Genomic DNA, 72,089 nt, shown 5'->3' on the forward strand with positions numbered 1-72,089 from the left:
AGTTTATTTTGATATACAATAGATATTTTACATTCAAATTAGGCAATCATTCAGTCATTGTTATACCACTTTAAATCTTAAATTTTTCCTACATTTATATAGAAAATTGAAATTAACTGGGTAGATTAAAGAGATACAGCTGAAAAAGAGTTTGATGGCTAACAAAAATGTAAAGTAGATTTTTTACCTCAATTTTCATAACAGTGTCACCCCCCACCCCCCACCCCCCAAAAAACCCCTAAATATCTTAGATGGTTTATCATGCAAAGTGTAAATAAAGGAACATTTTCTAAACTCAAGATTCAATTTCGGAAATGTGTTGTGTGGGATGGCGGGAGGGGGTGTTATGATTCAAGTTCTTGAACAAACAAATTTATCCAAAATTACCAGCTGCCTTACCCGGATTTGACTACATACTGCAAAAGGGGGACAACCACTCTATTGGCTTAGCCCCCCCCCCCCCCAACTTCAAATTAGCCCCCCCCCTTCAATTTGCTTCCGACGTCTATGAAAGTAAAGTTTTCACCCCACCCCACCCCCGATTCTACATTGTACATGTGCGTGCATGATATTAAAATTGGCAATTAATTTAAAAAAAAATAATACTAATAATGATAACAGTTTTCAGTAAATTAGAAAATACACTGTAATACATATAATGCTGTTATATTAACGTGTGCGTGTACAAAACATTTTTACTGAAAATATTCGGTAAAGTTGCTAGGTATGCAAATTCCTTTGATCGTTATTTTTATAGTATTAATACATTTTTTTTTTTCTGAAAAAAATTCAGTTTTTGATATGTATGCCAACTCCTGTAATTGAACTGCCATATCATAGACAATAAAACCTTTTTTCTATATTGCTAAAATTCGGTCCTATAACACTCTATAGGTGTCTGTTTTAAACAATAATCAAATAATATCCATGGAGTTCCATGGAGTTTTAAATTTTGTTCTCTTATAATACGGACATTATTCAACTAATATACAAGATAAATTCGCTCTTTCCCTCTCGAAAATGAAATGCTCGGTATCTCGTTCTATTTCGGCAGACTTTCCACCCATACCACATAGCTATCTATTACTTTATTTCATTAAAAGTATTTTATAAATTTCAAGTTGCACGATCGCATGTTTATCATATTTTCTTTGTTGTACGATCGCATATAGAGTCGTTGCCGATCGCCAAAACGTTTGGCATGTGTTCACTTCAAACCGTTATTTCAACGCTTTCTATTTGATGAAGAACTTCAAATCGGATTTAAAATTTATTATTTACCTATTTACAATTCAAATGTGCCTTTTGGACTGTCGGGTATACGTAATAAGGTAAGAAATACCACTTAAACGAGCTTCATGTGTCACGTTAGGGCAGTCATGTTCAAGGAAAACTTAACTTTAACATAATATATGGCGATTTTTAATGCTTAGAGGACTTTTATGGTGTTAAACATGTCTAGTGGCATTTAAAAAGTCAGAAATGTTGAAGGAAAATTGCGAGGAAATAGGACAAAATAATGTTTTATTTAACCTCATCTTCCTCATGTAGTTGAATTTAACTATCCGCGTTGCCGATCGCATCCGCGTTGCCGATCGCGTGTTGACAGGGGTGATATCGCATATGTAAATATATTACAGTTTTAAAGATAACGGCGTCTGTGGCGTAATCTGTAACGCGTCGGACTATCGCGGTCGTGAGTTCGATCCCCGGCGTGGGCATTTGTCGGATTTTCATCAGAAATAGAAGCCGTACACTATTTCGTATTAAATACATTGTAGTTGATTTCCGTTTTGGTGTGTGAATCGCACAGACTTGTCACATAGGCATATTTCATGAAGCGCGCTACCGCTTCATGAAAAATACGCCTATGTGCAAGTCTGTGTGATTCACACAACAGTAATTCACACTTAACTTAAAAGCATTCCTTATATTTACATTTTACATTGTTGGAAGCACAAAAATATACTTTATATTTGAATTTCTCGCTGCCCTATATCGTTATACTTTTACTAACGTCGTTGTAGCCTTATTGTGACGTCACGTTAACGCACGTTTCTCCGTGTATATTTCTACGCGTGAGTATAGTATACACGAAAATGGTATTCAAATCAATTTCACAGTTGGCTTAGTAGAAAAACATAACGAATGTAAATATTTTTTAATGTGGGACATAAATAAATACATTTTTAATTTTATTTTTTACCCGTAGGCCGTAGCTATCAAACAGTTAAATTACTGCCATGATTGTAATAAGCATTGGATACTTTCTATAAAATTATGAAATTCATGGCCCTGTGATCAGCGTTTATAGAGTGAGACTTTATGCAACACTGTTCAGGCTTACTTCGAGAAAATCGACGCAATGTAAAGCAGAACATTTCAAAACTGAATTATATTTGTAAAGCTGTTATATTATCACATGACGTTAGTACTTATTGAAATGACATAGTATACCCCACTCTGTATTGAATTAAGATTGCCCATGACAGTCACGTAATTAGTACATGCACAATACATGTCTATGAGAAAACAATATCCAAAACAGACTAATGGAGGAATAGCTAGACAGATAAACGGACAGAAGATTAGATTACTAGTCTACTCAGGTTTCATCTATAGGGGACATTTTCTCTGTTCATCAAAGATAACATGATCAAAATGATTCTGTTTAGCGTTGTGATACATGGACCTTTTTATGTTAATAAATGAAAAGCAAATCAATAAAATATATTAAGTCATAAATAATGATTGCTATTTTGAATTTCAATTTCATAAGTATTGTTACTAATGCTTTCATATTACCACATTTTTGATGGAAAACTTCTGATAAACATGTTTTCTCTTAATTTAAGAAGTGCGGAAGTTCGATTGGAAGTAATTCAACACTAAGTCGCCATGGGTAAATTGCTGAAGTTTTATACATTCTTTATAGAGACAGTAAGTATTTTATAAAATTATATCGAAAAAAACTATTACTTACAGGAAAAAAAAGCACAAATATTTTGATGGGCACTTATTGTGCGCCTTTAATAGCCGACCCATTCTTATTATAGAATTTAATGTTCTTTTTTCAGAATTTATCGATGTGTGAACGCATGCTTTTGTACTCACAAACTGAATATGTCGACTAAAAAGGAGGAAATGAGTGCCAACAGTTTGTCTAAAAAAACTTGGTCCTTAATTACTACACAGATTCTGTCAATAAAGAACTCCAGCATGCTTTTAATATAAACTTCAGAATACGTGTTAAAACTGGAGTAAATACTAACGATATGGATTTCTCTGATAAACAATCACATCATAAGAACATTTCTGAGTTAGTTTTTTTTAATTGAAGAAATTTGTGTATGACATCAGGAAATCAAAACATGATTATAGTGATTAATGCTTATTTACAATAACGTCTGTTCAGTGATAAGTTATATATTTCAGAGATTTGCAGTAATTGGAAAATTTCATCTGTACATGTGAAAACATTTTTGTAACACGTCTGTCTGTTTTGAGTGAAAATTGATGGCAAGACAATGAATAGAGGTAAAATAATGTAGTATTGAACATAGATTTTGTTAGTTAAAAGTTAATTAAAAATTGCTCCAGATTTCTTATGCTTTGTCAAAAACCTGGATCACTGCAGTGGAATTGTGTTTTCCTCCAAAATACAACTGGATTTTAATTTTTTCGAATGATGTTGATATTATCCGATCTCCTGTCAACCTTCTTTTTGGATCACTGCACTGGAATGGTATTTTCCTCCCTAGGATAACCGGGTAGTAGTTCTTACGAAGGATGCTGGTATTCTCTTCTGACCATTGAATACTGTTTGAAGGACATCTTTTAAATGCATCGATTGTTTCGTCCAAAATTTCATCGTACGTTCTATTCAATAAAAAAAAATATAACGTGTTTAATCAATTTAAATTTTGGTTAAAAAAGGTTCAAGAATTTCAATAACAAATGCTTTTAAGCATCTCAAAGTGCTCTCTGTTTCTATTACCAGCCGGCTTCATTAGAGCGTCGAAATGATTATTTGAATAAACCAGGCGTAGGAAAATCACATATATTACATTTAAAATTCGTCATTGGGGGCATCCGTTTGATAGAATGTTAAAGTCAATTGGAAATGATTTTATTAGAGATTTGGACGAACAAGGCATATGATATGCCTATTTTAAACGTATACAAGCTTTATTGTCCCCTGCTTTCGCGAAAGGGGACATTAAATCTCATTCGTCTGTCCGTCAGTCTGTCTAGCTGTCCGTTCGTCACAAAAACTTTAACCTTGCCCATAACTTTTGATTCAGTGGAGCTATGACTTTCATATTTCACATGTGTATTCCTTGTGACAAGACCTTTCTTTGGGTACCACCAAATTTGACCTTTTGACCTTGGAGTTTGACCCACTTTTACACAAAAATTCCAAACTTATGCTTTGGCTATAACTTTTGAATGGTAGGACTAGGACTTTCATATTTCACATATGTATTTTTTGTAGCAAGACCTTTCATTGGATACCAACAACTTTGACCTTTTGACCTTGACCTTGGAAATTTCCGTACTTATGAAATATCTTTAACCTTGACCATAACTTTTAAATGGTAAGGGCTAGGACTTTTGTACTTCACATTTGTAGTCCATGAGAGAAGACCTTTCATTGAATACCAACAACTCAGACCCTTTGACCTTGACCTTGGAGTTTAAACTACTGTTTAAAAACTTCACAACTTTTGAACGGTAAGTACTAGGACTGTCATATTTCACATATGTATTCTTTGTGACAAGATCTTTCATTGGATACCAACAACTTTGACCTTTTGACCTTGACCTTGGAGATTTACGTACTTATGAAAAAACTTAAACCTTGACCATAACATTTGAACGGTAAGGGCTAGGGTTTTCGTACTTCACATATGTAATCCTTGTGAGAAAATTTTTCTTAATAAACCAACAACTCAGACCCTTTCAACTTGGAGTTTGATCTACCTTTCAAAAATGTATCCTCGACTTTAACTTTTGCTATGGATTTTGTATTTCACAATCGCATTTCTTGTGAGAAAAACCCTACTTTGGGTAATAATATATTTAATTTGCATTTAATAAAAAGTTTAATCTTCGTTATGTTGCCATACGGCGTCATCAGTGTTTCACAAACACATCTTGTTCCTTATATTGAGAAGAGAAAGGGATTTCATATTTGACATGTGTATTACCTGTGACAAGATAATTTCGAGCATGCTATGATTTCTTACCTCGTGACCTTGACCTTCACCATTGACTTTATTTTAAAAAAAACAACTTCAATGATAATTTTTAAATAAATGACATATGATATAGTGTTTATATTAGACACAATATGTCATAAAAAAATAACATCTCATCCACAAAGACACCGAAAGCGGGGGACCATATTTCTTTGAATTTGCTTGTTTATTTCATGAATCTAGCATTAAGAGTAAAGTTCTTAATATTGTATGGTATGAATTTATTGCATAACGGACTAACTAATGTTGAAGCCCTGACCTGGGGGCCATAAAAGTTAGACGAGCTCACTTTCGATCTCAGTCTCACTTTTCCACTATACATTCCTTTGTTAAAAATGAGACTGAGACCAAAAGTGAGCTCGTCTAACTTTTATGGCCCCCAGGCCTGACATACCCAACAAACTAGACAGTGATTACTTAAGTATTTGAATCAAATGTGTGATGTTAACCTGGACCAAATTGAAGACATTTTCTCGGGGAGATTGCCAGGTTATAAAACTGTATTTTAGGGTGTAGTATGTTTCTCCATGACTCTGTTTACCCCAAAATATGTATTTTTACTCATACGATGAAAAAAATATTTCAGAAGAAAAAAGAACAAAGAATTGTTTAACCATTTTTTTCTAAAAAAAAAAAAAACTTAATTAAACGTGTTAATTAAACTGGTAATCAGAATCCTTTTAAAACTTACCCACAGAAAGACTCTTTAGACACATTTTTATTATTTGCTGTGAAATCCTGTCCAGGGGGACCCATTAGGGTATGCAATATCTCAGTATAGTTACCAAGCTTCTTGTTCAGTCTGTTCATACACTGTCGCAAGTTCTTTAAGACTACAATAAAGAACGTCGATTTTTTTTTAAATATTAACCTATAAAAGAGAAAAGTTATAAATTTTGAACAAATACTAATTTCCGTGTAATTTGGTCAAATACGTACGTGGGTATATAGGATTAATGCAAAGACTTGTTTCTTTCGACTTGTACATTGAGATGAATCTTGTTTGATCAACACATTCTGTGACTTTAAAACTATCCAACTCCTCCACACAATCAACGAGTTCCTGGACATACCTGTAAAAACGATAGATAATAAGTAGCAAAGGCCTAAGAAGGGACAATTTGCACGTTAGTTAATAAAATATGTTTTCGCAATACGCCCAAGTTTACATGAGAACCTTCATGAAATGCTGACTTGCAATAATCGGTGAAGAAATTTTCTCCAAGGTACATATTTCCTTCTTGGTCAGTTGAATTCGGTGGTGCAAAGAAACAGGCATTCAAGCCAGGACAATCGTCCTCAATGTATGTATCGTTTATGTACTCGTATGTAGCATTTATGTATTCAAAGTCATCACGTTTTTCTTCATAGATATCGATGTCATCTCGCCTCATCACAACATTACCTACATGTTCATAAGAGGAACAAATTAAAGAACAAATAGCAATTTAAACTTCGTTTTAAAGAGCCTGTTTTGAACAATGTCCCCATTATCACAACTGTATTCTGGTGAAGATCGAATTATACATTATACTTTTTTAAAAAGCTTCCAACTTCCAAGAGGAAAACTGAACATACATAACATTGAAACAACTGAATTTATAAGCCTTTAAAATTTCCACTGACAAACTTTCCTCACGATCTCATATATGTACAATACTCCGTATTTTAAATCAAAAACGTTCATTCTTTATGCTTACCAACGGCGTAACCAAAGTATGCCGAACTAATGATAAATAAGGCCCAGTAACAAACGAACATCTCTTTGTTCATGACTGTTCTCCGTTTGAAACATGAATGTTGCAATTTCCGAATGCTGCAATTTATAATTGCAGTAAATTATTAAAATCGTCCTTAATCATCAACAAAATTATTCAAATCTAATGATTTTCGACTGTAATTCTCAATTATGGAAAGGTCAAAACCTACGAACATGACAATTTGACTTAGTAATATAAATCCTATCCACTCTTTTTTAAATTACTGACGTCTATTACGATTGTTATAGATATATTTTGTTCTTTGAGTCTCTCCTCTCGTTTACTTCTTCGGAATAAAAAAAAATATCATTTGGCGACGATTTTATGGATTTTGAGTTGAACACAATTGTATCTATGAATTTGACAGCCCTAGCACCAACCATTAAAAAGATATGATCAAGGTTGAAGATTTGAAGAGTAGGTCAAGCTTCAAGGTAAAGGAAGTTGAAACGTACCCTGAAATACATCTTTTCACAAGAAATACACGTGTAAAATCTTAAAACTTTAGCTCAAACTATTCAGAAGTTATGGTCAAGGTTTAAAGTTTTCCAAAGATAGGTTAAACTCCAAGGCCAGGAGGTCAACTTGGTAATTCCCAAGAAATGTAGTGTCACAAGGAAAACATAAGAAAGTCTAAGCACCAATAATTCTGAAGGAATGGGTAACATTAATTTATTACAAAAGTACTTTTAACTACAAGATCAATAGGCCTTAAGTGTTGGTACCAAAATCGTAGAAACATCTTGTCACAAGGGGCAACCATATGACTTTACCCCCAGGACAATCATTTAGAGGTTAGTGTAAGGTGTTTTTAAAAGTGCGTCACACTACAAGAATATGATGAGATCATTCAAAATGCTAGTGTAACGAATAAAGACAAGTTCGTTTTAGGGTTCTTTATTTTTAATTAAATATCAAATTGGCAATGAGCTACAAACAAACAAATATATATACACACCTTACCAATAGAACGCACAAACAAAAATAAAAGAATTATTCGGTAAATGAATTTAAATTCAACTGAACACATACCACCAAAATATGGCGATGCCACACCCTGTCACTCACACATGAAATGTTTTACACTGCGTGTGTGGTCTCTACATTGAAATAAACAAGGTATCGGTATTTATTATATTAACGATAAAAAGGTATAATATTCAGAGTAATTCAAGTTTAATAAAACACTAGATTAAAGCTGAACACTACTCGTAAATAGGCATAGTCCGCCATTTTTCCCGTTCTTCAACGCTCTCCCTACAACACGTATATAAGGAGCAGATCGCTAGTCAGTTCATTGTATTTCACTAGATTAACACCATTCTTACCGTAGCACGCATCACTCTCAAACTCTATCTCGAACACGTTCAGTTCATAACAGGGGCGTCAGCATAGTGAGTAATATTAATAGATAACCTGTCAGTGACGAACCAGTTTATATCTTAGAGATTTACTCAACAAACTAATAATTTTATAAATTCAAATCACTGTACTGAAAATTAATAAAAAATAGAAAACAACTACATTAATATTCAAATAGAATTTTTATTAAGTTTTTAATAATATAATTTCTAAATAAAATTATAAAACTAAATACCTGGCGCAAGGACAGAAACTCTGTAATTAAATAGATTGTCGGTTAATAAAGTATGGTGCGCGTTTCGCGTTCCTTTAATATGCGCAAAATCAACCGTTACACTAGTAATTTATATATGGAAAATGAAGGTGAAATGCAGCATTCAAAGATGAGATTGATTTTTTAAAGCCATTTTATTTCAGTGTAATTCTAAGCCATAGCTAGAAGCATTGATCATGCATCAGAGGATCACACTCAAAATTGCTTCAGATTCTGGATATGATTTAATATTTAAATGAGTGAATAGTCTAATCTCTTTTATTACCAGCCCTTTCCTAAGTACCTGCAAGCCCTAGCAGACCATAACTGCATTTATAAATCTGGCCTTTAATCAAGTCAGTATAAATCATAAATACTTCACAGATTTCATAAATGAGGAAACATTTTACTGTAATAATCATTAATGGGATTTATTGGCAGGAGAAATCATTGGATTTCGTGGTGGCTCAATGTTCGTTGAACTCGAGTTACACTTCATCCATGAATTACATCCCATACAAATTACGGTTACAAAGTTTTATATGCTAATAACTCTAGATTCAACAGAGTACACAAAATAACCTCCCTACGAACCTGCAAAATTGAATTGATGCATGAAAATTGCCCCCATGAATTTTAATGATTCCACAGTAAGTCTAAATATACTTAGCAATCATGAAAATATTAGTGACTCAAATTGTGAAAATGTCATATCATGTGGTGACTTTAACCTTGTATTAAATATAACATTAATATATTCATAAATATATAAATAAATGAAAGAAAGATGGTTAAAGAGCTTATCGAAGATAATTACTTTTTGATATTTAGAGAAAAAAGAATCGGGATGCTTTGAGATACGCTTGGAGGAAAAAAGTCCCACAAAACAAATTATTTTCTGATATCAGAGAATTTACTGTCGTGTTACTACAAGCTCTACAGACCTACCTACCTAGTCCTTGTTATGCCCGTGGGCACATAGGGCAAGGACTAGATTTCTCCACTTCTCTCTATCTTTAGCGTTTCTTTCCAGCTCTCCCCCCGTTAGCTTGTGTTCCCTCATTTCTTTTTCAACCGTCCTTTGCCAGGTGATCTTTGGCCGACCAGGTTTCCTCTTCCCTTCTGGTGTCCATCTAAGGGCTACTTTGGTGATGTTGTCGGATTGCTTCCTCAACACATGCCGTATCCATCGCCATCTCCGTTTAGTCAACAAGGTCCGCATGTTGTCTGTGTTGGCCTTCTCATGTAGTTCCACATTTGTCATTTTGTTTGGCCAGAAAATCCTCATGATCTTTCTGAGGCATCCATTGTGGAAACTAGAGAGTTTGCATATGTCTCCTTCTGTCATTCTGGCGCATTCTGACCCATAGAGTAGGACAGACAGTACGCAACTGTTAAATATTCTTATTTTTGTCCTTCTACTTATATCATTTGTTTTCCAGATGTCCTTGAGGCTAATGAAGGCACCTCTGGCTTTACTTAGTCTGGCCTTTATATCTTTCCGCACCTCCATCTATGTAACTATGCTGCCAAGATAGGTAAATGTTGCTGTGTTGCTCAGGTCGTTTCCATCAACCTGTATTCTTGCTGGTTGTTTGGTGTTTAATGACATAACTTCAGTTTTCCTGGTATTGATTTTTAGTCCAATTTTTTCTGCATTTATCTGTAATTAGGTCTTCAAGATTGGTAAAGAGTGTCCATCTTATTCCTGTGTTATTCCCATTTAGGGTTGATTTCATTACCCAGTCAACTGCTAGTATAAACATAGGTAATCAAAGATTACGAAGCTCACCTCGATGAATGTTATCAGTTTAAGTAATGCAAATCTCACATCATATTTTCTTAATATTAAGTATTCATCCCAACAACAATATTCTTGCAAGTTGTGTTTAACCCCTTACATGTCATATACACATTTCTATGCGTGTAGCGTGAAAAACATGTATCGTGTAAACAAATATTTATAACTGTTAATACTGCAGATATCAAGGACTTCAAGTTCATTTGGATTGATCTGTTCCCAAAACTTTAACCTGGTCTCTTGTATGGAAAATATAGGTCAGATCCAGCATCCGAAGCAAGTCTGATAGTGTCCATCCTAAGATGCATTATCCATGCAAGTTTGGTTTAGCTAGGGCTTATAGTTACTTGGGAATGAAAATATAGGTCAGATCCAGCATCCGAAGCAAGTCTGGTAGTGTCCATCCCTAGATACATCATCCATGCAAGTTTGGTTTAGCTAGGGCTTATAGTTACTTGGGAATGAAAATGTAGGTCAGATCCAGCATCCGAAGCTTGTCTGGTAGTGTCCATCCTTAGATGCATCATCCATGCAAGTTTGGTTTAGCTAGGGCTTATAGTTACTTGGGAATGAGAATGTAGGTCAGATCCAGCATCCGAAGCAAGTCTGGTAGTGTCCATCCCTAGATGCATCATCCATGCAAGTTTGGTCCAAATAGGGCTTATAGTTCCTGTGGACCTGCTCTAAAAACTTTAACCTGGTCACTCATCTGGAAAATGTAGGTCAGATCCAGCATCCGAAGCAAGTCTGGTAGTGTACATCCCTAGATGCATCATCCATGCAAGTTTGGTCCAGGTAGGGCTTATAATTCCTTGGGAGTGGACCTGCTCCAAAAACTTTAACCTGCTCCAAAAACTTTAACCTGGTCACTCATCTAGAAAATGTAGGTCAGATCCAGCATCCGAAGCAAGTCTGGTAGTGTTCATCCCTAGATGCATCATCGATCCATGCAAGTTTGGTTCAGGTAGGGCTTATAGTTCCTTGGGAATGGACCTGCTCCAAAAACTTTAACCTGCTCCAAAAACTTTAACCTGGTCACTCATCTAGAAAATGTAGGTCAGATCCAGCATCCGAAGCAAGTCTGGTAGTGTACATCCCTAGATGCATCATCCATGCAAGTTTGGTTCGGGTAGGGCTTATAGTCACTTGAGAATGGACTTGCTCCTAAAACTTTAACCTGGGACGCCGACGCCAACGCCGGGGGTATAGCATAAGCTCATCTCCACTTCGTCGAGGTGAGCTAAAAAGGAAAAGAATGAATTCAGTTATTTATTCTTGGTCTTATACAATGCTTAAAATGTTTTAATCTTTTACAAACATGAGATTAATTGTAAATAATAATTTTAAAAAACCTTACTTTTATGGGCAGATCACTCTAACTGCATGAAATTACCTTAATACGTGTTGTTTTTTAGTGTGCAGTGTTTAGAACTTCCTTAAGAGTGGTAATTTTCATTCCTATGTCGATACGATATATCCTGGTGAGATTGAGATAAAAGATACCACAGAGTCTGTCACATCTGCTTCATTATTGAATACCGTATTTTACTTGAAAAAGACGTTAATGGTAATCTAACAACTAAGCTCTATGATAAACTAATGCAACAATATACCTTCAATACCTGCAAACGGCGTTTATATATCTTTATATATCTCAGTTGATTCTATAAGCAAGAGCATGCTCTACGTATTTCTAAAACGAGGTAAATTATTGACAAACAAGTTGATGAAACAAGAATATCTGCAGTCTCGTTTTAAGTCATCATTTCGTAAGTTCTTTGGTCGATACAATGACCTTGTCAGCAAATACAATTCACCATTGAGTCAAATGCTGACAGACGTTTCTCATACTAATTTCATACTAATTTTTAGCCCATTATTATACACTAAATTGACGACGGATTTTTCCGTCATTTCCCGATCATGATAAGGAGCACACGGTGGGTGTGACCGTTTGGCAGGGGATGCTCACTCCTCCATGGCACCTGATCCCACCTCTGATGTTTTAGAGGTCCGTGCTTGCTCTACTCCTACTTTGTATTGTTTTATGTACTTTGATATTGATTACTGTTCGTTATCCCCATATCCTTCATAGATAATTTAAAAGCCATTGGAGATGAAAATATATTGTGTTTCCATTCAATGATCAATTATTTTTAGAAACATTTCTTGTGGAAATAGGGAAATGCATTTCATATTCGTCTTAGAAAAACGGATTGTCTCCAAGAAGAGAAACTTACAAAAGAAAAAGGTTTCCTCGGAAGAACTTGCACATGGATCTATAAACAAGAGGCCCAAGGGCCTTGAATCGCTCTTCTGATAAATTATACAATCTATCACTTCTTTTAGAAGCCTCCAACTCTATTAGTATCATAAGACCCAAAATACATCAACTTACAAAGTTTGATAATATTTAGCCAGTTAAGACTGAAGATATTATAATATAATTATAAAATACCATAAGTAGGTCACAGTGACCTACCTTTTGATTGAAAATATTCCAAAGTAGGTCACCATGACCTACTTTTTGGTCAACATTCTCTGAAATCCCAAGATGCATCATCTGACAAAGTTTGAAGATTCTAAGCCAATTAGTACCAAAGATAATTAAATATAGCCATCAAATGTCAAAAGTAGGTCACGGTGCCCTACTTTTTGGTCAACGTTCTCCAAAAACCCAAGATGCCTAAGCTGACAAAATTTGATGATTCTATGCCGATAAGTACCTAAGGTATTCAAAAGTAGGTCACCGTGACCTACTTCTTGTTGGACATTCAATGAAACCCTACGATGCCTCAACTGACAAAGTTTGATAATTCCGAGCCAGTAAGTACCAGATATAATTAAATGTAGCCATAAAATGTCAAAAGTAGGTCACAGTGACCTACTTTTTGGTCGACGTTCTCCGAAAACCCAAGATGTCTAAACTGACAAAGTTTGATGATTCTATGCTAATACGTACCTGAGATATTCAAAAGTAGGTCACTGTGACCTATTTTTTGGTCAACATTCTCTGAAAACCCAAAATGCCTCAACTGACAAAATTTGATGATTCTTAGCCAATAAGTGCCTGAGATACTTAAATATAGCCATAAAATGTCAAAAGTAGGTCACTGTGACCTACTTTTTGGTCGACAATCTCCGAAAATCCAAGATGCATCAACTGACAAAGTTTGATGATTTTAGGTCAATAAGTACAAGAGATACTTAATTATAGGCACAAAATGTCAAAAGTAGGTCACTATGACCTACTTTTTGGTCATCACTCTCCGAAAACCCAAGATACATCAACTCACAAAGTTTGATGATTCTAAGCCAATAAGTACCGGAGATACTTAAATCAAGCCATAAAATGGCAAAAGTAGGTCACCGTGACCTACTTTTTGGTCATCACTCTCCGAAAATCCAAGATGCATCAACTCACAAAGTTTGATGATTCTAAGCCAATAAGTACCGGAGATACTTAAATATAGCCATAAAATGTCGAAAGTAGGTCATCGTGACCTACATTTTGGTCGACATTTTTCAAAGACCCAAGATGCATCTACTGACCAAGTTTGATGATCGTAGGTCTGAAGGTAATCAAAATATGCGGTTTAAACAATTTGAAAACAAATGTCGGCAAAATTCAAAAAGTAGGTCACAGTGACCTACTTTTTCATAAATATGTTTCAAGGTCCCAAGATGCATCGAAGTACAAGATTTGATGATTCTAAACCTCCCAGTGTCTGAAATAATGGGATTTAATGTTTTAAAAAAGATAAGTCATAAAGTGCAAAAAGTAGGTCACGGTGACCTACTTTTAAGTTGACATTGTTTGAGGACCCAAGATGCATCAACTGACAAAGTTTGATGAACATAGGCCTTAAAGTGTCCAAAATATGCCTTCAAATCAATTTGAAAATAAATCCCCGCAAAATTTAAAAAGTAGGTCACCGTGACCTACTTTTGAGTCAACATGATGTGAAGTCCTAAGATCCATCTACTTACAAGATTTGATGATCCTAGTCCTTATATTAAGCAAAATATAAACGTTTTTACCAATTGTAAATTTAGGTCAACTTTGAAGTGACCTTGAGACCACGCCCTTTGCCCCAGGGTAATTCCCCGTGCAAATTTTAATCTTCGACATATCCTGATTCTTGTATGTAAGTTTGGTGAAAATCTGCCTGGTGGTTATGGAGAAGATTTTTTAGCAACCAGTGCTTCTGGTTTTGTTTTCCTGATTATCTCCCCTTGTGTAAGGGTCCCAACCCTTAATTTAGTATAAATGGTAGCCCTTGGGCCAAGAATACCCTGTGACAAATTTGGTACTGATTGACCAAGGGGTTCTTGAGTTATGGCCCATATTCTAAACAGTTGATGCACACCGCACAACGCACACCGCACAAATTGCCATAGCATTAGCTCTTTGAGCCCTTGGCTCAGAAGAGCTAACAATATTGAAATTTTTGAAGGAAAAGAATGGAATTGGAAGATATTTTAAAAGTAAAAATGGCTAGTGAATAATTATATAAGGTCAAGGGCAAAATGAATAGAAGAAGGGGAAAAACCGACAAGCAATTTCTTAAGTAATATTATTCCAAAAAACTGAATTAGAAAATGAATAGTCCGTTTATCATCAGACATATATCTTAAAAACAACCAAACAATGTCATAAAAATTTCTCTAGATGTAGACGATGTGATTGAAAATGTTAATCTTCTGGAGGAAATGAATTTTTCAAATGTTACAAATGAAGAATTTAAGTCGTTTGGCGGTAAAATTACGTTAAAGGAAGCAGCAAAAGCACATTTTATCATGAAATCAAATAATTTTTAAAGGTCTTCTGGAAATTTAATATAGGTCGTCTGATCAATTAATTATGCATATGAACATGACATTTTAATGTAACTCAGAGACATGGAATCATTACCAGCCTACCAAACGGTGACAAGTTTAAATATTTTTTTTAATTAATACAGTTGAGAAACATACACAACATGTACAAATATGATATAAAACATATGGGGATAAGGAACAGTATTCAATATGAAAAGTCCATAAAACAACGCAAAATAGGAGCAGAGCAAACACGGACCTCCAAAACATCAGAGGTGGGATCAGGTGCCTATAGGAGTGAGCATCCCCTGCCGACTGTTCATACCCGCCATGTGCTCCTTGTCATGATCAGGAAATAATGGAAAATCTGTCGTCAATTCAGTGTATAAAGAATGGACTAACAATTAGTATGAAAAATGTCTGTCAGCAATTGACTCAATGATAAATTGTTTTTGCTGACGAGATCATTGTATCGGCCACAGAACTTACGAAACGATTACTTTAACGAGACTGTTGATATTCTTGTTTCATCAAGTTGCTTGTCTATAATTGACTACCAACAAGTATGAAAAACGTCAGTCAGCACTCGACTCAACGATAAATTGTATTTGCTGACAAGGTCATTGTATTGACCATAGAACTTACGAAATGATGACTTTAAACGAGACTGCAGATATATATGCTTATTTCATCAACTTGTCTGTCAGTAACCTACCTCTTTTAAGAAACTGTTCATACGTATAGCATGCTCTTGCATATCGAATCAACTGAGATATATAAACTCCGTATGCAGGTAATGAAGGTATATTGCTGCATTAGTAAGGGAAGTTGACAATAGAAAAGTTAAAGTCGTCACGTTTATCATAGAGCTTGGTTGTATGAACGTCTTTTTCAGGTAAAATATCCAGGTATGAATTTAGCAGATGTGTCAGACTCTGTGGTATCTTTTATCTCAAGCTCACCAGGATATATCGTATCTACATACATTGTTAATTGACAATACGACGCCGATATATCTAATTGTCGAGTTGAAGGCCACAGCAAGTGTTTTCTTCTTTTCACGCATAGGATTTTGCACAAATTTTGATTAATGGGTCATTTTCAAAAAAAGTTCACTTTTTTGTCTTTTGATCAGAATAATAGGAAAACCATTCTTAAGAGGGAAATTTTTTTCCCCGTTGGTTAATATACATGGTCATACAGCTTATAAGTTATCTTATGATCATCTCAGGTGTTTTATAAAAAATATTCTATGCATTCCGAGCAAAATTTAACAGTAAAACCATGTCACTTCAACAAAAATTTTATAACATGCTTAGTTAAATGATGGGGAAAATATTACCCTGTGAATATATGTACAAATTTCGCACCTCATATTAATTGAATTCATTTACAGATTAATTTAATATGATTGTTTTACTTATGCCGCCCACTAAATCCTAGTATTGTGCATTTAACATTCAGAAAGTGATATGTCCTACAAGTTTATGTCATTCCTGTTACCAAAAAGAAAATGTTAAAATAAAAGTTATCTCACTTTCCTAGGAACTGTTTTCATGATCCACATTATATCATCATTTTCTGTTGTCTCAAGTTTATGAGCGCCATGATTTGAAAGTGAGTAAAGAAAGGGTTCAAAGGTCGATAAGTTTGTCTTATTGGTAGAGTATAATTAAAATACGTCCTATGTGTTACCTTCATATTATGCAAGTACTCTTTAAATTGTTTATTCTGCTAGAACAATTAGATTAACTAAGTTACAAAGAAATGGTTTCAATGTCTCAATGATACAAAAAGAGTACGTTATACTACCTAACTGGTGATTTATATGAGAAACATCCATCCTGTTACTGTCATTCCTGTTACCATTAATATGGTAACAGTAAGGAAAACTGGACTTCATATCTTGAGTTTTAACAATAAAAACAATTACTTTTATTTTTCTAAGTAATATAAGTTTAATAACACATGTTAAGAACTTTATAAATCATATTGAAATTTGTTTGTGCTTCAAATAGTGCCATTATAACTTAAACATGCACTCTTGTAACAGAATGGACAGAAATTGTAACAGGAGGGACAAATTATCCTGGTATTTATATACCTATTTAAGTTTTATCATTTGTTTTTCTTAAAATTATGAAAAATTCTTAGTTTTGCAACAGCAAAGAGTACCTTTAATAAACAAAAATTGAAGTGATAAATATTTTAATAGCACTTTACAATTAAATTTTGTAACAAGATGGACATAAATATCTTTTATTGTCTCGAATTTGCCAGATTTGACAAAATTATGTTTTTATTCTACATTTTTTTCTCTTTTCTTAACCAATAAAGTAAAAAAAAAGTCAATTTTTATTTAAAATGTAGATTTCATTGTCCATCCTGTTACACTGTTTGGTCCATCCTGTTACTGTTTTGTCCTTCCTGTTACCCGAGTCCTTACTGTTACCAGTATATTTTCCTAGTTTAAATTGCTTTGGCAGAGCACATGTTTAAATAACTTTCTGTAATTGTTTATTCTAATCACAAAAATAATGTACAAGAATGTTTTTTTCAACTATAGCATATAAACATTCTGCAATAAGGCTTTTCATGAAGAGAACCCCGTAGATTTTGCTTCAGTTTGGTATATGGTAGTTTGACATGCTTTTAAACGCTGATATATTAAATGAATGTCAGACATCTCGGCATTCAATGATATTTTTTCTCATTTTTTAACGATATACAAAAGATTATTTGATGAAAATTTTGAAATAGAGATTTACAGCTCTTTTTATGAAAGTAACAGAAAGGACATTAAAGTTTAAATGACTAAGATAAAATGTCAATATTTTTTAAAAGAAATATTTTCTTTTATGCAATGCAGTGGATTTTAGTAGTTTATTATTACTGTATTATTCAAATAAAGTTGAAAAAATCATAGGAAAACCACTTTCATTTTTCAAAAATATGTCATTCAGAAAATGGACTTTTTTTGAAAATGACCCTAAATATGAATATAAAAATATGTCTGCTATAATATCGGAGCGCAATTTGTACCCATGGGTTCCAATAGATTGTTGGAAGTAAAAGTATTGCACATAATTCCTTTATTTAGTGGTACTCTACAACTGCAGGGAACAACCCCACAACTGCAGGGAAGAACCCAATAAAGTTCAAACTACGTTGCGTATATCCTTTATATCGATGAACTTGTATCATTCCAAACGCATGAGGTGAATTTTCTCCGTGATTAACAGATTAAAGTCAATATGAAGGCTTTCTACGAATTTGCTGCTTGTACGCAGGAATATTTCAAAAACAATAACTGAATTGTTTGCCGCAAGCATGCTGCAATGTTTCCATATTTGGAAAATCCAATATCTGCTGCAGACTAAACCTCATTTACATGGTAAAATGGTTGCAGTTGCAAACACAAAGGCTTAAGTTTGTATAGGCCGTCATGGTTTCTTAAGCTGCATTGCAGGAAGCTTGCAGCAATATCTGCAGACTTGCAGCAAATGTTTGCAGGAAGGCAATTTTATTTTTGATAAGGGACTAGGACGTTCAGTTTTGGAAACTCTTATATAGCCAACATTAAACCGCATTCTTGCCTCCCATCCCTCTGATTCAAATTTTAAAAATTTAGAAAACACCTTTTATTCTTTTGTAATGGAAAGTTATACCTTTAGACTGAAAAAAAAGTTTTAGTAATAAGGATTTCAAAGATGGAAGTTTCAAGATGATTAGTATAAAAGTATTTGTATAGATAAAAACTTTCATATCAAGTTTGGTAGTGTCAATCCCTGGCTGAATCGAGCAAGTTTGGTTTATATTAGGCCATAATAAATAAATTGCTAGATTCTCATCCGATTTTTTTTAAAAATCGAGGCGGGCGGGCGGCTTTTATTTTATATTTTTTATTTTTTCAATTTTGCAGATTTTTTATTGACCTGGTCAATCGGTGTAATTTTATCTACAATACCCGAATAAAAGTCATAGTAAAGGTCCAAAAGAACTATAAAAAACAAAAATTTCAGTTCAGGAAAAACATTTGGTGGCGTTACATAAAACATATATTTTCTAAACGTAGAAATAATTAAAATATCTATGTATTTGCACAATCTTTGTTGTCTTATTTTAAGCACGTGTAAGTGGCAAGCTGCTATCTATTAATAGCATAACTCTGCAGTCTTATCAGATGGGAGGTGTGGCCAGCTCCCTAATATGCTTAATTGCTGTCCGTGTGGATATTTATCTAGGTCAGATCCGGCCTTGTTAAAGTATAAATAGCAGCCAATGAGAAAAATGGAGGAAATTTCAACTTTCTTGCCACTCTTCACTTCGCAGGAGAGTATAAGGCTTACAGTTACTTGGAAATGAGAACTGCTTCAAAATCTTAAAACCTATGATTAAAAACAATAACCTGGTATTTCCTAATTTTTGCTGAAATTGCAGCATCTGAAACCTTGAAACTTACAAGAAGAATCACTCATATACATAGGTATCTCAAAGTAATATAAGACAAGAAATAACTGAGAGGAAATATACTGACACGCAAAAGAAACGCAACACCCTACTTTAGCAGTGTTTAGGGGGAAATAATTAGGTAGAGTAATGTTGTATCTTAAAATTATGGATATCTTCAATTTGGTAAATATCGATGATTTAACGGTTGAACGATTTTCGTACCATAACCGGAAGTCAAGTTTAGTCTGCTTAACAGAAATCAAAAATTGCATGTTTAACTAAACATTTGGCAATATTATGGAGTTTTTAAGGGTTTCTACTGTTCATCTTAAGTAATGCAGCAATATTTCAAAAAATAAAATCTCCTTTCGTTTCCCGTAACGATGCTAAGGCTTCTCGAAAATGGCTTATGTACGCATTTCCATTGCTCTAACTGGAAAATCTCAACATAAAAGTGATGGAGAGTTGATGATGCAAAAATACACTGCATTACGCCTCAACGGGGTCTTATGTATCATATGCATGAATGATAGTCCTTGGACCGGAAGTCCAAGGGTAACTACAATGCGCTAAGTCAGAGAAAATTCGACCTACTCATCTGAAAAATAGGCATTTAAAAATGGCAAAGAGTAATTCCTTCGCTCAAATCTCGATATTGATTAACCTACTGTATCGTAGAAATTAAGCTGCAATTGTTGTTTAGAGCAGTCTTGCACGTTGTAATTGAATGGCTGGGAGGGGGTGTTTTAACATTTATATCCCTATGTTACTTAGTAAAGTTAAAAGATAAACATTTAAAATTTTTATCAAATCTCTGATGTTCTGAAAAGTGAGTTTAGCCTTACTGTGTTCTTTTTTGAAAATCATTAGATAAAAAATTCAAACATTTGTAGATTGCTGCTTGTTGCGTTTCTTTTGCGTGTCAATATATATTTCAAAGACGTTAATCTGGGGTCCCAACACCACTACATTAGCTCCTCCAACATGATTGAGGTAATAAAAAAACTTGAGATAAAAAACAACAAAATATACATTCATAAAATTTAATCACAATTGTATACCATTTTTTTATTATTAATAACATCTGAAAAAATATCTGAAATATTTTTATCACTACCTGTGTTCATTTTAGAAGTATTTTTCTTAAAGTTCAAATACTTAAAACATTGAACATAAGCAAAATACACATATTAACAAAATTTATACTTGTAGCACTGCCTGTATATAAATCTAAATTGTACATGAACACAGTATCCATAACACAAAATCAATACATGTACTTTTAAGATATTAAGTAATGAAAAGAAAAAAAAAATACTAGAATAACAAGCATTTATCTCAATCAATTCAAAAAGAATCAAGAAGAGTTTGTACCTAAACAATGTCTATTGATAGTACTGGTAACCTTCTGACTGGGACCTTTGTGACTGACCCCCAGAACTTCTTTGTGGAGGGGGGCCAGTCCATGGCCCCCTAGTATTTTGACCCCCAGGGGCACTTTGACTGTAACTGTCATTGAAATGACCTTGGGGACTTCCAAATCTGGGTGGCTGACCACCTTGAATTGGCATCCTGGGGCCAGACAACAGTGGAGGGGGAGGGGTTGCGAGATTGGGGGTAGGTACGCTGATTGGTGGGGGATGGGAAATCGGAACACTAACTCCTGATGAAACAGGCAACTGAGTCCTTAACGGAGGGGAAGTGAAAGGAGGGGGGCCAGAGGGAGGAAAACCAGCAATAGATGTTGCCTGGGGACCCTGATGCATGGATGGAAAAGCTTGAGCGATACCACCAGGTGGGGGCAATGACGTGGAAAAGGTTGATGGAGGCAGAGAACCGTACCCAGCTGCTAGGTCTCTCCGTCTGTAGTCAGAGTCATCCTGTAGTGGTACAGTGATAAGATTAGTCTTCCTTCCAGGTGCTAGTGCTGACATAGAGGCAAGTTGGTAACTATCAGCTTGTTGTCCAGGTATGATTGCCTGAGCTGGGGGCTGTCCCTGTGATAGGGGGAGTCTAGGAGGAGGACCCTGCAGCATGGCTTGAGTGGGTAAAGCCTGGGCTTGGGGTGGTATCTGACCCAGTATGGACTGTTGATACATGGCGTCACTCGGGCGAGAGTGGGGGAGATTCAGATGACTCTCTCCACTGGCATGTCGTCCGGCTGCTGTTGTGTACTGCTCTATGATTGGTGTAGAGTGCTGCGATTTTGAGCTTACTTTGGAGGTTGTGTACTGTTCTACCACAGGTTTACCTGCCCCTGCTGCCTGGCTAGTAGAAGAGGAGGACTTTGCGGAGTCAGTCCTCATGTGTCTGTGGTAGATGTGGGCTTGAAGGTCCCTGTGTGACAAATAAGTACGTCTACATCCTCCATCCCCATGCTTAGGCCCCCCGTAGCTACAGACAAACACGGTCCCAAGTGCTGACTGTTCTATGCGCTGGACATTTTCCTCACACCTACAATTCATGCAGAATATTAACAGCTATAAGTACAATTCCTACCTGATTTTTCCTATTAATAACCAAATAATTCAAAATTAAAGTGAAAGTTATGTTGAAGAATGTTATAATCTAACATTCATTAGACACCTGGAGTTAAAAACGCACTCCCAAAGTATTAAGTTTTTCTGACAGAATAAACCTTACCTAGGACAAACTTTATCTGTCTTTCTTGCACAGTCAAAGCAGAATACATGTTTGCATGGAATCTGTAGCAGAAAAAGAAACTATATTTAATTTTGTAGACTGATGTTGGTATTACCGGTAATACATCAACTTGAATAATGAAACGTCGAGATTTTATCATAGAGTTCCGTAGATAACCAAACTTTTTGCAATAAGAATTGTTCAAATTCTGGTCATTATTGTTCAGTGTATATAATCCATATATTATGCAATATAAGAAAACATGAAATTTTCATGCACAGTGAATCTTGCATTTGATTTAATGAAAATAACTTTTTTGACAATGTAGTAACATAACTCATTTTTTGACAATGTAACCTACCATACGACCATAGATGAGAATGGGCAATTTACATTTGTCACAGCAATGAATCAGGGGATCCACGACTTTCTCTCCAATAAGATTAACCTTCAATAGAGATACAACAGGCATAACATTTTACCTACAATATGGATAAGATTTTACCTACAAGAAGGGATAAGATTGACCTACAATATGGATAAGATTTTACCTACAAGCAGGGATAAGATTTACCTAAAATATGAAATGCAGCTAGGATAAGGTTTTGTCTATGCTAAAAAATTTTCCCAAAATTTGCCCTAAGTACAACTTTTTATAATGTTAAAAGAACAAATGAACAGTGGTGAGTGCATACTTTAATATACATTTGTATAAACCTGTATGGTGAATATTGGCACCTATTGGACAAATAAAGATTTATGTTCTGATACAGTCCAATTTTAAGATAAAAGTACTTTTATGTCACATTGTACAGCAAACAGAAAAGGAAGTAACGGCAAGGGGCACAAGGTTATGGGCCACAACGCTCATCTAGGTAACTTTAAACATGCTGTTCTTCACAAGATTTTCCTTTTCGTCATACCTATTGTGGCCCCATCCTATGCCAGGGTGTCATGATTTGGTTACTATAGAAACACTTTTTTCCCACAGGGTCAAAATTCCAAGGAATCTTTACTTCTGTTCAATCCGCGGGTAGAAAATTACGCGGATATCTTTAGACTCTCCCTATTTGCCTTATATTTGCATCTAGTTCGATGGGACAGGAAATTTGTGACTGCGTACAAAGCGTAAATTTATACCATGCAGAAAAAAGTACTTCTACACTAATTCAGTATTTTCAAAACACCAGGATAGTTCCAAATGAGTTTCAGTGGTTCTTGAGAAGAAGATTTTTCCTATATACCGTATGAGTGGAAATTTTAGCAAGACGCAAATTTAGTGATTTATCCATAAAATTTGTATTTTATTTTTAGCGAGATGTAATTTTAGTGATTTTAACAAGAGGCCCATGGGCCTTATAGGTCACCTGAGTATCATGCAACAACTTTCCAATGATTGAATTTGGTTCATATTTTAAGCTAGATGCTATGGCATTCACAATTTTGAAAGAGGCACCATTGCTAATCATAACTATATACTTAACAATTGCTTAGTTTGGTTACTTAATACCCATAGGCAAAGTAGGGGAACAAAAAATGCATTTCAACTAATCAGTAAAATTCAGCAGTAATAAGTCGTACCACTACTATACATGAACCCCTGACCCTAGGTCCACACATTTCACAATTTTGAAAAGGCACCCTTGCTTATCAAAAATATTTGATTAATACAAACTAGCAGATTTCAAACAATTCATTTTCAGTATATAAGAGTAGAACCCCCCCCCCCCCCCTTCTCTATGGTACCCCTGACCATGGGGCCTTGAAATTCACAATTCTGGAAGAAGGGCTCTTGCTCATCATAACTATATCAGTAGTTCATCTGCTTAATAACCTGGAGCAGAGAAGAACATTTTCAAAGAATTCATGTACATGTATTTTCACTATATAATCAATAGAGCCCCGCCCTTACACCAGAACCCCTGATCCTGGGGCCTTGAAATTCACAATTCTGGAAGAGGCACTCTTGGTCATCATAACTATGTACTTAATTAGTTTATTTAATACCCAGGAGCAGAGAAGAAGATTTTTAAAGAATTCATGTATTTTCACTATATAATCAATAGAGAGCCCCCCCCCTAACACCAGAACCCCTGACCCTGGGGCCATAAAGTTCAGAATTTTGGTAGAGGCACTCTTGCTCAACATAACTATGTACTTAGTTAGTTTATTTATGACACTGGAGCAGAGAAGAAGATTTTCAAAGAATTCATGTATTTTCACTATTTAATCAATAGAGCCCCATCCTAACACCAGAACCCCTGACCCTGGGGCCTTGAAATTCATAATTTTGGAAGAGGCACTCTTGATCATCACAACTATGTACTTAATTAGTTTATTTAATACCCAGGAGCAGAGAGGAAGATTTTCAAAGAATTCATGTATTTTCACTAAATTTTTTTACTTTATTTTCACATAATCAATAGAGCCCTGCCCTTACACCAGAACTCCTGACCCTGGAGCCATAAAATTCACAATTTTGGTAGAGGCACTCTTGCTCATCACAACTATGCATTTAGTTAGTTTATTTATTACCCAGGAGCAGAGAAGAAGATTTTCAAAGAAATAATGCATTTTCACTATATACTCGTTTTAGCCCCACCCTAACACTAGAACCCCTGACCCTTGGGCCATGAATTTCAAAATTTTGGTAGAGGACTTAATACTGATAACAATCATGTCTACAGTTTGACTGCTTGATGTCCAGGAGTAAAGAAGAAGACTTTTAAAGATTGCATTAATTTTAGTGGTTTTGGCCCCACCCCTAAGGCCCCAGGGGGGCAGTGGTCATGAAATTCAAAATTTTTGTTCCCCTTCACCCATAGATGCTTTGTACCAAATTTGGTTGAAATTGGTTCAGTGGTTGCAGAGAAGAAGCTAACAATGTTCAAAAGTTTACGACCGACGTACGACTGACGACGACGGACGAAGAGATAGCAATAGGTCACCCGAGTTTACTCAGGTGACCTAAAAAGCTTACTTAAATAGCTATTACAAATAAAGCTCAATAAATTTTTAGCGATAATCAATTTTAGCGATCTTGGCACCCTCGCTAATACAGTGGCTGGAACGTTATTGTTGACAACTTACACGAACGATCACGTTACACGAACGATTCCGCACGATTAACGCACGATTAAACCTGTTACACGAACGATCTTTCACGTTCACGATTCTACACGTTACACGATCTTACACGATTGTTAACGCAAACGCACGATTCTTCACTCAAAATAGTTCAAAATATTTAGGATTCAATATTTTCAAAACGAAAAAAGGCTTAATACCTATTTAAGATTTCAAAGAATTATCAATATTATTTCATAAACTTTGAAGAAAAAACGGAAAATGATATTTCTCTAACTACATATATGCAAGACTTAATATTTTAGATTAAAAATAATTAATAATTAAATAAGTAATTTTCCGCTAAAAAAAACGGATTTTGTTCGTTCTATTAGACGATGTACATGTATGTGGGTCGTATAATTTGATTCAATTGGATATCATGATATGCAGAAAGGGGAAAGGATTGAACAAAAATGGCAGCATGGAATGACTTAAATTATAATTACAAATTTTATCCCTATGTTTCCAATGATTCAATGTCTGATAAACTTGCCCATTATTCAACTTTTTTATTTGCAGAAATTTAAAATTAATTAATTACAAATAGGCTCAAAAGATAAACACAGATGATCAAAACTCCCAAAAATCATGCCGTGTCCATGTATATTTGTTGACTAACTAGTTATGTAAGCAATGAGAAATGTTTATTTCTTTCTAAAAAAAATATTTATTTTCAATGAATTGATTTCAATATTATCTTGACCACAATAAGAAGTAAATAATAATTAAAATCAGATTTTTCAAAAAGGCGTTAAAGATCTAAGTACGGTTTATCACAATAATGATCGCGCTATTTGACAAGAACTCAATATTGTACGACTTACTATATTGCTTGTTTACGGGAGATAATTAGTTCGTTCTGCATTCTTTTATGTAAATTGCGCTTTTTCATTTTATTTGGATTTAATTAATAAATTAAGAAAAATAAACAAGGGAAATGCTTATTTTACAAATAACATTCTGATAAAAACTTGCAAAACGAAATTTACACGATTCTAAACGCACGATCTCGCACGATTAAAAACGCACACGATTGAGTCTGATACACGAACGATCTCGCAAGTTACACGAACGATCATTCATGATACACAAACGATTCTACACGATTGGTTTGTCAACAATAACGTTCCAGCCACTGTAATGGCAAAATTAAATCCTCGCTAAAAATTCTGCTTATACAGTATTTGAATGTAAAACTTGGATTCCCTATTATGGTCCTCTCCCACAACTGGGGGTCATGATTTGATTAACTTAGAATCTACATTAACCTCAGCTCAGGTGAGCTAAAATATAACTAACATCTACCATGTTTATAATGAGTGACAATGTATTGACAGTCAATAAGCTGCCACTACCTTGTGGTTCCATCTCAATGCCTGACTTTGGTGAAGAGGCTCTCCTGGTTGCTTAAAGATTGGTGCATCAATAAACTCCGAATCAGCAACACTGGAATTTTCATCTGAATGATAAAGATATAAGATAATTCTAATAGCAGGCTGAATACTATTTTTTTATGTAAAGGTTATAAGCCAAAAACTGTCTTTTTTTCTTTGAGAGGAATGGACTGTTGGAGGGCGGTTAGGTCTTCTCACATAAGGCAAAAAAAAATTAATTAATTGTTTCTCAGGCCAAAAAATTCAAATTTCAATGCGGCAGGCAGGCTTTTTTTTTTTTTTTTTTTTTTTTTTTGAAGCAAGTTTCACACCTTTTTTAAGCCATTTGTTCAATAAAATGATTATATCTACTTTTTCTTAATTTTTGTTCTCTGAAATTAGTTTTAATATGTATTCAACTTTAAATAATGTTATTGTAAACATTTATTTAAAAGTTAATTCATAAAATACTGTAAATTAAGAAGAAATATATTGTTTTTCTAATAAAAACGTCTATCTTAGCATTTATGAAAAGGGGAATAACTCGATTTTCTTTTACAAGTTGGAAAAATAGAAAATTGAGTTATTTCCCTTTTCAATATGTTAATAAAAATGATCAATGCGGCCGTTTTTGAACTGATGCGGCGGTGCCTGAGAAACTATTGATTAATTTTTTTTGGCCTAATGGGCAGTTTTAGACCTAAACATCTTATCAACTTGAAACATTTACTCTCTTGTGTTCAAGATGCACACTCCTACATGTAAAACTGCTTTTTTTAATTCATTGTTTAAAGTAAGAATTGCATGCTATTTATTTCAATACTTTTCTAAGGGACAGAAATAGAAAACTCTTGACTGAATCATAAAAGAAACACAAACTTTTCCGTCTTTTGTTTGTGTATCAATTTTTCTTATCTACCAGCCCACATACATGACATAAAAATCAGACAAAATTGTATGAAAGTGATACATGTACATGTACATGAAGGTTTTCAGAATTCGAACACTCATAAATTTCTCTTGCAATATGAACAATGTACGTAATATGAAAATTTTTTCTGAGTTTACCAAAATACATGCAAATACATAATAGAAATATTTCTCTCATCATGTTCTTATCTATTATGTTTAATAAATTAAACATTAGGCCATTCCAAGTTTTTTCTCTGTTTAGCATCCACCCATCTTTCAAAAACCTAGCTACCTATTCACAAAAAACACACAAGTCAAAAAAAAATAAAACACATATTTTATACTAATAAGAATGATGTAATTCAAAACATATGATTTCATTTATCTATTTTTCATAAAGAAAGTTATTTTCTTCAGCAAAATCAAGGTATTAAATACTGAAACTTTTCCAATAATGAAATATTATACAAATATCAGACTTGTCGAAATTCGTCGGTCCTGTCGGCAAGGCTGGTAAAAATTTGTCTGGACCGATAACATTTAAGAAAACGTCGGTCCAGATGTCCGTTTGAAAAGAAAATGAGCGTAATGTAAATTTAATAAAGGTCGGGATCGGGATGCGTAGTTCAAGGTCACAAACACAGAAAAAATGGGCGCGTACACAGAAAGTTGACGATAGCTAAGTAAATTTGTTATACCAAAGTCATAAAACTTGTCATTTATGTCTATGTTAAAGACTCTCTATCCCAAGAAAGGAAACTTGTTAGATTAAAGGCTAATGATAATATAAAAAAAAAGACTTTTTGGTGCCGTTATTCATATGATTTTACCAGCATCAAAATAACATACAAGTACCCCGGTATCTGGTCTGACAAAAGTTTGACTGGTCCAACAAAACATTCAACTGTGTCAGACCAAATGTCTGACAGCGATTAAAAAATTTCGACAAGTCTGAAATATTTAGAGATATTGCCGGAATTAACGTAATTTCGGGATTATAGGTCGATGGGGTATATACTAGGTCGAAAGGCTCATTTTCAGCCTTAATTTTTGAAAAATCCTAAGATAGGGCGAACTTACAATATAGGACGAGGCTTTGTTTCCCGTTTTCTAAAGATTCTTACGCAGATACAGCGTATCAGAACAGGTAAACCCCTAAAATTACCGGGGTTATTCCGTGAAATGAACGTATCAAGAAAATAAACTGGTATTTTAATGAGTACAGCATTTAAATAAAGTTTTTTTTAAAAATGTAGTTAAAACTTCTTTGAATTGTGTTACTACTTATTTTTCTCCAACTTGCCTGTTCACTGCCTCTGTAGTTTCACACTGTTGTTAAATCAGAGGCATAAATAACACGTAAATGCGTTATTATTTTACAGCTATAATTCGGGAAATACCCGAGACCAAAGAATAGTAATTCCGTTTCCAGAACAACTTGGACACATTCCTAATAAGTTTTATTCAGACATTATTTACCGGTGGACGACAATTACTTCGATGTCCGCCATTTTTTTTTTTCTTCTCCAGGGATTTGCTAAAACACGCAAATGACCATCGAATGTATATTTCAAGCAACAGTAAAGAATTGAAATCATATTAACACTCTCTAAGTTTAATTTATAAATTTAATTGAGAGTACATTCACAATTTGACTGTCAACATGAATTTCACGGCTTTGTTTGTTCAATGATGTGTAACACTAATACCCTATAACGGCACGTGGGTTTCTTAATCATGCCCCGCAGGCATTTAAACTAACACAGGTGTTCAGCACCTTTGCGTACAGTGTAAATCCCTTTATCTGTCAGACAATTAAAATTCTGTTAGAAGCCAATCTTTGTATCGGTATATTCAAGATAAGTTTGTTTGACCGGTATTATAATTAATTAAAATAAAAAAAAAACAGTAATGAATAGCGTTTTTTTTTTGTAATTAAATCTAGGAATTGAATGGCAACAAATTATTTCACTCATTTTACATTTAAATAAACATAAGACAATAAAAAATATTTAATATACTATTTCAATTTATCGCTACTAATAAATGGTAAAAACACTACAGTTGTGATTGTGAAAAATTTCCGTATTTTAAATTTTGATACGGTTGCGGTTTTACTTTTAGTACACGATTGCGATTTCCTAACTTCACAAGATGGATACCGCATGATGTTAATGGACAATACGTTGAGGAATTGTTTAATAGATGAAGCAATGTTGTTTTCCTTTGTCATCAATGGATAAGTAATGGAATTTATTTTGTAAGAAAGCTATAGAATAAATATTTTATTGTTTACCGGGGCATTCATTTTTTTTGCGAAAAATAATCAAAAAAGTTACGAAAGTGGCACAAATTTGCTTTGAAATTGACGTAAATTTTACTGATTAGGGGGCATTTTTCGTTAACTTGAGCCTTAAATAGGTCGAATTCTGTATATTGGGCGACCCCAGCGGTTCTGAGGAAAAAAGTATCGACCTATATTCCGTAAATTACGGTAATCACAAATTTTGACCTGAATAATTAATTTTCAGACTCCTGATTCTGTTTGTTTTTTCTGACACAGGGTGTCAAAAACCAAGGCGCACGTGGACGCTAAACATAGAAAAAACTTGGAATGGCCTTAATTTAATGTCATCAAACTATTCACTAGATAAGCTTATTTTTTTATTACAAACATCTTCAAGACACCACTGACACTTAATTTGCAAAAGTAAAAAAAACTGTAAATGCCACATGAAAATTAATACATGTAGTTGGACAGAAACTTCCGAAGCAGATATTATAGATATAATTCCCGACTTTTCCATTTAATTAATAAGAAAATATATACCTGTTTCTGGAATATCAGGTGGTGAGGCCTCCTTCTTGATCTTTGAGGCTTTCCTTGGTCTCCCTCTCGTTGGTTTAGGTTGAGTTTTCAGTTTGATTGGAATATTTTTTTTGACATTTCCTGTATTCACTGTACCGCCAGCCTCAGATTCAAGCTCCATTGCTAAAAACAACAAATGTCTGCCATCAGCACACTTATGTATGTCATGTATTTGCATCATCACTTGTAAATATGATTATTAGATTATTTCAAAAGGTGATGAAAATACATTCATTAAGTAAGGTGTCCCTAAATTGCTTATCGATAATTTACTTGTGATATGCACAGGTACTTGGGTCTTGGTTTATAAATATGTATGTACCTTATTCAATATTGATATGTAAAAAAAGTTAAGGTATGCAGGCTCCGTAATGGCATCTGCTCAACTTGCTTGTTAAAATGGCTTGTTCTTTAAAAAAAAAGGTTCCACCTACCGATATTTCTGCACCGGATGTCTCAGAACACTGATTACTTATTTTAAAAACTCTCACATCTTCATGTACAAATAATTCCTCTAGAGGCATTCCTGGAAATCATAAATAGTTCTTGGATAATTCAAGTGATATTTAAATTTCCCAGAATGCCTAAGGAATTTCAGAGTGTCTGAATGGTCGAAATTTGTCGTTTTGAATCAGGTTTTAGTATTTGCACTTAGGTCCGGGAATGTTAACGTAAAGTTTGTAAAAGTGTTTAAAAATCACCTTTTAGGAATGTGAGGGTTCTTACAATAAATAATAAATCAATGTTCCGAGACATCTTGTGCAGAAATATTGGTAGCTTTTTTAAAAAGAACAATTAAGCCATGTAAACAAGTAAGTTGAGCAGACACCATTACGGAACCTGCATACCTTTACAGTATTATTTTTACATATCAATAAGATACATACATATATACAAACCAAGACCCAAGTATCTGTGGTGACATGGTTTTATAGTAAACTGTAATACTTCTAGAATAAGGAATTGTGCCCAACCTGTTGAATCAAACCTGGTTAAGATTTCTCAGGTAAGTTGTCATTTTTTTCTTGCTTCCCTCTCCCACTCTTTTCAAAAATGATTCTATGTGTCTTTCATACCGGCAGTAAAATATGTTAAATTCTTTATTTTTTTTTATTTCTATGACACTAAAGGGATGAAAATTCAATTTTTCAAGAAACCTAAACTTGTTTTACTTTCACTTTGGCAATGACGGTTTCAGAATACAGATAATGTCATTAGAAAAAAAAACACATACTATAAGCTAAACCACAAACATGGGCATTTTGACCAAGTAATGTTAAATAACAATAAAACAAAACAAAAAATCCCCAATGGCAAAAATACCTTGATCATCCGCCATGTTGATGAACACGCCGATTGTAAAATGTAACGCGAAATTGTATTGGGTAATCGAAATAGAGATTTATGGTAAGGCTAAATGACGAAAATATAAGTACAGAAAGAAGTGTGTTTCATTTTTAAAATTGCATTTAAATGCTTATTTATTAAATTATTATTTAAACAATTTTATATTTAAATTATGAACAAATAATATGCGATAAATATTGATAAAGGGTATTAGAGATGTTTGATTAATAATCTAATTTTCTTTATATACAATGGGTCATTAGACAAACCGAAATCGACAAAACTAACGATTTGTGATTCAGCTGATCCACACATTTTGATTTTCTGCCGCTGGAATTTTCTGTCGCCCTGTCGTGTGGTAGACAACGGGAAAAATAGAGCAAACACCCAGAAAACGACAACACACGGACTGTGTGTTAAGCAACATGACAACAGTGGCAGACGACGTCTCTAATATCCCGTCTAACAAAGACTTTTCGACACTACAGCCTAATTTTGCTCTTTCTCCTAAAAGAAAGAAAGATTTTGAAAATGGTACTTTTAATTTTGATTAAGATTATTTCTTGTTATTTTGATATTTTCATATTTTCCCTAAATGTATATGTTTATGGTAATAGAAATAAGCATAAACCTATGCGTACAGGTTATCATGTGTATGAGGAGGAATGGAATTTTTTGATGCATAAAAGAGCAAGAAATGTACTACATATAATTATTTGTAAATTTTAATTGACCAAAAACAATATTTAGATACTAGAATCAATATCACTGCTGAGAGTTGATTTAAATTGAACCCGTGTTCCTTTTAAACCAATGTGATTTATATATTTATATATATAAATGAACAATTCTATTTATGTAAATATAAAATAATCAGCTATGGTTTTTAATCAATATGCATTAGGATACATGTATAAGAACCTTAGTCCTATGTTGATACCCCATAAAAGCATCAATCATGCATCAGAAAAATGTGTCAAGGGGATATATGTGCATTTTATTCAGGGGTGTGCAATTAGCATCGCCCGACGCCCGGGGCTACCACTTTTTGGGGTCGGGCTAGTGATTTTCTGCATGGAGGTAGCCCGTCGGGCTAGTAAAAATTATAACTACACACGCAATACATGAAAAGCACAACCTGTATTTTCAATCGTTTATGCTATCAAATTCCCAACCAATGAAAATTTTTCTGACAACATGCTCCTACTCTCAATAAATCTCCATAATTTTATCTGTTTTGCAGCACTACCTGACTTATTTACTTCCAAAAACGATCGTTTTTTCCTAATCCAAATTTCCTCTATTCTTTCGTTTGTGGTAAATACATGCAGATATCTCATAAAATTATATACGATCACTCAATCAACTGAAAGATAAGTGTTTTATGACTCACATAAAATATATTTAAAGTGTATTTAATGATTTAAGATGAAAACAAAATGAATTAAATTTCATTCTAAATGAGCTAGTGCAATGTTCAGAAAAAGGGAAGATAATTCATTTAAATTCATTTTAATCTTCTTTCATTATAATTTATACATGATTTAATTTCATAGTGAGAGTTAAAGTTTAATTTCAAAAAGAATGACCTCAGTACCCTGACTTTTTCAACAATTAATTTCTTTTCAACAAATAGTTTTTTTTATTTTAATTTTTGCACCTATATTTGGGCTAGTAACTTTTCACTTGGGACTAGTAACTTTATAGCTGCCACTAGCCCGTGGGCTAGTAATTGATTTTTCTAATTGCACACCCCTGTTATTAGTATCATCTTCAATACAACCCTGCAGAAAGGCATTATAATGTCTATGCAACCTTTTAATCAAGCATTTGGACTATCCTGACAGCATATACATGTACATGTACTGTCATCCTCCCTCCCATCAGTAACTCTGATCAGAACATCCATTTCCTGAAGCTCATCTTCAAAATTTGATATAAACAAGGAAAATGAAATATAAATAACTTGCTGCAAGTTTCTATGGTAATTCTATAAAAAGATCAACTAGTGATGAAACGATTGTCACTGACAATCAATTTTGACAAAAAATGAGCGAATCTGTCTAAATGTACTAAATGAGCAGGCTTAAAATAAGCTTTATATTTGAAGCTCAGCCATATTACATTTGAGGATTTGTGTACCGGTAATTATTTTTTTTCCTCGATTGAAGCTCAACTTTTCTAGACATCTTATTATACTAAAATTACTATAAAATTATTTTGATAGCAATTTAAATAACAGATACGATACGGAAACATAATAATAAGAAACTTAGTTGATCTTAGTTGACATATTTTGTCTTTTAGATTTTGACACTGATTGGAAACAGTCCAATGAGGAGCTTGAGGTCAATATCAGATTGGATTTTCTGAGTATGGGGGTCAAAGAGCCAGATGACATTGATGTCACATTCAGCGATAATGACGTTGTCATAGGATTTCCAAGTATGCATTAAACTTTATAATTTATATACTTGATTGAATGAATAAACATGCATTTACTTTTGGATGTAGAAGATTGAAGTTGATTAATATTTTTTTTTTTTAATACAGATGTCTTCTTTACTAATTTTACTGTATGAGAAATTTCCTCAGTCATTATACATGTTATATTTGAAATGTTCATATTTGATTCAATTAAGTTAAAACTGCTATAAAATCTCTTGTGATGAAATAGAACCTATAGTATGTTTTTTTTATTCCAAATTATCTGTTACATGTAGTTTTTTTTTTTTTTTACATTTTAAAAGTAATGTGTGGGACAACAATTAATAGACGGTATAGAATGAGAAGTTTTGTTATAACTATTAGGTGGGAAGAAATGGACCTGTGACTTCTGTCATCCTGTGCTTGGAGAAAAGTGTAAAGTTCAAATTAAAAAACACAAGGTCATCCTCAAGGTTAAAAAGAGAGAACCAGGCATTTGGAAAGATTTAATGGTGAGTATTCAGTGTGTAAATGTCTTGTACATCATTCATTTCATATTGTAAATTACAATTCAGATTTAGATTAGTAAGTTTCATATTTTTAGCTCACCTGAGCTGAAAGCTCAAGTGAGCTTTTCTGATCACATTTTGTCCGGCGTCCGTCTGTCTGTCCGTCTGTCTGTCCATCTGTCTGTCCAGCTGTCTGTCTGTCCATCTGTCTGTAAACTTTTCACATTTTCGACTTCTTCTCAAGAACCGCTGGGCCAATTTCAACCAAACTTGCCACAAAGTATCCTTGGGTGAAGGGGATTCAAGTTTGTTCAAATGAAGGGCCACGCCTTCAAATGAAGGGCCACGCCCTCATTCAAGGGGAGATAATTGGGAATTAATGAAAATTTGGTGGCATATTTTAAAAATCTTCTTCTCACAAACCACAGTGCCAGGAAAGATGAAACTTATGGGGAAGCATGCTCAGGTAGTGTAGATTCGAGTTTGTTCAAATCATGACCCCCGGGGGTAGGGCGGGGCCAAAATGGCCGACCAAAGTTTTACATAGAAATATATAGGAAAATTCTTTAAAAATCTTCTTCTCAAGAATGACAAAGCCATAATTGATCATATTTATATTTATATGGAAGCATGCTCAGGCCAAAATGGCCGACCAAAGGTTTACATAGAAATATATAGGAAAATTCTTTAAAAATCAAGAATAACAAAGCCATAATTGTTTGTTCAGGTAGTGTAGATTCAAGTTTGTTTAAATCATGACCCCTGGGGGTAGGGCGGGGCCAAAATGGCCGACCAAAGTTTTACATAGAAATATATAGGAAAATTCTTTAAAAATCTTCTTCTCAAGAATGACGAAGCCATGATTGATCATATTTATATGGAAGCATGCTCAGGTAGTGTAGATTCAAGTTTGTTCAAATCATGACCCCCGGGGGTAGGGCGGGGCCAAAATGGCCGACCAAAGTTTTACATAGAAATATATAGGAAAATTCTTTAAAAATCTTCTTCTCAAGAATGACAAAGCCATAATTGATCATATTTATATGGAAGCAGGCTCAGGTAGTGTAGATTCAAGTTTGTTCAAATCATGACCCCCGGGGGTAGGGCGGGGCCAAAATGGCCGACCAAAGTTTTACATAGAAATATATAGGAAAATTCTTTAAAAATCTTCTTCTCAAGAATGACAAAGCCATAATTGATCATATTTCAGGGGATGACAAATCCCATTTCCCGATGCCCGGGGCTAGTGAATTTTAGGAGTGGGCAAGTGAAATTTTATCAACCACTTGCCCGTGGGCAAGTGCCATAAAAAATAAATCAATATGTTAGCCATAGATTTAAAGCTGGGTATAGAGGCTTGCATGATCTACTCAGTCTTTTTTTTAAAAATATTTATAAATACAGTATTATTTAGTTTATGGTAGGGCAAGCAAAAATTCACGTAGGGCAAGTGAATTTTGACCATGTACTTGCCCGTGGACAAGTGCCTTAAAAATCTATTTGTCAGCCCCTGTATTTATATGGAAGCATGCTCAGGTAGTGTAGATTCAAGTTTGTTCAAATCATGACCCCCGGGGGTAGGGCGGGGCCAAAATGGCCGACCAAAGTTTTACATAGAAATATATAGGAAAATTCTTTAAAAATCTTCTTCTCAAGAATGACAAAGCCATAATTGATCATATTTATATGGAAGCATGCTCAGGTAGTGTAGATTCAAGTTTGTTCAAATCATGACCCCCGGGGGTAGGGCGGGGCCAAAATGGCCGACCAAAGTTTTATACATAAATATATAGGAAAATTCTTTAAAAATCTTCTTCTCAAGAATGACGAAGCCATAATTGATCATATTTATATGGAAGCATGCTCAAGTAGTGTAGATTCAAATTTGTTCAAATCATGACCCCCAGCGGTAGGGCAGGGCCAAAATGGCCGACTAAAGTTTTTAAAGAGATATATAGGAAAATTCTTTAAAAATCATTTTATAAAAAATAGCAAATCCATGATTGGTCATTGGACTACTTTTGGATTTAAACTTTACAATAAAAAGCCACTTTCTACTTTTTCCTACTCTTAGTGCTCAGGTGAGCGATGTGGCCTATGGGCCTCTTGTTTTCTTTTCTCTGCTCAAACAAGTATAAAGCTGAAAAATTTTTGTTTTACCTAACAATATATTTACATTTATAAACTGCAATGATTGTTAAAGATGTAGATAAACAGAGATGCCTTGGGGGTAAAACAAAGATTAATGATAAACCTGTACCTTTTTATTTACAGGCCTCTCCTTTGGAAGCGTCTAAGTCTGACTTCAGTTGTGATTCACCAGATTCACCTTTGAGTTCCCCCTCAGGGTCCTCAGAACTGTTTGACCCCCTACGCAGTGTGACCTCTATGTCTGTTAATTCTCAAACAGAGGACACTGACAGTGGGGTTCAAACAGGGGACAGAGAAGGAGAAAAAGATGGTAAAATTTTAATTTTTCAAAAAAGTTAATATCTTTCCTAAAAATTTATTTGTATAAATTATTAAAATTTTATAGAAAAAGAATTCCAGGTGAACTTAATTTTCTCATTGCATTACTAATGAACCTTGTGTGGGGCATTCACATCCTCTGGACATATTTCTGATTTGTTTGAAATAATTAGAAATTATTAACATAAAATCATTAATTAGTTTTTGTTATTTTAAATGTTAAAAAACAAATATCAAATAGGAAAAAATATTTCTCTTGAACATGTTTACAGTATCTTTAAATATATTTAATTCACTAATAAGAAAATTTAAAATCTATTTTTTTCCAGAACCTGTTTATGATCTGAATCATGTAAAACATGATTATATAGAAAAGGTAAGATTGAAACATTATAGACAACACACTCTGTGCACAATTAAATCATTGAATGTTATTTCTTAAAAGCTCTTCATATACTTCCTACTTATGGTAAATACAAATGTACATTGTATAAAGTACAAAGTAATCTGTCATGGCCCAATTCAACGAGATTTTTCTTAAAGCTATTTAAAGATCAGTGCTATTTCAGAATCTACTTCTTGAATTTTTTTTTTTTAAATTAATCACTAAATGTGCCTTGAATTTGATGTTTATGAATAAAAAAAAAAATGATGAATTTTATTCATAAAGAAAGAGGGCATACAAGGCGTTGACAATGCCCCACACTGATATTACATGTTTCTCAATTTCCAAAATTGACAGAAAAATTATATTTTTCTGAAATCATGTTCCCAGTAATGTCATCTTCAAAACATTTTATTATTTTATTTTACTACGTGACTTATCATTTGACAATCTTTTTTCATATCTAGTGAAAAATGAGTTTACTAGCGCTATAAAAATGAATTTTGAACATGAATGGGTCAAGTCTTCATTCTTCGTTAATGCTTAAATGATGGAAATGTAAATATGAAATCTATTTCATTTGTCCAAAAATGGAATCTGAACCCATTCTATATGAAAATCGCACATTTCCGAAAAAATGTACACTTCAATAAACCCGTTCATTTAAATCACACTGACAGACATTGATAACACATGCAATTCCGTAGTATAGTGGTTAACATGTTTGGTCTTGCATCAAACCCTGCGCTATGGAGATACATGTAGTTTAAATCATACATGAAATTTAAATTTAGAATTGAGAAATGTCTTTTCTCAGAGTGGGGGATTGTCCTCACCTTGTAGGCCTCCATTATTTGGTAGTACAAATGTATATTGGAGAAAGCTTTAATGATTATGTCATATCATCACTTAAATTTTCTTTGTGTTCATGATATGAAGTTTTACAAGTGGAATTTTTAAAAAAGAAAAATGGGTTTATCATAAAAATTACAGCACTCTCAACATTTCCACATATATACATGCAGTATTCCTATGTAAAATTTGATCAACCATTGTGCCCCCACCTTCTCTTGGGGTCATACCGGATAATTTAAACAGAGTCTACACCACCTAAGATGCTTCCACATAAATATAACTAATTTTAACTTTACTGCTCTTTTACGTTTTAATTCATAGGTAGAACTGATATCCCATTGTAGCCTCAACCTAGCACCTGGGTTTGAATAACTTAATGTATATATGTTGCATTGTAGTGATTATATATGTTTCTTCTCTCTTACAGGATTTCCTGTTCACGTTACATGTGTATGTTAAGGAAATGAAGAAAGATTATGTTAAAGTTTTGTGTGAGCCCAGGAATCTAACTGTCCAATTTCAGACATTGTGAGTAAAGACTGAAATACAATACAGTAATGTGTAATTTCAATGTTTAAGCGTTCAAAATGGCAGACACCAGGTCTGTTAAGATAATGAACACTTTATCAAGATTACAAATAAATGCATCATTCTTTACTTTAAAAAGAATGAGTCCTTTCATGGAATTTTACTTACAACAAGCTAAAAATGAATTCAGAGAAAATTTCTCAGATTTTGTGCGGAAGTAAATTTCTATACGTGTAATAAAATACAATGCAAGTTAAATCTAGAAGCTTAGAGCACCCTACTACTTGCACCTTTTTCCTGTTTTTCAGAGATCAGAAATTTTTACAGTTACACCCAGGGACAACTGATGAAACAACGTTTGTCTGGAAAGTCAACTTAAAGTAAGTATCAATTTTCCTGTTACTGTGATGGTAACTCTAGCATTTTATGAAATTTAACTGAACAGGGCATTAATTTTAAGTGTAAAAATTGGTAAATAGTAATATCAAGATATTTTTAAACATGTTCATATACATGTAGATGAATTCATACATCAGCACTCTCAGTTAAAAAAGGCTGAAGTTGATAATTTATTGAATGGTTACAGTAACATACAGTCATCAAGGGTCCAGGTGATGTTTAAAGCACTTCCAACTGAAACTGTCAAATTCTGATTTTTCAGAAATTTGGAGGGCCAAAAAAGCAACTAAGTTAACTTTGCTCTTTGTAGGCATTGCATATACATGTTTAACTATACAATTGCAATCTTTTCTCAACAGAGGAGAGATTTTACCAGACAAGTGTGTACATCGGGTGACAGGAACTATGCTAGAGGTCAAAATGTTTAAAATCAAGCAGGAACGATGGAGTTCACTGGAGCCAAGTCAACACAAAGGTTAGCAACAACCACTAAATCAAACAAAATTTTTTTTTTTCCTTAATTTTCATAAAGAAAATATCTGGAAGTTTAATAAATTTAGAAAATTACAAATATTGAGATGATTTCCTTAGATATTTTTTGTGTCTATGTAAATAGGTATGTTTCTGATATAGCTGATGATACATTACAATGAGATTTTGCTATAAATTTTAGCTACAGCCACCACCGATTCTACCACAGTGAGATCTGATGGATGGATTTCTACAGGTAAAAATAAACCCCCCTCCACCACCACCACCACTAACACTGAATCCCCCACCACGGGTCAGGTGTCATTTGATGAACTGGCAGAAGTGGGCGTGTCCAAGAAGTCAGATGTTGAGATGGAGAACAAATCGTCAGAAATGGGAGCCACTGGTGTCAGTAAAGATACTTATGTCCAGGTGAGACTAGAACTCAGCTAGACCTTTCATGTAGAGACGAATTTGAACAAATGAAAGGAGATACATGTAATTTGTTAGTTTGAATAAAAAGATTTTTTATACAGTGTATTGTTTAATGAGAAATCAATTTTAACAATTGCAGATAAAAGTGTGTAATGAAATTGATTGTGTCATTGTGCCATTAAATATTAAAAATATGAAATATACATGTAGTTTAATTTGTGTGAATGACATATTTACTTCTTAACATAATAATAATATGCATACACTATGGTATTTAAGTTTTCCCTGTCCATTGTAGAAGCCTACTTGTAAAGTCTCACCTATGAACAAGAACCTGATGGAACAGTGTGTGCGGCCGGGAATGACAGGGCTGGATAATCTGGGAAATACCTGCTTCATGAACAGCGTACTGCAAGCATTATCCAACACCACAGAATTCAGGGATTTCTTTCTACGTAATTATCTATATTTTGAAAGATTTATAATTTTATCTAAAAAATCAAAAGCAAGGGAAGCTGGGTGGCTTTTTTTTTTTTTTTTTTTTTTTTTATCTTTGATGAATTTGCTTCTAACAATGGATGATTGTTCCAGTATGTGATTTGATTTTACCATATTTAAAAGTTTAACAAAGAGTAAAATGAATACTTGATTAAATCCACACAAAGCAGCTCATAGCGCATTGTTTGATGAAGCTCAGAGGCAAGTGGGTCAATAAAATTTAAGTTCTGTAGGATGATTATAGTGAATGACAGCTGTATCTTCAGAACATCTAGGATATTTTATGAAATTTTAAATCAGAAGTCTATTTTAGGTTTTGAAAATTGATAAAGAAGTTTAATGGAAAGGTAATAAATAAATAACCTTTTGTTTCTATGATTAGAATCCAGGTACCAGAATGACATCAACACAGATAACCCACTTGGAATGGGAGGCAAGCTAGCTGTCTCGTATGCAGTTCTACTTAAAATGTTGTGGTCAGGCACCCACTATTCTTATGCTCCCTCCAAACTGAAGGTACAACCTGTCACACATTATGCTCTTTAGTGAAATCAAGGAATTCTTTTGGTTATTAAAATATGGATGTTAAAGAATTTCTGTATCAAGATTACAAATTTCTGTATCAAGATTACAAGTGTATTCCGATATTTAGTTCTTTACCCAAAAGTTAAGTAGAATATCTAGTGCAGCCTTAACACAATTCATTGAAAGTTTATGAAAGAATAGTTTTGATTGTCCTAATGTGTTACAGAGTACATGTATCTTTAATTACCTTTGATTTGTTTACAGAGTTTAATTGCACAGAAGGCCAGTCAATTTAATGGATTTGCCCAGCATGATGCTCAGGAATTCATGGCTTTCTTTCTTGATGGTCTTCATGAGGTGTGTATGATAAATTGATTTATCTCAGAGAGAGAAAGTCCTAGTTTTTGGGAGCTTATCTTCTTAGGATTATTCATCTTTCATGTAAATAATCAGTACAGTGTACTTGTATTTGTGATTGAACTTCTATGTCAGCAAATTTTTTTTTGCTTGTTATAAAAAAAAAGGCCGGGGCAAATACAGAGTTTTTGCATCTTACAAAAGTGGTTTCACTCATCCCCTCCATCCTCTTCAACAGAAAGTGAATCACCTGATGAATACAAGATTTAACATTACTATTTTCACACAGGACCTAAACAGGATTAAGGATAAGCCTTACACAGAAACAGTGGACTCGGATGGGAGGCCAGATGAGGTCTGTATTTGTTTACATTCCTCTTGTTGTGGGTCAAGTTTGGCCATGAGACATTTAAGTCAAATTGAATTAACCTTAAAAACATGCATATGAGAATTGTTCAATTGTCTTATCTGACACATGTGTTATCTGTTACCAGTTATATGCTGGTGTTTGTTTACATTCCACTTCTTGAATTAACCTTAAAAACATTGCAAGAATTTTTCAATTGTCTTACAAATATCTGACACCTGTGTTATCTGTTCTGCAATCCCAACATTTATTGTCATTCCCAGTTGATTTACATTTTCTTTGTACAATCTAACACCATAGTCTGTTTTGAGACAGAATTTGTATTCAAGTGCATGTTGGTTTAGACAGGTTTCTCTTTATTTTGAATTTGTTCATTGAAGGTCAGCCATACAAATGTATAATTATTGAAATTTTTTATGTTTTAGGTAGTAGCAGATGAAGCATGGGAAATGTACAAGAAAAGAAATGACTCCTTTATTGTGGATCTCTTTCAAGGGCAGTACAAGTCAAAACTCACCTGCCCTATCTGCGGAAAGGTAGGTGACCTTTTCTCCATTCTTCTTATTCCTTGTTGAAATAGATGACAGAGCTTCTATTCTTGATGATGGACAGTTGAGTTGTCATATTTTCCCATTATTTTTAGATCTCTATAACCTTTGACCCCTTTTTATACCTGTCACTTCCTCTTCCTAAGAAGAAGCGCTTGTTACCTGTGATATTTATGTGGAAGGATCCTTATAAGAAGCCAGTGCAAGTAAGACTTCATTTCAAATTGAGACTAGATAAAAAACATATCTCTCAACCAAAAAAAATTGTCGTGTAGGAACGATACTGCAGTTGATTTGTGCTATTTAATGACATAAAGCTGTCGTGTAATGCCACCTTAATGTTATTCTTTAAATACATATCTCTATTGTAGCTGGTTCTGAGGCTGCCTAAGGAATGTACGACAGAAGTCTTGAAAGAAGAGGCTTCAAAAAAGACAGGAGTGAAACCATCAGCTGTAAGTTATTCACATGTGAAAGATCTATTATGTACTTAAATTATGATCGGAGACAAAAAGAAATGAGATTAAAGATTTTCTGAACATTTTAAATGCAGATGGGAGTATATGAAACATACAAAGGGAAGATCTACAAATTTTATGGGAAAGGTACAGATCTGAGTGCAGTCCAATCAAATGACACAATATTAATGTAAGTATTTCTTAGGGTCTGCGAGATAAATTTATTCCATGAATCAAGTAAGATGCCTAATGCTGTGAAATAAGTAAGACATAAAATGAATAAGTAAGGTGAACAATGTAATTGAGCATACAGTAAAACACGGTTATAGGGACAGCGCTTAAAATGAAATGCACTGATAGTGAAGTTATTTTCATTTCCCCATGACTTTTAAAATAAATTGTTAAATAAATGGATATGTCGAATTACACTTATAATTAAGCAATATTGTCTGTACCTTGCACTTCGTTATAAGCATGTTTTAATGTACATATATCAAGTACTGTTAATACTTGGACTTTGGGACGTTGATCTAATTCTGTTTTACAGATCTGAGGTTTTGACAGAAGACATTGCTGGAGAACCTGTACACGAGATATACGTCGTTCAAGTAAGCTGCACTTTCGAAATAAGTTTTAAAGAAGTTAAAAGGAATTTGCGACTGATGCTTTAATACATATCTTTAAAATTGACACAATCTCCTTTGATAAAATGGTAAAGTTGGAGCTATGTATTCAGTTTTGTTACTTTGAATAAGAATTTGATTTTGCCAAACAGAAAAAAATAAATTTCTATTATTATTTATTTTTTGTTAACAGAGAACAATAATGCCAAACCAGGTTCCCACGAGATGTTCCTCTTGTCGTCGCCCGTGCCCCGATGGCTCTAAACTTAAGAGGTGTACCAAGTGTTTTAAAGTGGGATACTGTGACCAGTAAGTGTGATGTAATGTCTGAGTGTACTGAGTGGGGAATGAAAAGATCAATACAGCTGACATATTATAGTACAGTATGTCTGGTAGTTTTGGAGATTTGAAGAAGTGTATTTGTAGAATTTAAAAAAAAATTGCCAAAAAATTAAGTGCCAGCATTTCCAAAAATCTTTCAGAGTTATTTTAATAGAGTGGTCAGTTGTTTCTGTACTTATTATGAAAACATATAAATGCTTGCAATAAATCTTTAATATATATGCAATGTATGCAAAATTTAAATCCATATACAAAATTGTTCCTTGTGACATCAGTAGAGATAAAAAAGAGTGCACATCTACATGCATCTCTTGAATTAAAAGTCTTGTTTAAAGAAAAGGATAATTTGATCCTAAGTCATTAGAGCAAGCTCCAAGCTTTGACAAAAGTTGACCAGCTCAAGAAAAAAAGATTAAACTTGAATTTAGAATTAATATTACATGTACAGTATTAATGAGAAACCCAGTAAAAAAAGATTTGGTAGCCAGTATTAACAATAAAAGTACTTGAATTTTACTAGACATCCTTCATGTATATTGAATATGTTTATAAATGGTGGGTTTAGCTATTGAAATGCACTGAGTTTGTACTTATTTTATGGAAATTACAGCACATGTCAGAAGAACCATTGGATGTTACATAAGAACCAGTGTAACATGATCCCCGAGCCTGTGGGTTCTCCGTTCATCGTCAGCATTCCAGAGTCCAGGGCCACCTTCTCACGGCTCAGCACACTGATGGAGGCCTATGCCAGGTATTTTGTAGTATTCTGTGTTTTTTATCAAGAAAAGACAAAAGATTCACTCTGCTTGCTTCAAAATACATATAATTAAGGTTTCTTTAAAGTTATTCTATTAAGAGTTAGCTTTTTTTCTGAAGAAAATAGTTACATACAATTTATGTTCCATCATTAAAGAAGCACAAAATAGAATATTATTACTATGCACTAGTATCTGGTATAATAAAATGATGGATATCTTGCTTTTCCGTATAATGTATAATGGTCACATAATATTTTTGGCACTGTTGATATTAATTTTTTTTTAATTCATCCATTTAAGGTACTCAGTAGATGTATTCCAGCCCCCTGTCAAGACAGAACACAAGATCCATTCCTCAGGCATGAGCAGTAGTAGTAGCCAATCAAGTGGAAGCATCAACAGTCTGGACAGCCAATCATCTTGTAGCAGTTCCTGTACCATCACAGCAGAACAAGGACCCACAGAGGATAAGGTGGATTTTTTCATCGGTGATACAAACCTAGTGAGATGCTAATACAGATAGATGTAGCATACAGATTGTCTTAGGATTATTCTTTGATTTTTCCCTTTTGTTTATTTGTCATGGGTTCTTTTATGAATTATAGGATAAAAGAATCTTAATCTATTATTACATGCATGTATGACTTTAAGAGGTTTTTATGTGGAAGAATTAGTTTTTAGAAGAAATTTTTAGAACTTAACTCAGAAAGGTACCCCACAATAGATTTCCAAAATTGTAACCACAATTTATTTACCATGTATTGCACAGAAACCCCTTTTGCTTCTGATCATGTCTGAGAAAAAATTCGTTAGAAGTTTGTATAAGATATGTAACGGTAAAAAAGCGTGTTTTGAATTACAATTATGAATCATTTTTATGCAAAAGAATTCAATGGTACTTAATGTTGGCAATATTTTAAACTAAGAATTATTGAAAATATTAATGAACTAATATTTTGTGTGCTAGACTAATGCTGAAATGGTTTTTATTATCTCTACAGTGAGCAGCCATAATGTTTAATAAAATGTACAGAGCTCTGATTGGTTCCTTTCATTAATATCTGCTTAGCTTGCTGAGTAAACTAAACCTTGTGTTTCAGTCTTTGGACCTGAGCGAGGGTAATATGAGCACGGACAACAGTTACTCCAGTCTGCAGATGGGGAACGTGAGTGATGGATCCTCCACCAGTATCGGCGCCAAGGCTGGGAGTATCTCCTCCCTGGACTCGGCAGGTAGCGGGAGCGGATCCCAGTCCTCTCCTGTATCGGGGGACATGGATATCAGTAGTGACTTGAGGGAGAGTCCAGAGGATGGGGACCAGGGGAATTCACCAGAGTCAGCCTCCTTCAAGACTCCCAATCTACCAGAGTTTTCATCTTTTAAGATGCCTAAAACGTAATTATTGTGTGTACTGGTAGAGATTTTTATCCCGGGCCTGTTCACTAATGCATGTTAATAGATCCTGTAGGTGCTGGGATTGAATGCTTGCTGAATATGTACATGTACTTATAGCTTTTTAAAATTCTTTGAATATCATGAAAAGAAATTATACTTTTATTTCATGATTTAAGACACCAAACATATATTGATTTGAATTCATAGCAAAACCTGAATTTGGAACTAAAAATGTTTTACAAAAGCAAGATGTGGTATGTTTTGCAGCAATGAACAAGATCAGTTTGGAAAATCCTCTTCTGACAATGAAACTGACTTAGAGAAGACCAAAACTGTTCCCACCAAGCAAGTCTTAGGCATCAAGTCAGACGAGATGGAGAGATCAAAGCCCCTGTTTTACATGAAACCTGTCAATCAAGATGGGGTGGGGATCCGGGGACCTGAGGGGGAGAGGCTGGAGGATTTAGGTAGGAATCAGTCACAGCCGTAACAGGTTAAAGGAATTAATACATGTATAGTGCAGACAACAGTTCTATACACTCTTTATACATGTTGGTAGTGTGTCGGTAGCTACAGATGGATATTATTTATATTTACAGGAGATGAACCTCTAGATCTTACTTATAAACAGTTTCTCTCTATTGACTGGAAGAATCATGAGAAATTTGATTCCTATGTTTTGGTACAAACCAAAGATATGGTGAGTGTTAGCCAGACAGAGAGGAATTAAGAATAATGCACTAACAACTAATGTGTACTTATTGATAAAAGAGTCATGACACTTAAGTTATATCTGGTTTTAAGTTTTATTTTTATTTTTCTCAGGAGTATGAAGAAGATCCAAGCAATTCTTCTCCATATAATGAAGGTATATGATTGTTTCAATGAAGATGCATTTAATGCATACCCCTATTCTATTATGACAGGCCCTAGTCGTTTGCTAGAGACAAGATCATAATGTAAAAATTCTGAACAAAAGAAACGAATATATGCCACTGGAGGATTCTTCATAAGAGAAAGCAAGGAATTGTGGGTCTTTTGTAGATTTTTACATGGTTTACATAGATTAGTACATTAAAATTTTAACCCTATTGTGGTTTATCTATTTTGGATTAGGTGTATGAATAAAACCGATTAGTTGTTTTTAGTATCTTGCTCATAAAATAATATTTGGCTTTGCCAACTTTAAAATTAATATATTTAATTATTTCCATCTGATATTTTTAAGGTAGATAACCATATGCAGGTTGCAACAGCTGAATATTTAGAAATGATTGGAACATTACTTGTATGCATAATATATATATAATAAAGCTTTTGTTTAAAATTTCAGATTCAGGAAACATTAATATCCAGCAGTGTATGGACCTGTTTACAGAGCCTGAGATCCTCAGCCCAGAGGAAGCCTGGTAAACTGATATCTAAATGTTTTATATTAAGCTTTGTTTATACATAGCAGCATAAGGCCTGGTAAACTTTGTGTCATATGATAAACTCTGTGTTTTTCTCACTAACTGATATGTACTGTGAAGTTTAATCTTCGAAAGACCGATACTGTAAATTCTAAATACACGAGGAATTTAGTGTGGCGTAATTTCATGAGAAGCAGTATTCACAATTTAATTTTTTTATGGCTGAAATACAATGTAGAAGGTCTCGATGAACAGACCACTTGCAAATTTATGTTCCTATACTAAGAACTTGCATAATAAAAGGAATACATTGTAATTAGAAATGTCTTAAAATTGTTCCTGAATATTTTAGAGGTAAAATTCCTTACCACATATATATCACGATGATAAGATTTATATTTAGGCTATCTAAATTTAATTTTCTGGTTCTCAGGCCAATTTTCTCCAAAACAGATGCGGGAGGGAGGCATTTTATTTATCATTTTATTGGCAATAAAGTAGATGAGGGAGGTATTTTTATAATTTTAATTTTCGAATTTTCTTTCACATAAAGATAATTTTTTGAATCACAGATATACTTTCCATGTCTGATCAAAAATTTTGTTTATTTCCATTGCTTATCAGCATGTGATCATCGTAGGCAATGTCTTTGAATGTATTTTCAAACGAAGTAGCCGAAGTCTCTTTGAAAATGCACAAGATGAAACACATCCTTTAAGCCTGGTTTAATGGTGGCTTACAGGTCCTTAATGGTGGTTTAATGGTTGTCTTTAAGTCGCCATTAAGTCACCATTAAGCACCTTTAAGTAACATTTACACCACCATTAAGTTACCATTAAGCCATTTCAAAGTCCTTAATGGGTGCTTAAATGTACCTTAATGGTAGCTTAATGGTGGCTTAAAGGTCCTTAATGGTAGCTTTTAGACCACCATTAAGTCACCATTAAGCTACCATTAAGCCACACTTACAGGTGCTTAATGTCCAAACTCCATTAAGCTACCATTAAGCCACCATTAAGCCACCATTACGCAGTCGATAATACTGTTTTTATGGGTGAAAAATTATTTTTATAGTGAAATTTTTTCATAAAATATAAATGTCGAGTTCACACATATCTTGATTTGGTAAAAATAAGGAAAAAGAATGAATTCAAAATTGAAAAAAAAAAAAAAATCGCCACAAGTAAGGCGCGAACTCATGACCTTCCTATTCTGGGGCCATCGCCTTAACCACTAGGCTATAACCGCTCTTACTTCGTCTGTGAAATATTTAACCTTTATTTTTCACAATTTTTTTTTGGACTTGTAAAAGTATTTATTTTGTTGAACGTCTCCAAAATCTTGAATTTGATTTATTAATCAAACTATAAAGATTTTTATTTATGGATCTTTTTAAAAGGCTTATATCACATTCATATTTCTAAACCGTTGAGTTCGGCTTTTAAATTGTAATGAATTTATTAGAAGATTTATACGTTTAAGAATTAAATCATGATTGAAATTAATTATAGATATAACACAAAAAATCTATCATCGGGAAAGACAGATGAAATTTTTTTAAATAACAAAATATTCTGTGGATATCAACGGTTTTTGTGTCTAAGATTTACGCCTAGTGACAATCCTCGTTTACGAGTTACCTGGTTATGTTTACAAAAACTTATTTTCGAATATCATATTCAGTTAAAATTCTTTTTGTATCATAATGGGTATCAAAATAATTGTCATTTTACAATGAATCATAATTTTTAATTTGTTATATGCTTGCATTAAAGTTAAATTTTGTAAAAATAATTGATCATCAAAATCTGTTAGTGTACGTTGTGTATGTATAGTTTCCTGTTAGTTGACCGGGGACAGTGGACACCTAATTAAGGTCTGTTGTTTAACCAGTCGGTACTGTACACTGTTAATCTTACCCCGTTTCCCAATGTGTATAAATCTGGTCGGATGTCATGTTTAATCTGATCGGCTGTTCTTCTGAAAATCGATTTTGAAAAAAACAATGATTGAAGACCAACTAGATTTTGACAGATACTTACCGCTGCATTATAAAAAAAAAATAACGAATTAATTCAAATTATTCATGATGTAAAAGTCAAACCTTGAAAACTAAACATTTTTAGCTCACCTCAAGTTGGGGGGAGCTTATGTGATACCCTCGGCGTCGGTGTCGGCGTCCCGGGTTAAGGTGAAGTTTTTTGGAGCAGTTTTCTTTTTAAGTACTTTAAGTACTTCTATGCCCTATATTGATTAGACATGCATGGAAGATGTTGCTAGTGTGTTTCATTGTACCAGTCAAAGTTTCAGATGCTGCAATTTCAGCAAAGGAATGACCAGGTTAATGTTTTTGGTGCAGGTTAACATTTTTGGTGCAGTTTTTGGTGTAGGTCTCATTTCCGAGTAACTATAAGCCTTATGTTGACCAAACTTACATGGATGATACATCTTAGGATGCATACTACCAGCCTTGCTTCGGATGCTGAATCTGACCTACATTTTCCGGTTGAGTGAACAGGTTAAAGTTTTTGGTGAAGGTTTCATTTCGAAGATACTTTGAGCCCTATAATGACCAAACTTGCATGGATGGTACATCTTAGGATGTATTCTACTAGACTTTCTTCGGATGCTGAATCTGACCTACATTTTCCGGTTGAGTGAAGAGGTTAAAGTTTTTGGTGCAGGTTTCATTTCCAAGTTACTATGAGACATATAATGACCAAACTTACATGGATGATACATCTTAGGATGCATACTAGCAGCCTTGCTTCGGATGCTGAATCTGACCTACAATTTCCGGTTGAGTGAACAGGTTAAAGTTTTTGGTGAAGGTTTCATTTCGAAGATACTTTGAGCTCTATAATGACCAAACTTGCATGGATGGTACATCTTAGGATGTATTCTACTAGACTTGCTTCAGATGCTGAATCTGACCTACATTTTCCGGTTGAGTGAAGAGGTTAAAGTTTTTGGTGCAGGTTTCATTTCCAAGTTACTATGAGACATATAATGACTAAACTTGCATGGATGGTACATCTTAGGATGCATATTACAAGACCTGCTTCGGATGCTGAATCTGACGTACATTTTCCGGTTGAGTGAACAGGTTATAATTTTTGGTGCAGGTTTCATTTCCAAGGTACATGTACTATGAACCCTATAACGACTAAATTGCATGGATGGTACATCTTAGGATGCATACTACCAGACTTGCTTCGGATGCTGAATCTGACCTACATTTTCTGGTCAAGTGAACAGGTTAACGTTTTTGGTGCAGAATTCATTTCCAAGTAACTTTGAGTTGTATAATGAACAAACTTGCATGGATGGTGCATCTAAGGGTGCATTCTACTAGGCTGGCTTCGGATGCTGAATCTGACCTACATTTTCTAGATTAGTGGAAAGGTTAATTTTTTTATACAGGTTTCATTTGCAAGTAACTTTAAGCCCTATGTTGACCAAACTTGCATGGATGATACATCTTAGGATGCACACTAATGGACTTGCTTCAGATGCTGAATTCGACAATATACATTTTCCAGATAATAGACCTCGTAAAAGTTATGGGTGCAAGTCTATCACCAAGAAACTATAAAGCTTATATAAACCAGTTGCACAAATGATGCATAAAGGGATGAAAACTCTCAATCTTGCTTCAGATGCTGGATTTTAATCACATTTTCATGATGAAGAACTAGTTTTTAGTTTTTATATAGGTCTATTCCAAAGTATCAAAATTGCATAAATTTTGCATTTTTGGATTACACTTTTTGTTGGTTAATTGTGTGACTTAATTTGCCTTACTTAAAGACAACACACGTTGAGGTGAGCTCTGTAATCTCTGATTACCTATGTTTTATACCTGTGGCCCCAGCCCCCCCACCCCCCCTTCCAAAAAAAAAGACAGATTTTTTTTTCTAATGAGAACATGACTTTATATTCCTGGGAATTATGTAGTGGAATATGTTGTTTTTTAACACATGAAATAATAATACCATCTCTTTTTTAAAAAAAGTAATATAATTATATTTTGTGTTTATAAATAAAGATAATTTTAAGAACAAATTGATTTTCGGTAGTGAGAAATTAAGATATTTCACAGGGGGTTGGCCCCGGCGTGTAATAATATAATTATTTTTTAAAACAAAAATCATATACAGTTGTCAAATTATAAAACCATATGTAATAATTATTTATTTAAGAAAAAACCATATGCGGTAATAAGATAAAACTTCTTTTTTATGATACTGTAAATGATAAAAAAAATATAAGAAACCGGGAGCAAGCCCCTGTTAGCTAACTTTATTCTTAGTGCCCGAGATTTTGCATGTTGACAGAAATGTTATTTATAAATTACGATTGAGACAAAATTATAAATTACAAAAAAATAGATTTTGCGTAAATGACATTGAAATAACTTTAAAAGTTAGATCAAAGATTCGATATCAAATGCGTAAAACATAAAAGTTTAATGAGGTTTGACCATTAAGTCACCATTAAGCTCGGCTTAAAGGTGGCTTAATGGTAGCTTAATGAAGTTTGGACATTAAGCACCTGTAAGTTGCAGCTTAATGGTGGCTTAATGGAGTTAACTTCTTTAAGCACCATTAAGTCACCATTAAGCCACCATTAAGCGATTGCTTAAAGGTGGTCTTTCGTCTTGTGATGGCTACCGAAAGTGATATTTGAATACTAAACTACAAAAAAAAATGAGGATTATCAAAAATACAATAAAATTAGCAATGCGTCTACCTCAAAACGGATGTGCACGAAACTGAGAATCAGAATTTCAATTTTATTAGTCTTAGTGAATTTTGAGTCTTGTTTATTAAGGACATGGATTCTTAACTGGTGAGAAAATTTGTTGTTTACTGTACATGTATAAATAATATTGTATCTTACGATGATTAATATAAACAGTAAGAAATATACTTGACTGATGCATTGTGTTGTTATAACTAGGTACTGTCCTTCATGTAAGGAGCATCGCGAGGCCACCAAACAAATGTCTATCTGGCGCCTCCCACACACCCTCATCATACAGCTAAAGAGGTTCTCCTTCAGAAACTTCATCTGGAGGGACAAGATCGATAAAATGGTGGAATTCCCTGTCAGGTAAGAATGGATAAAATGATCTGTGATTTGCTTCTGAAAGCATTCTGTCTATCAGAACTGTGATACAATGAAGTATCAACATACTGTATATGCAGGACAAATTATGACATGATTAAGGTCTTCCGCTCAGGCGGAAGACCTTCTACTGATTCTGATGGTTAAGGTTATTCCTATTATTCTTTTTTTTTTTTTCCTAGACGCCAACTTTGAGACCTTGTAACTCGCTCATTTCTTAACGGATTTCGCTCAAATTTTCAGAGTTTTTAAACGTTACAAAACTCAGTTAGAATGTTTTCAAAAATTTCAAAAATTCTCTTCCGCTTTCGAGTTATTTCCCTTTAAATGAAAATTTGGTACTGTTTGTTTCCAGACAAAGGCTCAGAAACGACAAAAGCTGGAGCAGAAATTCTACTGAATTCAAATACTAGAAGAATTGAAGTTGTGCACATCGCTTTTTCTTTTTCGATTTCTGCCCTCAAAACGGTGCTAGATAGGGGTCAAAAATGAGAATGCCTTAAAGCGCAAAAATTGACATATATTTCCATATGTATCTTTTAAACTAAAAATAATTTGTTAAGACATGTTGAACAAATATTGTGCATAATTTTAAGATCTATCATTCGACATCATTAAAAAGGGGCTGGCTCCTCAAATTAGGGATTTAGTGACCTTGAAAGACCTTGAAAGTTTTTGCTCTATAACTCAAAAACGGTAAATATTTCGATATGGTTATTGATATGAAATGGGTTCTTTAACATCTTATTGATCTCATGAAAACGTTATTTTGTTCGAGTGATGTGTTATTAAATGAGCAGAAAACTTTATACTGTATAGGGGATTAATTTCACGGGTTGTAATTTTCACGGTTTTCTCTCATCTGACACGATCGCGGTTTCTTGAATTCGCGGAATTTGGTATGTGATAAAAGTTACTTACCTTGTCTCCATTTAATCCATACCATAGCTACATGTAAACTACATTAATCAGCGTTATGTCTTTATTTCACGAACAACAAGGTAAGTTATTAAAAAAATGTTCGATTTTATAAATAATTAATTAACACAAGTGCAGTTATTAATAGCCCCTAAACGTTAAATGACTTTCCTATATGCTATTACGATGAGTGCATGTGCACCAGAGATCTTCAATACAACGCAGCGAAAAACTACTGGACGGAAATAAAACTTTTTTTGTAGTTCTACGAAATAATATCCTTCCACACTTCCTTCGTCAGTAAATTCGATATTTATTTAAATGATTTTTTAAAAACCAAAATGTAGATCAAAACTACATGAACTAATATGCATGAGAATGCAGGTAACAAATATACGTGGTAACATTAGTTACGCACGGGTAATCAAAACCCATGGCCCACGTGTTTTGATTGATGAAACATGTAGCGTTGGCTATTAAAACACCTTTTGAACGAACACAATTTATTATCTGCCGATTTATATTAAAGTAAAACGTGATAATTAAAATTAATTGAATGACAGTACTACTCGCAATTACTGAAATGTCCATGAACTGCACGAACACCTATATAAATCTATCGTTTTCTATTCTCAATTTTCCAAATAAAACATGGAGATTATTGAAAATTTATTCACTGTTTCTTGATTTCACGGATTCATCAACACCGTGAATATAGCGAATATTAACACCGCGAGTTATTTTCCCCCTATACAGTAATCCATGTACAGGTAAGTGATTTTATACCGCAAGTGAAGAAGAATTCTATGTGCGTATGCGTATAACACGTATATAACTGAAATTAATGTAATAGGGTGGACAAGAATAATATACCTTTAGCTAAATTGAATGTTTAACTTTGTTTAAATAAGTTTTTAACGTATTCTCTAGCTGGATGTCATACAGATTATTCAGAGACAACTTTCTCCTTGTGTTAAGTTTAAATAACAAGACGGGGGAGGGGGAAAATACTTATCATCTTTCCTTCGATTAATATTCAATGTAGCATTATCATTATTATTTATGAAAAAAAATAATTCAAGCTTAAGCATTGTTAAGATAATTCACTGTCATTTAATTCATGCATCGTGAATTTTCCGCGGACCCTGACTGTTGAGTGTGTGTACTGTTATGAAAGCCGTTCATCGATCGCACATTGACCTATATACATTCATGAGGTCAACATTACCGCTCTTTGATTTTTACTCGAGTCCTAGATTATTTGCGTTAATCGTAAGAATATTTCTAGACACAAATATAAAGGTTTTCTTGAATGTGTATGTGTATTCAAAGATTTAAAAGTGTTGAATGTCGGATTCTTTTCTTTGACGAATGAATAAAATGTGCTGCTTTTCTCTGCTGCTCAGGTATCTGGACGAGTTCATTGGTTACACTGATAGGTGACACAAGATGACCTATCGATCACTCTGCCAATTTTGATAGTGATTTTAATTGCGCATGTACATAAATTAATGTTAAATTCTACCCTTGTGAAGTCCATTATAGTCTTGTTATTTAAAAAATTGGGGATATCAATACTGCAACTTGTTTTTGATTTGTACGGATGATTCTATTATTGGGAAGGTACACATGTAGTACGAGAATTTTTTAGGCCCCGTCTCCCCCTCCACTTCGAAGTAATTGCAATCGTTACATGCATACGGGCCTATATCAAGTTATTCTAATTGCTTTATATCAGAAAAAATTGCGATATTTTTTAAATTAGCAAATACAAATAAACATGGCAAATGCGCACAATAAATTGTAAGTGGAAGTGACATTTCCAATTCTCATGAAAATCGAAAATTAAATGAAACAACTTTGAGTTTTGCATGAATTGATACACAACTTATAATTGTATTGTACCGAATGTATTTCTTTTATTTCCTCGAATAAAAAGAATATCACTATGACACGATTTTACGGGTACATGATTGTAACACAGTACATGCTGTTTTACACGGAAGAGCGCCTAAAATATATACATTCCGAGCTTTCAGAATACGAGAGAAAAAAATGAATAATTAGAATTTTTTTTAACAAATGCAGAATTGTTTCTGAGAAAGCCATGTAGTTGCATACAAATATTCCAAGCCATTCTTTCGTGTTTATTGGACTAAAAGAGATTATTTAGAAATGTCCTCTCATCGCGATACGTAACCCCCCTTCCCTCAAATGATACAATGTTTTCCTTCAGAGTCGAGAATGTTAATTGGTTAGTTTGTTCAGGTACGTACAGGTCAGGACTGGTGTTGAAATCCATGATTAATCCATAACCTATTATAATGTTAACTAATAATCATACGCGACATTTTTTTTTTATTCGCAGGTTAACAAATAAATGAAAAAAAGATTAGTATGCGTCACTAAACTTTCCTATATATAAACGTTTTAATTTCTAAAACTTGTGCCGATTAGAGTGTTCAATCGAGCATCGAAATGTGTACATGTACTACATGTATTAGTTTCTTTGGGTAAGTGGAGGTACCAGTTTTTGCTGCATTTTATTTCCGGAATTTTGCATTGCATTTCCGACAATTAATAATGTCATTTTTAACATTCTTTATTTCATTCTGGATTTTTACACTATATTTCTAGCAATTTAAAGTTAACAAAGAAGATGGAATCATTAATTTAATAGAATATATTTGGTTAAAGTAACACAAGTGAACTTGTGATGAAAATTTATTAAACGTAAGTCAAGCAATAAAAAGTTAAAGTTTGTATTTTGAAAAATAAATCAAATCAAGTCACAGAGAACAAAGACAGGTTGTAAAGCTCACACACAGACACACACACAAACGTTTTGGTAACTCGGAATAGTCCAGAGTAAAACTATATTTTCTTGATGATGGAATGTCCAGTACAAAACTGACTCTCTCACGCAACATACGGGATTCACTCAAATTTCAATTAACACATTTACGCAATTTATATCATGCATACAAGTCAGACGCTCTTTGATGTTGAGGATTGACACTAATTCCTTAGATTGATTGATTGTATACTATTTAACGTCCCTCTCCAGAATATTTCACTGATATGGAGACGTCACCATTGCGGTGAAGGGCTGCAAATTTGGGCCTATGCTCGGCACTTACGGCCTTTGAGCAGGGAGGGATCTTTATCGTGCCACACCCGCTGTGACACGGGGCCTCGGTTTATACGGTCTCATCCGAAGGACCGATAAATACTGAGTGACAAATTCCTTTTTACTATTTAAACTCAAATTGATAGGTAAATAATTTAAGCATATGTCAAAAATAAGCATTAAAAATAATTCTTTCCATAAAATTAAATTCTGTTTAAACAATATAAAGCACTAGCAGCGCAAAGACAGACTTTAAAAAAAAATCAGAGGTGGAATCAGGCGAATTTAATCCTTTTATGACACCACCTACCCCGTATCGAGACAGTTTTGTATACGTTCTCATCGAAATGACCAGTCTCCACGTCTTGAACCTCCAACGTACTTGTTTTGCATGTACTTGAATAATATGTATTAATAAGTCTTTAAGGAAATCTCATGTAGGAAACCTGATTTGTATTCTAATATTTTCTAATTTTTTTATTATTATTCGTATTTCTCAATTTATCATGTTCGAATTACATGTTTTTATTTTTTTAGGGAACATTAAACCTTATTTGTCAGCCAGTCTGTCCATCTGTCACGAGAACTTTAAACTTGATAATAACTATTGAATGAGTTGATATAAGACTTTGATATTTCACATGTGCATTATTTATGACATCTGATTTTCAAATATACTGTGATTTTTGACCCTGTGACCTTGATCTTGGAGCTTGACCTACTTAAAAAAATAACATTACTTTAAATTGACCATAACTTTTGAAAGCTTCCATTTTATAAAAATGTATTAACTGTGACAATACCTTTCAAAACTCACTGATTTTTTACCCTTTGACCTTGAAGTTTGACCTGCTTTTCAAAAACATTAACAATACTCATACCTTTTGAATGAGAAGAGACAGGGCTTTTATTTTATCCCTGTGTATTACCTAAGACAACTCTTTTCTAAATACACTGACTTTTGACAACTTGACCTTGAGGCTTGATCATAACTTTTTAATGAGAAGAGATAAGGCTTTCATATTACACAAACATCACATGTACGTAACCTGTGATAAAATCATTTCAAATACTAGTTTATCATGAACTTTGACCTTGAAGTTTATCCGGCTTTTCCAAAATTCAAACATTGCTTAAAATTGACCATAACTTTTTACACATGTATATTAGCTGTGACAAGTCCTATCTAAACAAAAGGTATGGCTTAAATCATGCAGAGTGTGTTATGGCCTTGAATCAAGGTCATTTATGACGAGATATTTTGGCTGGATGCATTGTTTGAAAAAACATGTGTGAATTTGTCAATACGGTAGCACACAAATGGGATATGCTCATCACCAGCGTGTGTCATGGTGTGACCCAAGGTCATTCTGACAAGGTCAAGGTCGCAAACATTCCTTTACTATCCTTTTTTTAATAGTAAAACATAATAAGTCGATATGATATCTACCCTTAAAAGATTGCTTTAAAATTAGAATGTGGCATTTAATTTAATTTAATCAATATATTATGTAAGTAAGATTACATAATTGGATTGGACATCAGGCATGGCCTATATAATTTCTCTCCAAGGTCAAGGTTACAAATGTTAAGAATTGACAATGATTTACAATGACGAAAAAATTTCCTTATAAGTTACATTAATTTATAGTAAAACATAATAAGATGATATCTACCCTTAAAAGATTGCTTTAAAATTAGAACGTGGCATGACCTTGACTCAAGGTCATTTCTCTCTGTCCGCAGCTCCGACGGAAGACCTACTCGTTGCTTTGCAACGAGCTCGGTTCTAGTTTGTATTTATATTTATTTATAAACAGGGGACTGGACCTTTCTCCATACACAAAGGTAGGGGGAGACAAGTCTCCCCCGGTGTATGACCTGTACGCAGTGGTCAATCACTACGGGGGGATCCTGGGTGGACATTACACCTCATTTGTTAGGACACCTGACCCCATGGATCCAACCAAAAATGAACTGGGTCAGTATAAAAATTACATTTAATTCTCTTGCTGAGAAAATATTCTTTGATGTTTTTTTATAGATAATAGAGTTAATTGTGGATGACTTTTAATTTATAGATTGGAGATTGTGTGATGACAGTCGTGTAACGTACATTGGTGGAGAGAAAAATGTGGTGGTCAGAGGAGCTTATCTCCTCTTCTACAGGAAAAGACAGCCCCTGGAACCACCCAGGCTTATCTCCCCTAGCCCTGAATTGGAGGACCAGAATGGGAATGCAAATTTCGCCTCACTAGGAGCTAAGTCAGATGAAAATGAGGCTGAAAAAGAACCATGTTACATGAAGGACGAGAATCTGATTGACGATGAAGTGGTGACCTCCAATCTTGACAGTACAGAACCTGATGACTTTGGTGAAGGGTCAGGTGTCGATAACCTGCCTTATCTCCCCTTAATGATGGATCATCGGTACCAGAGGATGTACGGAGTGTCGGGAGAGGATGAGGTGGATAAGGATTCCGGATACAGCCAGAGCAGGGCCAGTCCCACGGATGACCTTGGATATACCGACATGGAGGCAGTGGACTGACCTTTTAAATAAAGGTCAATTCCTTTTCTATGTTTTTACCCTTTTGTTTTTTTTTAGATGTGTATTTGCTTGTTATGAAAATCACAAGATTGAGTGTTACAATAAATGTACATGTAATTTATATTATTGTGTAAATATTGAATGGAGATGGATTGTACTTTTTTTTTTATCTTTTAATCAGATTGTTTGTACAGGATGTGTGCCACTTTGAACTTAAATAGAAATAGTTTGCTTTTTTCTTTTTTTCTATTTTTTTAATCAGAGTGTGTTGTACAGGATGTGTGATACAGTACTTGAACTTAAGTGGAAAGAGTTTGCTTTCTTTCTGTCGAAGTTTGATGTGTTTTTAATCATAACTGTAGACTGTCCACCCACTTGGTTGAAAAAAAAAAATCTATATCTAAGCTTTAAACAAAAATGGGACTCAAGTTTTACATAGGGATATATAGGGAAACCTTTTAAAATACTTCAAACTGTGTAGTGCTTCATATAAGGAAAATTCTTTTTTTTAATCTAAGATTTTGTGAAACATTCAAAATATTTCAGTAGGTGTCACTATTTCCCATTTTTTAGGCATTAGCAAATAAAATGTTAAGATTTTACACTAAAGTGTTTAAAATAAGGCTCCAGTAAAAAATTACAGTTACAAGTTCGTACCTTTACAGAGATGGGAGTCTTGATATTCATTACGAAATATCTTCAGATACAAGACAGAAATGACATGTTACTGAAAATATTCTCTTTTTTGTTTTTGATGCAAAAATTAAAACATTTTAGAAGTGTCTGAAACTCTCATATTTTTTAATTATCAGCCTCAGCTCCTTTCATTTTCCTTGCATTTTGTCAAATTACTGTCATTGTTATTCCAGCTTTCTATCCTGGTTTATTGGTGTACTATACATCTGTTTGTCACAAAAAACAATGATAAAATGCATTTAAATGTTTGTAACAATTGGTCAGATTTTACAAATGCCTTTCATATTTAAATCCATGTAGATCATGGAGTCACAGCTGCTTTCTTTGCAGTGAGATGTTTGTGTAAGAGTTATCTCTCTTATCGCTTATTTAAATACTGTGATGATTTTGTTCTGTATATGTTGGGCATTATTTGTGTTTGTTTACAATGATGAATTTTTATGTGCTGTGTATATTAATGATGTATATCACATTCAATTAATTAAGAGAGCTTTTGTATTGGGAAATCTTGTATTCATTTTAAGTTTAGATACAATTTCGGTATTACCCTGTCCTGTGCTTTAGTCTTCTGTCTGTCTGTAAGACGTGTAACGACACTGGGCATGATCAAGGTCACATACGGAAAAAGTGTTTGTTACTGGAGAGACGCTGACAGTAGGTACTTCAAAGAAAAAATAATTATGACCTGAGGGCATCATGCCCTTGACCCAAAATTCATGAAAATATACCATTGCTGTTCTGGACATTTATTTTAAGGGAGAAACATACAGAAATGAAAATTGCCTTTGCCTTAAGGTGTCTTGTGACCTTGTCTCCGGGTACTTGGAAGATAAAGGTCGCTTTCAGAAAATGTGTAAGAATTTGTATAAACTGGTCATTCACTGTAACAGTGTAGCATGAATGCTGAGGGTAAATCATGACCAAGGTCATTTGGACAAGTTCAAGGTCACAGGAATGTTTTTAATAAGATAGTTAAATATTTGTTTATTTTGAAAAAAAACCTTAATATTTTTTCTCTAAATTAAATGTAACTGTGGGTCCCTTTGGATTTAAACCCCATTGTTTCCTACTAAGTAATTCAGATATTTTTTTAAATTGTGCTCTGTTGTAGTCTATGAAATACTTATAATTGTAATTAATGCATCAAAGATACATCATAAAATATGTGTAAATACTAGTAAATGAAGAAAAATTTCTGTATATTTGTTATTTAACAAGTTTATCTCAAAACTTGAAGTCCACATTGAATCAAAACAATTTCCAAAAAGATTTAGCTGCATTTTAAATTTAATGTTTGTTCAAGCTCGAGTCTATAAAAAACCATGATTCTGAAGTTAATGGGTTTTATATACATTTTTGTGATAATCTTGCATGAGTATTAAAATTTCTATGAACAAATGTTTCTTGTCCATTTTACAAATGCATATGTACCACCATACTAATTGTAAATTTGAGGGCTTTTTGACAAGGAATCCTTCATTTTGCCAGAATTTTGATTACAGTGATATGTGTTTTGTAGGATTTTGACTTGAATTGAGAACACGATTTTTAGAGAGACACCTTCATTTCTCGATAAGTAAAATATCTGTGACGAAAGTCTAATATGACCACTAGGGAAATTTATTTGTTGATATCTTATGTTTTTCGTATATTTTGAACACTTTATTTGCCCCCCCCCCCCCCCCCCCACCTGTAACTATTACAGTTACAGTGTTCTTGGAGAATTATTGTTTTTGTTGACTATTCTGAACAGTTCTGTATAAGTTTGTTATTTAAAAATAAATGTCTTTGTCTTTTTGTTGGGTTCTTGAATTATAGGGACATTCCCTGTAACAAACATTGACATGTCAAATAGTATGACCTTGTCCTTGAAACATTTCTCCAATACCTTTTAGTGAATTTGCCCATATATTTTGAAATGAATTATTCAAGAAAGGACAGATGATACAAAAAAAATTTGGATGCCTGGATTGGTATATATTTTTAGACCTATTCTGGTTGTAAATGATGTGGCTAAAAAAATTCTAAAATATTTGTAAACTTTATTATAGGATGTTCAAAATCCAACCTTTCTGCAACCATCCTTATTAATCTAAAGATTTTTTTTGTCTTTTAAAATCCTATCATTGTGAAAATTTGCATAAAAAATCAAAATCTGTATGGTTAAACTGAGTTATAAACATAACTGATGTTGTTATTTCCAGGAATTTTGACAAAAGTTTGCTGGTATATGTATCATCTATCCTTAATTGAGGATAAATAACACAGCATAATGAAACTAGATATTGTATATTAATTAGGGAAGTTATAAGGAAGTTCAAATTACTGATCAGGTCTGTCAGCACTTGTCCGATAATTACATGTGCGCAGTCAATATATTTTTTTGAATATCATTTTTCGTCGTCAAGCAATATTTCACTGATGCTACGTTGGAGGGCGTGGTTTCATCGTACAGAGAGTAATCGTATTTTGTAAGTAACAAATGTTTCTCGACGAATCAGATTCAGCTAACTTGCATAAAAGTATAATACACATGTATATTAAGAAAATAGTATAAGAAAAGACTTCCTGATTAGGATTAACTAACGGCGAGAGAAAAACTCAAGCAGAAGTAAAAAATACAAAATAAACTTATGGAAGTATAAAATTTTAATGCTTATAAATACAATGTCATGTATAACAGACACAAGAGAAGAACTAAAAATAATTGCAAAATCATTACGTTTCATTGCTGCCTCCGAGGTATGATATGTTACTGTCTGTCCTAAGTAGCTATTCCAGAAGTACTAAAATTAATGAGCGATTTATAAACAGAAAATGAAATGTTTTATGGCAAGACCTGGAATGCGAATCTATATATAAATGTTTGAGATCATCATCTTTTATCCTTAAAGCCACCTTAGCAAGCGTCTATTCATATACACACATATAAAAATATACAAACAACAACATAATGGCATTATATTGACGTCTTGATACAAGAAACTAGATAATGACGATTTCGGATAATAAGTAGTGAACTAGAACTGTCCAAACGGGACAAAATACCCCCCGCTGGGTTTTTTCAGAAGTAAGTTTTTCCATAATAAAGATATGTATCACACATGAATTATGAAATTTTTCTTCCAGTGACCTTGAACTTCCCCGAATGACCTTGGGTCAAGATCAGGACACATCCTTGGGTCATGGGCAATCTTTGTGTGAAATGAGAACCTACCAAGTTTATCCATAAGAAAGATGTGGACCGGACACAAATTATGAACTTTTTCTTCCAGTGACCTTGAACTTCCCCGAATGACCTTGGGTCAAGGTCACAACACACCCTTGGGTCATGGGCAATCTTTGTGTGAAATGAGAACCTACCAAGTTTATCCATAAGAAAGATATGGACCAGACACAAATTATGAACTTTTTCTTCCAGTGACCTTGAACTTCCCCGAATGACCTTGGGTCAAGGTCACAACACACCCTTGGGTCATGGGCAATCCTTGTGTGAAATGAGAACCTACCAAGTTTATCCAGAAGAAAGATATGGACCGGACACGAATTATGAACTTTTTCTTCCAGTGACCTTGAACTTCCCCAAATGACCTTGGGTCAAGATCATGACACATCCTTGGGTCATGGGCAATCTTTGTGTGAAATGAGAACCTACCAAGTTTATCCAGAAGAAAGATATGGACCGGACACGAATTATGAACTTTTTCTTCCAGTGACCTTGAACTTCCCCGAATGACCTTGGATCAAGGTCACGACACACCCTTGGGTCATGGGCAATCCTTGTGTGAAATGAGAACCTTCCAAGTTTATCCAGAAGAAAGATATGGACCGGACACGAATTATGAACTTTTTCTTCCAGTGACCTTGAACTTCCCCGAATGACCTTGGGTCAAGGTCATGACACACCCTTGGGTCATGGGCAATCTTTGTGTGAAATGAGAACCTACTAAGTTTATCCATAAGAAAGATATGGACCGGACACGAATTATGAACTTTTTCTTCCAGTGACCTTGAACTTCCCCAAATGACCTTGGGTCAAGGTCATGACACACCCTTAGGTCATGGGCAATCTTTATGTGGAGTAGTAGATTCTAATGTCCCTCCATAAGAAAGATATGGACCGGACACGTTTGCACAGACAGACGGACAGACAGACGGTTAGACAGACGGACAAGGTGATTCCTATATACCCCCCCAAACTTCGTTATAACTAGCCGGCAGTGAGGGAATTCTGACAGTATCTCTCTAGTATCTGTCGTACCTAGATCGGCTGGATGATCTTTGTTTGGAATACGCACTTCCTACAGATGTTGCCCTAGATCTGTGACCATCACTATAGTCATAAGATGTCCTCTGGTTTCTTCTTTCTCTGTCCTTGAAAGAGTCAAGTCTCTCACGATGATCGTATCGATTATCTCTCCGATACTCATCTCGATAGTCGTATCTGTTATCACTCCGATAACCGTCTCGTTTGTCTCGTCTATAAGTACTCCTATTGTCATATCGATTGTCACTTTTGTAACCATCGCGATATCGGTCACTTCTGATGAATGAATCATCACTTCGATAATCATCATAATAATTGCCTCGGCTTCGACTCCTACTGTTTGACCTTCGAACTGATCCTTCCTGATTTCCTCGGCGATCAGCACTTCTACTTCGACGATTTCTTTCGCGATAGAAATCGTCGCTATCTGACTCTCTGTCGCTGTAGTAATCATCGCGTCTCCGGGATCGGCTGTCAGATCTGCGATGGGATCGATCGATACTATTACGACGATGCGATCTCTCTCCCGTTTTGCTTCGTTGTCTTTGCTCTTTGTAAAAATCATCACTTTCTGAGTCTCGGTATCTGTCTCTTTCATATCGAGATTCGGACTTACTCCGAGAACGACGCACGTCATTCCTTTCGCGATTTTCATGTAAATGACGATTGCTGTTTGAGGAGTTATGGCTTGAGGAACTGGTTTCTTTATATTTTGGTTTTCGAACACTCCCTGATCGACAGAGGTCTCCATCGTATCCCTTATTTGTGTATTCTCGAAAATAGTCCTTACCCTCCGTTGTTGACTTCTTTGGTTTCTCAGTTGCTTTTTCTGGTTTTCTATCGACTGTTTTCGGAGAATCGTTTTGTTTCCCATTCGTTGTCCTTATGAACTCCTTCGGGGTTGTATTTTTCTCCATCTTGTTTTTTGAAGAGTCACCCTGTAGCGGACGGTTTATTCTTCCCAATTCGGAATCAGATCGAAGATCAAACTTCACGCTTGATCGAGCATCGTCAGAAAGACCTTTATCCGGTACTGACTTGTCTCGTCGAACACTTCCGGTCCGCCCACTCCTCTGAAGGTTTTGCATTCTGATAGAACTCTTTCCATCAACACTGCCATCCGATATAATGGCATATGAAACTTTACTTCCAACAAATTCAGTGGAGACGTTACTAGTGTCACTAAAAGCTTTGTTTTCAAACGCATGTGATGTTTTGGTTCGCTGACTAGTCCTCGTGCTTCCTTGACGACCATGTTGTGACCCGGAAGTGCTAAGATGCGGGGCACTTGGAGCGGTAGCTTGTCTTGATGAAGCTGTAAACAAAATTGTTCATTTAATAACAGGTTTTCATTTCATTACAAAGAAGCTTACAAAAGCGAAGAACGGACCCCTGTATTATACTATACTATGCAAACTTTTAAGTTGCTTAATAGCTTCCGATAAGCCCGGATTTAGAGTTATTTCCCTTTGCCCGCTATTTTTAAATCAACATGCTAAGATTCCTTCTTTATTCACCCAATTTTAATTTGATATTTTGGCAATTGTGGTGTAGGAAGATCGATTTACTGAAGAATATACATTTGTTAAAGTTTCCTTTATTTTAGAATTTTCATTTTATAAAGTTTTTCTATTACACTCACTTAGAGAGTATATATTCAATTCATCAGGTTGATCTCAAATTAACGATGGCAACAAGAGAAATAACTCGGAGAGTAAGGCAATAACGTATGTATGACATGTGAACAAGTAAAAAGAGAAAACAAAGACAAACCGTTAGGTTTATTGAAGAAAAAATTTTATTTTCAAATTAGGTTTTCCATTTGATAATCATAGATTTCTATTAGAGAACACCTTTGATTACTTTTCATTATATTATTAGTAATATTATTTGAAATTCTAAGTTTTCCTGCGATAATTCAATTGACATTTAATAGGAATGCTTAAAATTTGGTCATTTACAAGATATGGAACAGAATATTAAACAAGGTATCTGCAAGAACAGTTTTAAATTTATGGCAAAGAATACTTATATTTCACTAGTTATAGTAGTATTTTAATCAAAATAAAATGAAATAAACATGAGCATGCACATATATCATCTAATTCTGGATTGATATTTTCAGTAAAATTTGCAATAATTACACACATACTACAGTATTTATCATTTCTTATATCCCAGAATCTACCTTAGCATTTAAATGGTTCATAAAAGTTAAATGTAGCATATCAAAATACAAGTAGGCCAACTTACATCAAATAAATCAAATTAAAAAATAGTCTTACTAAATAAGAAATATGACTTAATATTCTATAATTAGCAGTCATGTCTATTAAAAAAAATAATGGAAAAAATACTCGCTCAAAAGGCATGAACCAGTCATGTCTATTTTCTTTTACAAACTTTCAAACGGTTAAATAAAATTTACAGTAAAACATGCTCCATGATGAAGTAGGATTTATGAGTTTTTTACCATAGTTACAGGGGAAATTGCCTACAATTTTTTGTAGCTTGTTTTCTACCAGGCTTGTGCTGGTGTTTTTCAAGCTAAAAAAGAATGAAACCCGACCTTTTTTCAGCCATCAAATTTAAACCTTTTCGTGATTAATTTTAAGCTATACAGTAACAAAATATACAATATTCATAAAATATGTAGCACTCTTTGATAAAACTATAATAATATAAAACATACACTGTGGAGAGAAAAAATGTCGCTGTCACTTCCCTTACGTAATGATATCACGTGCTATACACAGAATATATATAACTATATATACAAAAAGTTATTCAAGCCATATATGAATTGCGTTTTACGCGTAAATATCAATATGATATGCCATATAAAATGAGTTACATAACGGTTTGATGTCTACATCTTTGGCTATATGTGGATACAATTTTACCGACAGTCTCTCCAATGAAATAATACAGATAAGGGATACTCCTGCACACTTGTATACCGATCACGTGCATTTCTTTCATAAAACACTAAAATTAATTGCGTAAATATAACTCATCTATTTAAAAAAACCCTAGTAAATGTAGTTTCATTTCTTCATTTTCTGCATTTTCTTCACTTCATCAAAGATAGGTAAGTTAGGAGATTTCTTTTTCTCGCGCGATCGGGATCTATGTGACCCGTGTTGACCGTGATGATGGTGTCCATGATGTGACGAATGACCATGTGATCCATGTGACCCATGCGACCCCTGAGATGACTGGTCAGCTTGATCATAATGCGGACGATGCTTCCGGGGAACAGAGCGTGTTGAAGATGATCTGCTCTGGCTCCGACTTCTGCTCCTACGTATACTAGCAGCATTAGGATTCCTTTTGAATTGACTTTCATATGTCATTCCCGTGTCTGAACTGTTTTCAGTCCTAGAGGGTGAGTAACTTCTGTCTGTGCTACGTGTATAGTTCGTTGCTGTATCGTCGTCCTCGGAAGGTCGGCGGCGTCCGGCGGCTTTTCCTAGAGATTGTGATCTACCTCTCTCGTCGGTGAAGGCTTTGTTAGTATATCCAAAGTCATCATTACTCGAGTCACTAGTATGACTACTCGGTCTCTCCTGCCGTCTCCTTTCTGATCTCTCCCGCCTCGCTCTTGGAGGATCGGGGTCCATACTAAGATGCTTCACTCTCTGCAAGTCAGGATATCCTTTCTTAATACTTTGTTTATATGTTTCAAAATCAAAATCACAGCTGTCATCCGTGCTGCTCACAGACGCAGTATAACCTTCATTGTCATGGCCTGCTTCCCCTCCACCTTCCTTATTTCTTCTTCGACTTCTCCTCTGCGATCCCTTAAGGATTCCGTTCGGAGCCTTTTCCGGAAGTTTAAATTGGTAATCGTTGTCTTCCGGTGGGTCGTAGGGCCGGTGTCTTCTCGAGTAGGAGCCCTCGAGGTTTGGAATAGACTGCCGGTTCCTTTGTCTGTCTCCTTCGTGCTCTATGATAACCGTTGGATCTGATCCCACTGAAACAAAAGTAGATGATTACACTGCAATAACTACCACAAAAAAATGGTCGTCCAATCATTAACAATTAAAAAAAAAGTCTTAATATCATTACATTTACACGTAAGAGAACAAATGTAGGAAAATCACAAATAGAACCTATCTGTCCATCAATGTTATTTCCCTTACCATTGCTTTGATATAGTAAACTTGAACTGTAACAGTACTAGTATTAATGCAATAACCTTTCTTAAAGGTTCAATGAAATTTGGTGGTTTTTGTTGTGTCAGAAAACAAAATCGGTGGTCATAGACATACATGTTTCAACTTGTCTTCTCCAAAGGAATTCTCACTTTCGCTTGGTAAATCTTAATGGCGTTAATTCATATATGGTTAAAATAATCACCTAGTGCTGTTGTAAATTCATGGTACATTCAAATGGCCAGCGTTGCCATGGAAACGAGGAAGGTCAGGGCGGAGTGACTTTCACTATTGTTTGCAGTGGTAAAGCTCACAAAATTAATGGTAATCAGTGCCATAGAAACGAGGAATGCATGGTTACTTCGGAGTGATATGCGCTATTGCTTGCAAAACCATTTTTTTTTCTTTGACCGAAATCGAAGAAAATTTAAATAAATTCCCTCTTAAAGGTAGAAATAAAATATTGCACAATAAATTGTCCAATGGTAACTACTCATGGCTGTATTCTTCCACAATGTTGTCTCTGATTTGTGGTCATTACTTGAGACCTATCCTATATTTTTAAGGCGCTTTGCAAGCAAGAAAAATCATGCATTTTTCAAATATTTTAACATCTTATAGTTTCATTTCTCATGCAGCAAATCGTATTAAAAAATACACTGGAATTAACATCCGGTACATTTCATTTCAATAAATAGTTCATCGATAAACAAGGGTTTTTGATTCGCTTCTTTTCAGACCCTGTGTAAGAGGTGGGTAGCGCATCAGACTTCCTTGCCAAGTTGGTTAGCAAGAGACTTTTATCTGTTGCTGACAAATAGAGATGACGTACATGTATAGGTAAAAGTTACTGTAGCCTTTCGGTCGAGGAAAACAGGTTACATCGATCAAACTCAGTAGAGTGTACTAGTACCCCAATTTTTTCTTCTAATACTTTTTCTGGTGTATTAAGCTACACCATTTATGCTACATCTACCTCAAATGTACGTCGGGTCAAGTACAAGAAAATCGCCGCGTACTACGTATAAATCCCAAACCAGGGATAAACTGGTTACATCTCAAGATTGAGCTTGAGCAGGGTCCACTATATGTAAGCGTAACTTAATAAAAAAAAAATCGGCTGGAGGTGAAATAGAACATATCATTACATACATGTTGAATAAAACATACAAATGTGTTGGTGCATGCTTAAAGCTATAGAAATATTCTGAACGATTGAATAATAAATTAGAATAGAACTATTTTTACTACTTAAACATAATTTTAAACATAAATCTGAGATTTACCATATACACATATATTCACATTCTCTGTTTTAAAATGATTGTAATAATACAAAAAAGTTAAGGCCAGTGCTGGTCTAAATATTTGTAATGTCTATGCTAATCCTCACCGAAGAATTTATAGTATCCCTAAATTCTTTTAAAGGTACTAATATCCCATTTTGAACTAATGTATAAGTAATCTAACCTTTGGATGACCAGAAGAAGACAAATGCGTTTAAGTAAACAGAAGGACTTGTTGAAATTGACATGAGGATGTTTACTTTTTCATAAAAGCTGATTTGAAAATATCGAGATTTCGTATCATTTTTAAAGACAAGTTTAAGTATGTTTTCATGAATAATAATTTTAAGCAAATTTAACGTAAATTTACTCCGAATATCATCTACATGCCGTCCCCAGAATATTAATTAGACCACCACTGACCATGTGACAATTCCAAGATCTATATTTAGTACCTGTGGTAAAGACGCTGGGCTGTAGTTGACGCATTTTCTCCTCCTTCTGCTGTGCCATCTGCCGACAGACAAAAAAGCAGACGACAGCAATGATGATGATGAGGAACGCAACCACGCCCACCGCGATGCCAATAATGGCACCCGTCCCGACTCCGCCCCCAGCCGTGTCGGCAACGTTGTTCGACACCACACCTGTCAATCAAATATGTCGAAACAGTTAGTTAACAGTGCAACCAAGTCTGTATATCACGTCGTCGGAATCATGACCTCACATCATTCAAATATAGAAAAAAAACTGTATTCTGATCAGTAGAAACCAGTTTCCTAAACGAAATTAGCAAGGTCACAACAAATAGCTGTCTGGGTATAAATGCCCTTTCTACATTAATTTGGAATATATGTTTTACATCGAATACAGTCTTCTTATTGAACTTATACATTGTATATATGAAATATTAAAACTGCTTTCATTTCAATAACACGTCAAATTGGGTCAATGACGTGTTTGTTGACATTTTACCCCAAAAAATTTGAACAACTTGATTTCTAAACATGAATGTTAATTTGCCATTTTATAATTTATTAATTTAAAGAAAAATTATACTCTGAAACAAAAAGGTCCAAATACTTTTGCAAGGACATTTATTTCATATTGACGGTTTTCAATAGTACATGTATGTTGTAAGCATTCGTCACAAGCTTATCACAAACCACGAGAAAATTGATCAGATACGACACTGCATAATTAAGCAAATATAGATATAGTACAACGTAAAATAAAGCATAGATATCACTTACGCTGTTATTTCTCCATAATATACAAATGAATTATGTCATATTGGCAAAATAAGAAAAAGTAGAAACAACACCCGAACAGCAATGCATTAGTCCATTCAGAGTTCTTGTTTATGTCAATAATTGGGGCATATCAACCACTCTGGGATACACAGGTATGTCACAGGTATTAGGGACAGGATTGTGGGGGACACAGGTAGATTAGGGACAGGCAACTCTGGCTGGAGTTTACACAGGTCGATAACAGCTTCAGAGGGCATTACTCTCTGTGTATTATTGACATGGAGTGATTTATCTCTCCATGTGCGATTTGGATATTTTCCTATTTTTATCTGTCTATACATGTAGCTTCTGAAGAAAACAAAACCAACCTTAATTGTGTAAAAATTTATTTTCAGAGTATGCTTATACAGAAGTACATACAAGCACTGTGCTACTGGTAATATACACAGTATATCGATACTTAGGATGTTTTATGCATGTAAGACATTGGTCATTTACCAATTGTTTACAAGTCACCCTTATTATGATTATGCACGTTTACCTTTTGTAGTAGTTAGGACGAGGTTGAAGCTATATGCTTTAGTACTTCCGGACCCTTTATCCAGACGGACGATAAGATTTCCGGTACGGGTCCGGAAGGACTCTCCTGCGCCTGTGCTTGGGATACAAGACAGCGTTTGCTGCAAAGAAGAATTTTTAGAAAGTTGACAAAGGAAATATTTGCTTAAATCAGAGTCAAGCGATATTGCTGGACTAAATTAAGATGGACTCAAAGAAAAATGATATTTAAAAGATTGCAATAATATACTTAAAAGGACAGCTACAAATGTGTTAGAAAATTTAATCAAAAAGAGAATATTCTTTCAGTGGACACTGTGACTGAGGTTCTCATAAAAGTTGAAGAGATTTTACAACAAAAAATATTTACAGCTTTAATGCAGGACGCTTCTTGC

At 34.2% G+C, this 72,089-nt stretch overlaps 4 protein-coding genes across 6 annotated transcripts in view; 1 reads left to right on the forward strand and 3 right to left on the reverse strand.

Moving 5' to 3' along the window:
* Positions 1 to 3,356: 3,356 nt before the first annotated feature.
* Positions 3,357 to 7,219, reverse strand: LOC134268780 (uncharacterized). The gene is made up of 5 exons (XM_062751026.1): positions 6,962 to 7,219; positions 6,456 to 6,666; positions 6,201 to 6,334; positions 5,953 to 6,094; positions 3,357 to 3,879 (listed from the first exon to the last, which is right to left on the reverse strand). The coding sequence occupies exons 1-5, from the start codon at positions 7,032 to 7,034 to the stop codon at positions 3,606 to 3,608; spliced, it is 834 nt and encodes a 277-aa protein (XP_062607010.1). The 5' UTR covers positions 7,035 to 7,219; the 3' UTR covers positions 3,357 to 3,605.
* Positions 7,220 to 21,082: 13,863 nt separating this feature from the next.
* On the reverse strand, positions 21,083 to 32,019 carry LOC134268790 (E3 ubiquitin-protein ligase Hakai-like). Its single transcript, XM_062751039.1, has 6 exons — positions 31,960 to 32,019; positions 30,598 to 30,759; positions 26,838 to 26,941; positions 22,715 to 22,801; positions 22,354 to 22,415; positions 21,083 to 22,164 (listed from the first exon to the last, which is right to left on the reverse strand). Exons 1-6 carry the CDS (start codon positions 31,973 to 31,975, stop codon positions 21,096 to 21,098), a joined length of 1,500 nt encoding a protein of 499 aa, XP_062607023.1. The 5' UTR covers positions 31,976 to 32,019; the 3' UTR covers positions 21,083 to 21,095.
* A 250-nt stretch (positions 32,020 to 32,269) lies between these two features.
* LOC134268791 (ubiquitin carboxyl-terminal hydrolase 19-like) lies at positions 32,270 to 59,887 on the forward strand. 2 transcript variants are annotated; one of them, XM_062751040.1, is made up of 29 exons: positions 32,270 to 32,517; positions 34,291 to 34,428; positions 34,795 to 34,922; positions 37,194 to 37,380; positions 37,718 to 37,764; positions 39,056 to 39,156; positions 39,465 to 39,536; positions 39,915 to 40,030; positions 40,229 to 40,458; positions 40,760 to 40,916; positions 41,342 to 41,475; positions 41,749 to 41,841; positions 42,131 to 42,196; positions 42,634 to 42,744; positions 42,852 to 42,962; positions 43,128 to 43,211; positions 43,310 to 43,404; positions 43,762 to 43,822; positions 44,031 to 44,146; positions 44,790 to 44,933; positions 45,241 to 45,442; positions 46,041 to 46,336; positions 46,604 to 46,803; positions 46,936 to 47,036; positions 47,162 to 47,204; positions 47,670 to 47,745; positions 52,711 to 52,863; positions 58,747 to 58,907; positions 59,008 to 59,887. In XM_062751040.1, the coding sequence occupies exons 1-29, from the start codon at positions 32,409 to 32,411 to the stop codon at positions 59,475 to 59,477; spliced, it is 4,002 nt and encodes a 1,333-aa protein (XP_062607024.1). In that variant the 5' UTR covers positions 32,270 to 32,408; the 3' UTR covers positions 59,478 to 59,887. The 2 variants fall into 2 exon arrangements, with proteins under 2 accessions (XP_062607024.1, XP_062607025.1); XM_062751041.1 differs by having other exon boundaries at positions 45,241 to 45,412.
* A 2,925-nt stretch (positions 59,888 to 62,812) lies between these two features.
* Positions 62,813 to 72,089, reverse strand: part of LOC134268793 (pre-mRNA-splicing factor CWC22 homolog) — a 14,759-nt gene continuing 5,482 nt past the window's right edge. Inside the window, exons 3-5 of one of the 2 annotated variants that reach the window (XM_062751042.1) lie at positions 71,678 to 71,816; positions 70,339 to 70,530; positions 62,813 to 65,755 (exon numbers count right to left, since the gene is read on the reverse strand). In XM_062751042.1, coding sequence (XP_062607026.1) covers positions 64,419 to 65,755; positions 70,339 to 70,530; positions 71,678 to 71,816 — 1,668 coding nt within the window. In that variant the 3' untranslated portion in view covers positions 62,813 to 64,418. The remainder of the gene's footprint in view (positions 65,756 to 70,338; positions 70,531 to 71,677; positions 71,817 to 72,089) is intronic. The other variant, XM_062751043.1, reaches the window with a different exon arrangement.

This window comes from Saccostrea cucullata, unplaced genomic scaffold, assembly GCF_032062105.1.
Source record: "Saccostrea cucullata isolate Sc308-1 unplaced genomic scaffold, CSIRO_AGI_Scuc_v1 ctg883, whole genome shotgun sequence".
NCBI classification, from domain to species: domain Eukaryota; kingdom Metazoa; phylum Mollusca; class Bivalvia; order Ostreida; family Ostreidae; genus Saccostrea; species Saccostrea cuccullata.

Bases quoted from the DNA above. Each gene is read 5' to 3' on its own strand.
- LOC134268780 (XM_062751026.1), bottom strand. From the start codon at position 7,034: ATGAACAAAGAGATGTTCGTTTGTTACTGGGCCTTATTTATCATTAGT. The intron at 6,335-6,455 runs GTCAGCATTTCA...TCGTTTTTACAG, and splicing joins TTCTTCACCGATTATTGCAA to GTATGTCCAGGAACTCGTTG. The intron at 3,880-5,952 runs GTAAGTTTTAAA...TTTATTGAATAG, and splicing joins TCTAAAGAGTCTTTCTGTGG to AACGTACGATGAAATTTTGG.
- LOC134268790 (XM_062751039.1), bottom strand. The intron at 26,942-30,597 runs GTATATATTTTC...TTTATCATTCAG, and splicing joins ACCTGATATTCCAGAAACAG to ATGAAAATTCCAGTGTTGCT. The intron at 22,802-26,837 runs GTAGTGGCAGCT...TCTCTATTGAAG, and splicing joins CATTGAGATGGAACCACAAG to GTTAATCTTATTGGAGAGAA.
- LOC134268791 (XM_062751040.1), top strand. From the start codon at position 32,409: ATGACAACAGTGGCAGACGACGTCTCTAATATCCCGTCTAACAAAGAC. The intron at 41,842-42,130 runs GTGTGTATGATA...ATTTTCACACAG, and splicing joins TTCTTGATGGTCTTCATGAG to GACCTAAACAGGATTAAGGA. The intron at 43,405-43,761 runs GTAAGTATTTCT...TCTGTTTTACAG, and splicing joins TCAAATGACACAATATTAAT to ATCTGAGGTTTTGACAGAAG.